The sequence below is a fragment of the Falco rusticolus genome, chromosome 7 (genome assembly GCF_015220075.1).
Source record: "Falco rusticolus isolate bFalRus1 chromosome 7, bFalRus1.pri, whole genome shotgun sequence".
NCBI lineage: Eukaryota > Metazoa > Chordata > Aves > Falconiformes > Falconidae > Falco > Falco rusticolus.
The window spans coordinates 1,882,980-1,943,280 of NC_051193.1; the positions used below are offsets into that span (position 1 = coordinate 1,882,980).

A 60,301-nucleotide genomic window follows, 5' to 3' on the forward strand; every position below is an offset into this window, starting at 1 on the left:
TTTTTTTTACAGAGGGGGAAACTGAGGCAAGCAGCCACCGTGCACCTTGCTGTGGAACAAGGAAGCATCGGACTTTGTCATCTCCCCAGAAAGATGAAAGCCCGAAGAAATGTAAATCTCCATGAGGGTTAAAGAAGAAGCAAGAGACTTCAGCTAGTGAGGAATTCATTCATCCTCAGCCAGGCTGGAGGGGTGAGGCAGAAAACCTGCCGATATACTCAAGGTCCTAATAAGTTTGGGAGTGTCCAGTGGTTGGTCATACGGAGCTGCCTGCCGCCGCTGAATGGCTTTTATCACTCCAGACACTTCTGCTGACACGGAGCTATTTGTTTTGCAGGGGATGCTCCCTGGGCAGGGATCAGGGGAAGGATGAGCTAATGCTGCCTGACATACTTCGTTTAGGAGATAAGGCGAGGTGGGGAGGAGGAGAAGAAAGCTGGGAAAGCCTCTGGGGAGGAAAGCCCTCCCACGCTGGGAAGGGTAGTACAAGGGCGTTGGGGTGCCAGTGATACCCAAAACCCAACATCCCAGTCCAGGGCTGAACGGAATGCTAAAAGCAGTGGTTCCCTGGCTCCAGCAAGTTGAGGGTGTTTCTTTATTATTTCATTGGCCTGGGACATCTTACAAGACAGCACATGATGATGAAGCACAGACGTCCCTCTCTGTCTTCATGAGACATCAAAGCACATTTATCCCTGTATATTTTAAGCCAAACATTGTTTTCCAGCTGAAACAGGAGAGATTTTTAATGCTTCTTATTTTAGATGGATGGGGCATTTATTAGGGCAAAACTTGTCTGACAGAGGGTATCCATTGCTTCTGCTGAGGGTGAGAGGAGGTGGGGAGGTCGAGCAGTGCAGTCGTGTCAGTGCTGGCTTAGTTTGTGATGGTGCCTCTGCAAAATGAGGGACAAAAGGCTATTCCTGCAGAAATCCAGAGCAAATCAACATGTATTTATTTACTCAATTCATTTCACTCTGCCGCTAAAATCTGGGAAGATCCTAGCCTTGTTTTCCTAAATGTAATTGCAGAGGAGAAGGACTGGCTGTGCCCGCTTGAGCATCCCCATCCCACTCCCCATTTCTGTTTGGGGGGATTTGGGTACCCGGGAGCCCGCAGGGTCCCTGTCCCTGTTGCCACCTGATAACCTGGCAAAAACCCTTCTGAGCAAGCAGCCACCTCTTCGGCAGTGAGAGCAGCCCCAGCAGCAGCAGAAAGGGAAGGATTCATCCTGCTTCACTTGCTGTAAAGTACCCAGAGGTACCTGCTACCTCCTCGTGATGACGCCATAGGAGCCAGCTCCCAATTTATGCCAAACTGACCGAGGGATCATTCTGCGATGAATTTGTTAGGATTAATTACACTGCATCCCTGCTGAGATTTTTAACAAGATTATGCTTCCCAAGACTCACTGCTTCACTTTCTCCTCCTCCTCTTTCCTTCCCTTTTCAAACCACATTGCATGCAGCAGGATTTGGTTTTGGGGTTGTTTTTCTTCCCCCCCCCCACCCCCCGCCAGGATGCTGGTGAGGAGGGAGGGAACAGCAGCAGCAGTTCCATCATGGGGGATGTCACCCCAGGCTGAGGCTTGGGCAAATGAGTCCCTGGGGAATTGCCCTTCCCTGGACCATGCTTCAGCTCCTGTACTGGGCTCAAGAGGTTGCTTTTCCCTGGGCAGTGCTGCCTCTGGTTTCACCACGAGGGTGGGAAGGTGGAACCCACTGGAGATGGTAGTGGGACCTGCTCTGTAGAGGTGGAGCTGGTGTTTGGTGGCTTTTTTTCTGCTGCGGAAGCAAATTCCCTCTGTGCTGGGCAGGAGGGATGGAGGCTGCTGGTCCTTTCTCATCTGATTCCCGAGAAGGATGCTGATCCATCTCAATGGCCCAAGCCCTGACCTGAGACTCTCCAGGGTGGCACTGAGTTGGTTTGGGTTCTCCCTGTGCCTGTGCTTGCTGTCCCACCCTGTGCAGCCTCCTGGCATGGGCAGATGCAAGGGGAGGCATCGTTGTGCTTGGAAAGGAGCAAAACCTCAGCTGGAGCTGGGAACTTGTTGGGGGAGATCAAAAACATCTTGGCAGCAGGTTTTTCTCCAGCGCTGAGAGGCATTTTAATGTTCATGTGCTGCAAGTGATTGACTGTGTTCGTGCAGCGATGGAGAAAACAGCTGCCTTGATTTCTCTGGGGTGGCAGCGGTGAGGAGCCCACATGCCGTGGCGGGGGAAGCACCCACAGCTGGGGTGGGATGGAGGGGAAGGAGCAGGGTGGGATGGATGGGGTTTGTAGGTGGAGAAGGTCATGATGGTGCTTTGCTCCAGCATGAGACGGGGCAGACAGGTTGCTCTGGGAAAGCCCCAAGAGATGGTGGGCTCTGCCACGTGGGTAATGAGGTGCTGGCCACGTTTTGGGGTGATTTGGCACCATTGTGGAACCTCAGCATCCAGACAAACACAGCACCGAAGGGGAAGCTCTCTGTTTGTAGAAGCATTATCCCAGGTGTGGGGTGCTCATGACCCATCTCCTTGCCAGAAGTTTGCTGCTGAAGCACTTGCTCCATACCTGAAACCTCACTTTCTTGCTCTGGATTATGTGTTTTCCCCTGTTGTATCCATTCTTCAGCTACCCCCACCCCTCTCTCTGCAAATCTTGCATTTCTTATCTTGAATGAAGTGATTTCTGCATCCATCTAGTCCATGATGGAGCTGCATCAACCTGGCTGTGCCCACAGCATCCCACCCAGCAAACCCCACCTCACCGTTCTGGCTGTTTCAAACCTCTTTCTGCCCACCTCATTGGATGCTTCTGGGTATTTAGCAGAGTATAAATTGCTTTTATCGAAATGAAGCTGGCTTTGGGCTTGCAGCAGGAATTCTCCAACCTACTAGGCTGGTTTGTGTTTTTTTTTCTCGGTAAGATTAACAAGGTTAGTCAATTAGTGTGAGCCGATTTGGGCTTGATGCTATTCTGGGCCAGGTTTAGATGCCGTGGCACGGGCGGACGTGTGGCTTCACGGCATGAGGCGGCTTTTGCAGGATAAATGAAAGTGTATTGATAATCAGCCTTGTACCAGCTGGGAGGTAACCCTGCTAAACGTTTAAAGGGGACAAGTGTTTTGCCTGCAAAAGGCCTTTTTGTGAGGTGCAGGGTTTTTTTGGAGAGGTGGGGGGTGATGGCTTTCTTTGAGCCACCCCACCTGCTCCCAGCGCAGGTAACAGGAGCCACAGCTTCATGTTTCTTTGCACCTGAGAGATATCCAACACCTCGCTCCAGCAACTAACTGCTCACACTTGAGCTCTGCATCTTCAGGGCTGTGTCAAATGCTGCTGGGGACCAGTTTGCACCAGTTCACTCCACACTGCCCTTAGCAGACCAATATATCTGCTTACAAGCGATCTCTCTCTTGCCGTAGGACCCGGGGACAAGCCACCCTTCCTGCAGATGGACATTGATGGGGTTAAACCAGCCTTCCCAGCTCCTCCTCATCCTCTGTTTTATTTCCCCCAGCTGGCTGCTGCCTCCTTGATGAGGGGCAAGGCTGGCTGGGGGGCACAGAGATTGTCTTGGTTCCTTCTCTCCAGGGGTGACACCAGGCATACAGCCAGGCTCAGCCCATCCCTGCGCAGGGAAGTGGGTCCCTGGGGTGGGGTGGGATGGGATGGGATGGGATGCTGAGGTGAAATGAGCAGAGATGATGGGATAAGATGAGATGAGAGTGGCTGAGGGTGCTCCACACCCAGAGGTGGTGTGTGGACAAAGGGACAGGATGGATGCTACATCCCTGTCCTTCTGGGTAAACTCAAGGTGTCTACATGTCCACTTTTCCTCCCTCTTTCTTTCCCACAGGGAGGGAAACTGAGGCGCAGCCAGAACAAGAGCCCTTCAGCTTTCCAGTTCCTTCTTCCAAGACCAGTGAAGCAACTGGAAAGACTGGGAGCTGCTGGGACTTTTTCAAAGGGGAACAGGGGCACCTGGAAGAATTGGGCTTTACTTCTGCTTCCCAGGGATGAACACCTCCTCCATGGGGCAGAGATGTGGCAGCTCCTGAGGGGTGTGGGGAGAAGCATTTGGGGTTGTTGGAGAATATACGGTGCTTGTTCTCACTCCAGCAAAATCCCAAAACTGTTCTGATTTGGGTTTTTTAGCTACCATGTCCCAGTTCCTTCTAGGCACACACCTGGATCCAGAGCTGCTGCTTCCATTTACTCATCAGCAACAAAGCAAATAAGCAGATTTATATGAAATTTCCACCTCTCCCCAACTCAAAAGCCAATTTCTCTTTTTTTCCCCAGACAGTTCTTGTCACTTTCTCAATTGCTCCTAATGGAGATGTCCATCATGGAGCATGTGGGCGAGGACATTAACCCAGATATGATTTCAAGCGAGAAGAGATGCATTAATGACCATTTAAACCTGTGTACATAGTTGGTCCAGCCCAGGATGATGGGCTGATTTCTCTTGCTTTTCTGACAGATATTTTTTTTTTCCTTCTCTTTTAAACCCAGCCACAAGCAGGGCTGAGGTTTTCAGGCTGCCCAGGCCAGCTTCAGTCATGTTTTGGTGGAGGGAGAGGATGAGCATCATGGTGAGATGCATCCAGACCCGTACCAAGATCTCTCATCCCTTCCTCCAGGAGAGATTTCATGCTGCAGACCTTCTGCAGCAGATAGCAAGGAAAGCAAGCAGTTCTTCCTAGCCAGAAATGGCAAAAAGGAGCTAGTTTGGGGGTGAAAACAGGGCTAACTCACACTGAGCATCTCTCCAGCCTTGACTGGAGCAGAAAACCTTCTTTTAAGTGTAAGTGCTAAGGTCCTAATGTTGCATTATATAGCATAAAGCAAGGTAATATTCAACCAATTACGCTAATGCTGCTTATTTGCTCTTGTTACAGAGAGTAATTGCTCACCCAGAAGCTATTAAATTAGATAAGAGCAGAACAAACAAAACTATTCATTTTATTCACTATATATTTATACACCTACCACTCCAGAACATAAGCAGCCACCGCTCTTTGGGTGTTAGCTATTCCACTTGTGAGCCAGACAAAGACATTTGTCACAGCTGTGGGTGGTGTTTCTCCTTTTAAAGCAGCTGTAGGAAAGACAAGGGACATGTTGGGGTTTATTTATCCTCCCTGCCATCAGCTCAAGCTTCCCACTGGTGGCTTGGAGCCTCTCCCAGGCAAGGGGGGAAACTGAGGCACAGGGGAGCATGGTCACAACCCCACTATTGACTGTGTCTGGTGAATTAAATGAGAGTTTTGGGGGACACCATTGCAAGCATGTGCCCTTCTGGCAAGGTTTAGGGACAATCATCTGCTGGTGGCAGCTGCCACCGCTGTCCCAGCCTGCCCAGGGGAGCCAGAGCAGATGCAGGCAGGAGGGCAGCGATGGGTTAAACCTGGGGGACATATTAAAACCTGAGGGCAGCCAGAAGGAATAAAGGGTGAGGAGAAGGAGGAAGGAGAAGAAGGAGGTGGCACCACCACCCCAGAGAGGGTTGTGGCAGGAGGTTCATTGCTCCTGGTGTGAGGATGTGGCTGTAGCATCCCTGCCAGATGATGTGAGGGTCCCTTGGGGTGAGCTGGGGCTGAGGTATCTGAGACTGCCCCGGTTCCCATCTGGGCTGTGGCTGGGACCACTGGGGCTGTGGGACAGCTTTGCCCTGTCTCTGCCCTGCTCAGGATATGGCTCTGGCTCCTGCTCCCTGTTTGCAGCAGCCCAGGGCTGGGATGAAGCCACAGTGAAGCAGCTGGTCCAGCCTGCAGTGAGCATTGCATCCTCCTCCTCAGGGTCCCAAGGGGGGGGGATGAGGCATAGGGGGCCACAGTACCCTAATGAGGGTCTGCTGGTTAAACCGGCTCATTTCACCAGTGTTACTGCTGAGAGGGAGATGCTCAGGGTCCTCAAGCTGGTGACTTGCTTTGAAACGTGCTACTGCACCCACGGAGGGGCTGGGGGTGCCTGGGGAGCATCAGTGGGAGGGTCTGCACCCCCTCGGGACCCAGCCAGCATCATCCCCCGGAGCAGCGTGGCAAAATGCAGCTGCTTTATTTAGGTTATAGACACATCCTATAAATAACCCACTCCAGAGAAGTCTGCTGCAAACAACATGCTTTAAAAAACATGTTATTATCCACTCTGCCTTCCTAATTAATTCCATCTCCTGCCATCCATGAGTGAAGCCTGCAGGGTACCCTGCATGTGTGCCAGGCTGGGACCGCGGCGGGGGGGGCGGTACTGGGACCCCTTGGAGGGGGTAAGACCCCCAGGGGGGATACTGAGACCCCCCAGCCGATGCTGCAGGGATGCGAGACAAGGGTGGGTGGTTTTTAGGCTGCCGAGGCTGCCATCTGCTGATGCTGGGACAGCTGAGCCACCTGGGGTCACCTCTTCTGGTCAGGGAAACCCTCGATGCTTGCATTAACATTTAACAATAATTTAAAAAATATAATTTACCCATGGGAATAGTGGGTTTGTGTTATTTTCAGGTGTTATTTGGCTGCTGGGGGTAACAGGGCCGGGGAGGGCTGGCTGGGGGTGTTCAGTCCCTGGGTGCTGCAATGCTGGTTGTGATTAATGATTCCGGTGCCTTGGTGGAGGGGAATGGGGGTGGGGGAAACGTTTGGTTTTACCTTGTGGAAATCAAAAGAGCAATGCTATGAAGGTACCAAGCCTCCTGCAGGACTTTGCTAGCTGGCTGTGACTGGGGTGCCTCCCCTGCGCGGCCGGGTGCAGGCAGCCCGGTCAGACCCAACCGTGCACCCATGGCTGCTTCCATGCCTCCCAGTGGGAATACACCAGAGAAAACCCCTCCCTACTTCCCAAAGAAAACTTTAACGCCTTTTTTTTTTTTTTTTCCCAGCAGCTAATGGATACTTCGGAGCCTCTGCCCACCCTGTGCAGAGCACATCTCTCCCTGGGCTCCTGGGTGAAGATCTCCACTGCCCACAAATCCAACCCGGCTGCAACTGTGGGAGCACGGGAAGGCTGGAAAAGGAGCCCCGAGCTGCTGAGGGTGATGCCCCTGGAGATGTCCACTCCATCCTCCCTGTCTGGGGGTAAGCGTTATCCCCCAGCAAGGGCTGGCTTGCACTTGGGGACTGTGGTGGTGGCCAGGCTCAGGAGATCGGAGGAGATGCCCTTTGGGAAGGTTTGTGATGGTGGAAAGCTTCATGGACTTTAGTTTCACCTCGAGGAATGTGACGGATTTCCCCAGCTTAGCTAAGAGCCAGGTTGTGTTGTAAAGCATTAAGGCAATCCAAATGGGCTGGAAACCCGAGGCAGGAGTTTGGGGGAGATAAGGGAGGGAAAGTTCCTCATGCAGAACTGCTGAGATTAGGGTGATGGCAACTTTATTCAATTTACAAGAGCTGAGAAAACCTCCAGCAAAACAGGCACTCCTGCAAGTGTGCTGGGAGCAGGCAGCCATGCGGATTAAAAGAATGCTTCTCTTGGTCACCTTTAATGTCCCTTGTGGCTGGTCCTACACTAAAGGCCAATCTGAGCTACCAAAACAAGTTGCAGAAGCTGTATTTCTCCTCCTCCACTAGCTGGCCAAAACCCTGCCACTCTGGATGCGATGCTCAGCGCGGGTAGGGCTGGGAGCCAGGAATCTGGGTGAAGCCACAGATCCTGCCAGCTCCTTCTGCCTGTAGATGCCCCTGCAGGCTGGATGCTGAGGGACAGCATCTCCTGGGGACAGGGGGTTTCTCATCCTTTTGGAAAAGAAACCCCCCTGGATTCACATCCCAAGCTGTGCTTGGCTATAAAAGCCCAGGGGTGACGTTATTGAAGAACTTTGCTGGCATCTCTGATGAGGCCAGCACACAAACAGGGATGCAATCAGAAGCAAGCTAATTAAGAACACGGGGCAGGGGTGTGGGTGTGTGTGTGGGGGTGTGTGTGTGTGTAGAAAATAGCCTTTAATTGCTAAACATGACAAAGGAATGTCAGCTTGGAAAGTGAGGAGCACTGCAAGGGTTCAAAAGTACTGGGAAGCCATAAAGCAAGTTAGGGGAGCACATGTTTGGGGAAGGACCACCACCCCTTGCAGACCCTCCCCAGCCATCCCTGGGTCAGCCGTGGGGTGGGGAAGGAGCTGGCCGAGCCCAGGGAAGGTGGTGGCAGGGCTGGGACCTCCCTGCTCCATTCCATAGGTTTGTCCATGGAATTGTTCTCGAATTTTGTGTTATTTGTGGTGGTGTCCAGGTTGGGGAGAAAAAAGGAGAGAAGCCACCTCACTCCAGGCTTGATTTTTAATTTTATTGCCCCAAATCAGATTTTTTCCTCCCCTCTTTTAATGCCTTCTTGCCTCAAGACCAGCTCTAGGAATGAAAGAGCTTGCACAACCCTCGTTCAGCTTTGGAGCTCCTTCCCACGGAATATCATCGCCAGACAAATTCACAGAGGAAAAAGGCTTTTAAGGACAAGACGATCCAAAAAATCCCTCTGCCACTAACTGCTGGAAGATATACAGCATCGCTTCATGCTCTCCACACCCTGGGAAACCAGGAACAAAGGCTTGGGGGGATTTTTGTGGGGCAGCAGGGTTTGGCAGTTTCAATGGCTGTGGCTAAGATGACAAATCCACCTTTCCCTGGCTTGGAAATTACTCCATGCTTAAAATTAAGAAGCGGATGGTTGAACAGGGGATTTTGAAGGCATTGGTTGTGGCAGCTGACCGCCATGGCTGTCGGCAGCTGGCAGAGGAGACGTTAAGGGCTTGTTTACACCCAGCTGGTGAGTGTTTCAACAGAGATGCAGAAATAAAAGTAATAAAGTGTCTTCCATTTAGGTCAGTGGATAAATGAAGTTTCAAACACGTTCCCCTGCTGAAAGCTCTGGCTCTGGCTGGAGAGTTTGGGTGACTTACGTGGAGGAGGATGCACACCAGGTTTCCTTGACTGCCAGCTCCTTTGTCTGCCGATGGATGCCAAAATGCCAGGTGGGATTTGCTCAGGTCCCAGTGTGAGTGTACCCTGTGCTGGCCAGGGGGAAGTCCCTTGTGCCTCAGTTTACCTTCCCAACAACCCAGGGCAGGAAGGAGGTAACAGCAGGGCCACCACCACAGGCACAGGGATGAAGGAATGGAGCAGGAGACATCCCAGCTCCCCTGCGGTCCATCCTGAAGGATGGCTGAGACCTGGCACACTCATAGCATGCAAGGTCTCACGGCTGCCTCCCCTCCCGGCTTTCTCAGTGACCAAAGGGGCACAGAGAACAAACATTTTGACTATTTCCTTTTAATTTTGATTATTTTTTAATTCCCTCCCCCCCTTTTTTTTTTGCCTGGGGAGAGCAAAGCCATAAGGTCACAGGGAAAAGAGGTGATTCCTCTGCAGCAGCAGCACAAGCAGGTTTCCTTGTCCAGTGAGGGTGTAGCACCTCTCAGTTTGGCTGATTTTGAGGAAATATTAACAGCAAGAGACCAGCTCTAGCAGGGAGACGTGGCTGTCCTTGTCCTGTCACCAGCTTAGCTGGGAGGCCTTGGTCCCATCCACTCAGCCATGTAGCACAGGGGTTGAAGAGATGGGGGATGCTGACCTTGCTCCTGGGGCTTGGTGGTCCTTGGTATGGTGAGAACTGGGGAAAAGAGGGATTTTTGCTATAAGTTGTTAGAAATTGATTGTGGGAGAAGTCTGCTGTTCCTCGAAACAACCTGGTTTGGCACAAGAAAGTGGAGATTCAAGTTCAGGTAAATCCCCCTTCTTCTCCCCCGTGCTTTCCCTCACCTGGCTGTCTTGAAAAATCAAGTCAGTCCTAGAAAATGCGTATTAAAAAGGAGGCAGGAAAATTCTGGGAGTGAGCTTTTGGGTGAGTTTGACATGGATAGAGCCATCTAGGAGCCTCTGTGCCACCATGCCCCATGGTGACCATTTGTCCCTGTTAATACATTGTGACACCCAATTACTCACGTGACTGGTTATCCCAAATGGCCTAAAAATAATAGTAAGACAAAACTAGTCTTCAAGTAATTAAGTTGCTAAATGACTTTTTAGTCACTTGGGAATTAAACGAATTCACCTTATTGGTAATTATTTCTGCAAAGGGAAAGCAGAATGAACAGGTTGAAGGATTAACTTGAAATTGGGGGTTTGAGCCCGGTGGGGAGGGATGCAGGCACTGAAGCTGTGCTGGGGGCTTGCCCCAGGCCAGCGCTGCCTCAGTTTCCCCAGCACCGTGGCTTTGCCTCGTTCTCTTTTTGGGAGCCACCCCACGATGCTGCCAGCTCTGGTGCTGGATGCCGGCACCCACATACACTCCTGCGGGATCCTTATAAAAAGAAAGGGGGAGAAAATGGTTCCGGGAGTCCAGCACCTTTGCCCCCTTCTCCCACCCCACCTCGGGAAGGGGTTTCTGTGGGACTAGGGTGGGAGCAGCCACTGCAGGGCTGGCTGTTCCTCGCTGCTGTCACCCCAGGTGCGGTGGCACCGCAAGCGTGGGCTGCTGGCACCATCTAGTGGGGGTGGGACCCCCGGTACAGCAGGACATAGCCCCTCCTGTCACACCTTGGTGGCTCAGGGTCCTGCTTTGAGGCAGATGCCCTCTGGCCACCCCCTTCTTGCATCCTCTCTGGGGATGCTGAACCTGCGTGGGGCTGCAGGGTGGGACCCTGCATGTCCCCAACCCTCCCCGTTAAGGGTTATGGGGCTGGTAGCCTGTCCCCTCGGACACCACATCCAGGTGGCATCTCATGGCCTGGCGAGTGGGATGGGGTGCGGAGCCATGCAGGACCCCCACTCATGAACCAAACCTATAGGGACCCCCCCATCATCCCTCCAGTCCCCTCCTGCCTCACACCGGTGTGGGGGTAACCCTGTGCCTGCTGCGTGTGTGTCCCTATGTCCCACGAAGTCCTATCACTCCCCCAGATCCCGGCTGCCTGGTGGGCTGGAGTGATGCAGAGGGGAGTGACAGGCGGCCAGCCCCCTCATGTCCCTGTCCCCACTCAGGCCAGGCAGCCGTGGGGCTGTGGAGGAGGAGGTTAGGCCAGGCTTTCCTTCCTGGCCAGCCGCACTGCCTATTACATCAACTCTGGTATTTCCAGTCCCTGCGGGGAGAAGGGAGGAGCGCGGGCGGGAGCAGGGGGAGCAAGGAAAAGCAAAGAAATATTGGGGGATGCAGGGAACTGGGGGGTCCCACGCAGGGGATTCAGGCCCTCTGGAAAAGCCTGGTGCAAGGATCCCCTGTGGTCAGGCTGGCCTTGGCCCCTGGCCTCATCCTGGCTTCATCCCCAGCTTTGGGGCTGGGAACAAACGCAGCAGGAGGGGGGGGAAAGGAGAAAAGGAAAAATCTACACGTGGAAAACACACGGCCCTACAGCCAGGACTTAAAGCAACAGGAAAGTGCCAGGCAGCACAAGGGCAGCTCTGGGGACAGGGGGGTGGCAGGGACTGGGCTGCCCACTCCAGCTTTCGGGGTGCTGCCTCAGTTTCCCCAGGGTGGCAGATGGAGGGAAGGATGCTGGGATGCTTTTTCCCAGCTTCATCTCTGCCTTGAAATATCCCCCTGTGGATGCCAGGCTGGGGTCGCAGGGCTGTAAAAAGGCTGGGGCGGGGGGTGTTGGGCGTCCCTGTGGAGGACGAGGCCCTGGGGCTCAGTTTGCTCAGGCTCTTCATGCGGTGATGTGGAGGAGCGAGCCAGGGCGATGGCCCCAGCATGGTGATGGGTTCGGGGTTCACATGGGCTGGCTCCAGCCAGCAGCAGGGTTGGGGCCCCCCAGATGTGTTCCTCGCCCCCACCCAGCCTTTCTGTTTAATATTTCCAGCCCTGAGTTACCAATCAGTCTTTGGTTTTAATTCCTCCCTGGGGCTTAAAACCTTTTGTGCAGGATTCGTCTTCGTTTGGGATACAAAAGCAAGGGAAAAACCCCCAAATTGTCATCAACAGACAAATTCTGGGGGGAAGCTCCATTTTTTTGGCACAGTTTCCCCTTTGAAACCTGCCGAAAGCTTTCATGAGGGACTGAAGGTGCTTGTCCAGGCCCTCACCCTGGTATCAGGCCTCCGGTGGGACAGTCACTGGTGTGAATTTGGGTCCCTTTGGGGAAGAACAGGGTCCTTCTGAGCAGGGAAGCGGGGCAGGGTCACATGGCATTGCCCCCCCCCCCCCCCCCCCCGATGCTTTCCACGAGCCCAAACACTGTTCTGAGGCCATTGTACAACACCAAAACCTGCAGAATTCAACCCAAACGTCGAAGGTGTGCAGAGTGCCAGGGTGAAAAAAAGTGTAACCCCCAACATTTCGGGTTTTTACGCCAGCGGCTGCACTGGGCGGGCAGCCAGCGCCCCGCAGCCCGTCCTCCCGGCGCCCGGCGGGCAGGATGCGTGCGGCAGGCGGTACTGGGGCCAAACCCCGCAGCGTTCGCCCCAAAGCTGAAGGCGTGAATCACTCCAGGGTTAAAAAAAAGGCGTAAAGCCCCCGAAAGCGCAGCGTTTGACGCCGAGTGGCAGCATCTCGCGCGCAGGAGCCCCCCGCAGCCCCCCCGCCCCGCTCCAGGAGGGCAGCTCCGTGCCGGAGGCGGTGCCTAGGACCCGGGCCGCCGCTGACCCCCGCGCTCCGCTCCCCTCCCGCCGCCGCCGCCGGGGAGCGCGGCCGCTCCGCCCGGCCCGGCAGCCGCTCCGCCCGGCCCGGGAACCGCTCCGCCCGGCCCGGCAGCCGCTCCGCCCGGCCCGGGAGCCGCTCCGCCCGGCCCGGCAGCCGCTCCGCCCGGCCCGGGAGCCCCTCCGCCCGCCCGGGAACCGCTCCGCCCGCCCCGGCAGCCGCTCCGCCGGGGCTGGGCGGCGGGCGCTGGGGGAGCCGCGGCGGGGCCGGGGCCGGCGCTGACGGCATGGCGCGGCGGGCAGCGTGGGGGCTGTGGGCAGCGCTGGGCTGCGGGCTGTGCCTGCTGGCGGGCGGGCAGCAGCAGGCGGGCGGGCAGCCCTGGCGGCAGCTGATCCAGTGGGAGAACAACGGCCGGGTGTACAGCCTGCTCAACACCGGCGCCGAGTACGTGCCGCCGGGGCAGGAGAGACCCGGAGGGAACCGGCTGCTGCTGGCGGGAGCGGTGACCGGCGGCACGGGCAGCGTGCGGCGGCAGGCACCGGCCGTCCCGCCGCGGCCGGGCTCCGAGACGGTGCGGGGGCAGACGCGGCACCCCTTCGGCTTCGGGCAGGTGCCCGAAAACTGGCGGGAGGGGCCGGTGGGCGACAGCACCCCCTCGCAACGGGCCCGGCCTGCCGGCCGCCTGCGGCAGCCTTCCTCCGCCTCCTCCGCCTCCTCCTTCGCCTACGCCTCCGCCGGGCAGCCCGCGTACCCCCAGCTCCCCTTCGCCCCCCAGTACGAGCCCTACGAGGCGCCCCGGGCGTACGACGAGGCGTACACCTACTACCGCAGCACCGGCACCGGCGGGGCGGCCGTGGCGGCGGCGGCAGCGGGTGCCAGCGTGGTGTACCCCTTCCAGCCCCGGGCACGCTACGAGGACTACGGGGAGGAGCAGAGCCCCTACAGAGCCCAGGGCTACTACCCGGCGGCCGAGCGCCCCTACGTGCCCGCCGCCCCGCAGCCGGCCGATGGGCTGGACCGCCGGTACTCCCACAGCTTGTACCACGACGCGGGGGGCCCGCCGGAGCAGGGCGGCTCGGACTCGTATGCCAGCCAGCATCCCACCGGGCAGGGCATCGTGCCCGCCGACAACCTGCAGGCACCCGGGACTGGGTACGGGGGCCAGTATCCCCCCTATGAGCCGCAGCCACAGCCGCCTTTTCGGGCGCTGGAGCCTTACGGGGTTCCGCACCCCGAGTCCTACCTGCCTGCCAGGAGCCCCGAAATACCGCAGGCCGTCCCAGATAGCCAAGCCCGGGTCAGCGTGGGCAGCGTCTACAGGCCCAGCCACGGCGGACGGGGTGAGTCTGGGGGGGACCCCGGGGTGGGTGGCAGCTCCCCGGGGTGGGATGGTGCCCTGGGTGCTCCATCACCTGGGGGAGACGGCGTCCCCAAGGGCACAGCCCTCTGCACGTGTCTGGGGCCAGTTGCACTCCAAGGATGCTGCCTGCCGCAGTGCTATGGGGACAAATGTGGCAGAGGGGCCACCAAGGGGCTGTTAGAGATGCTACATATTTTGGGAATGATGTTTGAGGAGGTGAAAAACAGGGAGGAAAGGGAAGGTGTGTGAAGGAGCAAGTCCCAGTGGGGTCTGGGCTGGGGCTGTGCCATGTCCCAGGTCACCCTGAATTTTTGTGGAGTGGGTCTGTGCTGTGTCCCCAGCCAGCCCGCCTGCGTGGGGTGGCTGTGTGCCGTGGGTTGGGGTCATGCCAGCTCCTGGGGTGGACGTATGCCATGTCCCTGGTCATCCTGCATCCATGGGGTGGCTGTGTGCCGTGGACTGGGGACACACCGTGCTCCTGGGGTGGGACAGTGCCATGTCCTGGGCCATCCTGGCCACATGCCCTGTGCCAGGGCACGCTCAGTTCATAGCTGGATCTGTGCTGCCTCACTGGGGGCCAGTCACCCCATCACCTCCCTGTGCTGGCCACAGCAGGGGACCAAGGTTGCTGCAGGGACGCTGTCATTTCACGTCCTACTGACCCCGATCCTGATGAAATCCTGTGGCTTTTCTCTGAGGCTTGCCAAGAGTGTTTTTGCTCCGTGGTGAAATTGGAAGCAAGGCTGGAGGGCGTGAGGAGCAGCAGCCTGGGGGATCTGTTCCCTGCCTGTCCCTTGGGAAACCCATGTCAGCTGGAGCCTCTGACCTGTCTGACCCCATAACCCATCCAGCCCCATCCCTAGTTTCTGAGAAAAACCCATCCCAGAGGGTTTGTACTGGGGGAAGTGTTTATCCCAGCCCTGCCCCATTGCGTGCAAGTGAGTAAACACAGCGAGAGCAGCCGGGCTAGGTCAGCCTGAGGTCCGGCCAGCCCTGCCGAAAATGTGTGGGAAAGAGCTTGGGAACAGAATTTGTGCAGAGAAGGTCTTCCTCCAGATCTCTGCCTACCTTGCCAGGAGCAGCCGCTTCTGCCGGGTGAGGGATGCAGGGGTGAGGGATGCTGGCAGTCCTGTGTCTCTGGGGAGGGATGTCTGGGGACAGCTGCCCTGCAGATGACACGAGGCGACAGAGGGAAATGGGAAGATGCCTGCCAAGCTTATCTTATTCCTGTTGGCAAAGGCTGTGTCCTTCAAGGATACCTGGAAGCTGGGCCAGGAGGTGATGGGGCTGTGGCTCTGCCAGGGGGATCGGGCTGCCCACAGGTGGGTGGACAACCCTTGTTAGCCAATGAGCCCACCACTGGGACACCTACCTCCCGGTGAAGGAGCCCCCAGCCTCCTCCTTTACATTTTTCCTTAATGAATCTAAATAAGGGAATAAAGATCATCCCACCAGCCCAGGGAGGTGGCTCTCTGCAGCCACCCTGCTGCCTGGCCTCTCCTCCGGGTCACCTGCTGCTCTCTCCAACCAAAGTTTGTTTGGGGAAAGCTGTCACCTCCCTGGGGGTCACCAAAAATACCTCCAAGCCTGTCACCTGCAGGGCCACCCTTTGGGCAGGTTTCTTAATTAGTCAAAACACTTTATAAAGCTGAATCAGATGTTAATTATGCACCTAAGCTCTTTAAGAGCCTCCTAATCCCACCGGGCTCTGCCAGGAATGTGCGGCATTCCTGGCCCCTCGCTGGGGCACCTGGAGGGTTAATTAAGCGATTAGATCCCACTGGTTTTTATGAGGGGGTTTATTGGGGCTTGTGTGGGGGTTTACTGGGGCTTGTGTGAGCATCGTGGGTCATCTGCCTCCCTCCACCCAAACCAGCCAATGAAGACATCTTGAGATATGAGAGCTTCCAGCCCTAAATCTTTAAGTGGCCAGGCCATGGGGGAGGTGCGGGAGGAGCATCTCATGTGGCTTGGTCAAGGGAAGGGGAAGACCAAGCTTTGGCAAGGAGATGGGGAGGACACACCAAAAGTCTTCGTGTCTCCTGCTCACAGCCTCTGCAGAGGACTCAAGTGCCACCCAAGGCTTGCTCAGGGGCTGAATCATCTCATGCAAAGGAGGTCTTGGCTGGTGAAAGCCAAGCCCACGTGTCCTTTTAAGCCATGGGGGCAGATACCTCGCCCCTCCTTGTGGGGTTTGACCAAGGTGCCAGTTCTCACTGGGGGTCCCCACTCTCAGCTGACCCCCAGGAGGCATCCCCAGGGCCTTCCTCACCCTGACCCCTCCTCCGACCCCTCCCCTCTGCTTTTCTCCATCTCCAGCAGACTTTTTTTGCTTTGCCCTCATGGAAACAGATTGTCTGGGGTTTGTTGTTGAATGGGAGCAGGTTTTGGAAATCCCATGGGGGATTTTGGTACCCACTAAGGCTGAGTTGTGGTGGCTGTGGTGACATCTGAGAATGGGGCACCTGGGCCAGGAGATGACAATCTTGTTGGGAAAGTCTTCCTTTTGTGGGATTGGGAATGGGTTTAGGTTGATTTTGTTGCCATCTTCAGGCATTTAACAACCAACAGGGGATCTTGAGAAGATTCAGTGGGGGTGGGATGGGGGGATGAAGAGGAGTGCCAAGAGGTGCTGGAAAAGGGATGCTGCAGGGCTGGAGTGTGATGTGGGGGTGAAGGACTGAATCTGGAGGTGCTGGAGGAGGGATGCTGTGGGGATGGGATGGGGACACAAAGGGTTGCATCTTGGTCGCTCGGGGGTGTCCCCATGTCCCCGTCCCCACTGCTCACAGCCACCCCCTTCAGTGGTCCCTGCATCTCCAGGGCTGGGACCCAGCACGACTGTGCACAGGGAGGCAAAGCAGCTGCCCTCTTTGAAAACTGCTGGGGCTGGGATTTTTCGGCTAAGCCCAGCACACCTGCACAAACAGCTCGGTGGGGAGCAGGCCTGCTTTTTTTTATTATTCTAATTTTCATGGTGAATAAGAAGGAAATCTTCTCTGGCAGCTCCCCGGGGCAGGCCAAGGGGTGGGGGAGGAAAAACAAACATTTTCTTGCTGTGGTTGTCCCTTTTCAGAGGCGATAGGGGGGGGCTGCCAGGCCCCCTGACTTGCTGGAGGTGGAGAAGTGCTGGCTCAGCAAAAACGGATCAGGACTTGGCCAGCCCCAGATGGGGACAGTTTGGTGCCCTGCTGAGATAAGGGGACATTTGCAGGATGGTGGGGCCGATCCTGCCATCTCATTAACCCCAGCGATGCCGGCGCTTGCGGTTTGACCCTTTGCTGCCATGTCTGAGCTGAAAATCAGGCGTGAGACCCTACAATAACAACGGGGCCATCCAGGGCAAGCTCCGTCGTGGGGGGAAAATAAAACTCCCTGTTGGTAAAGGAGTCGGGTTTCTCTCTGGAGCGTACAAGAATTTATTATAAACAACAGCAGGGAGGAAAAGCTGTTTTATAAATGATGACAAATGTTCCTCTCGCAAGCGGGACAGGGCCCAGGGGTCTTTCTGCACTGCTTTTTTCATTATTAATTTTTTTTAAGTGGGGGGAAAAAGTCTTTCCAAGCTCTCCCAATTTCCCCCCTGGCGTGCATGGCCCCCCCTGGGTATTACATCAGCAGCGATGACCAAGCAAGCGGGGCAGGAAATGAGCTCCAAAGGAGTGACGTGATCCCTCGAGGGAAGGCAGGCCAAGGAACAAGAAGGCATTGTTCTTTTTGCCTGTGGAAAAAAAAAAGGGGGGAAAAAAGGGAAAAAGGGGGGAAAAAAAGGAAATGTGCTGGAAACTGGGTGCAAAGGGTGGAACTGGTGTGGCTGGAGACCCCTGGTCCCTTGAAAGGGGATAGAGGTGAGGATGAGGGATGGGGAGGGGTGTGGGGATGGGAAGGGGGATGAAGGGTGAGGATGGGGATGATGATGGTGACAGGGATGGAGATGGGGGTGAAGATGGCAGTGAGAGTGGGGATGGGGGTGAGGATGGAGACTGGAATGGGAATGAAGATGGGGATGAGGATGAGGATGGGGTTGAGAATGAGGATGGGGTTGAGAATGAGGACGGGGATGGATATGAAGACAAGGACGAGGATGGGGACGAGGATGAGGATGGGGATGAAGATGAGGACAGGAAGGGGTTTGGTGTTGAGGATGAGGATGAGGATGGGGCTGGGGACAGACCGGGAGGGAGATGGGGCTGAGCATAGGGATGTGGACAGGCAGGTGAGCTCACAGGAAGGAGAGGTGCTAAGCAGAGGTTGTGGAGCAGGGCTTGACTTTGCAGAGGGCTAGGAGAAGGGAAACTGAGGCACAGAGTGCCTGGGGAGCATTCCCCCCCACCCCAGTCCTTCTTGAGGTGCAGATGTAAGGATGCTTTCTCAGCTGGTGGTCCCAGAGGAGCCTTTGGGAGGGGGAGGAGTGAAAGGGTGTTGCTGGGGGGGAGTGCCAGCTCCAGCTGGGCTCCGTAATTCTTTTGGAAAGTGAGGCAGCCCCCGCCCATCCCTGCCGCTGTCTGTCCACAGCCCGCTTCGGCTTGGCCCCAAGCGCAGGGCAACATCGGGAATTCGAGGAGGGGAGGGATAATGGCATAGAGGCCCCGGGGTTAGCAGAGCCCCCACTTTCACCCCTGTTTTGTGGTGGAAAACAGGGAACAGGGCAGGAAATAGGGACACACACCCCTGCTTTTTTGGGGGTTATGTCACCCCCTGTCTCTGGCTGCTGCAGTGGTGGGAGCTGGGGGACTCCAAGGGACCCCAATAACCCCTCACAGGGCAGCCGAGCACGACGAGCAGCTGGGGCTGGGTATAGTTGCTTGCAGGAGGACGGGTTGAGCAATCCCGGTGTAGGAAAATGGAGGATTGGGATTTGCCAGCAGGAACTGGAGGGGAAGGGGAGGGGAAGGGAGGATTTTCCGTCTGCAGCTTAAAATTAAAAAAACGTGGTGGTGACCGAAGTAAAATTTCCCCACTAGGTCGGGGCTTGCTGCTTCGAAGCAGGGACTGCTGTGTCCCCAAGCCTTGTCCTTGTCTTCAGGGCTGTCCCCATCCTCCTGGCAGGTCTCCCCGACTTGGTGCCGGACCCCAACTATGTGCAAGCATCCACCTATGTGCAGCGAGCTCACCTGTACTCGCTGCGCTGCGCAGCTGAGGAGAAGTGCCTGGCCAGGTAGGAGCAGCCACGGGGTGTGGGCTGCGTCCTGGGGCGAGGGGGACATGAGGACACAGGGCAGTGAGGGGGGTCCTGGGGCGAGGGGTACATGGGGACACAGGGGAGAGAGGGAGGTCCTGGGGCGAGGGGATATGTGGGGAGAGAGAGGGGTCCTGGGCCAAGGGGGTACATGGGGGCACAGGGGAGAGAGGGGGGTCCTGGGGCAAGAGTGTACATGGGGACACGGGAGAGAGAGCGAGGTCCTGGGGCAAGGGGGAGATGGGGAGTGGGCAGGTGGGGGGACCAGCGGGCAATAAGGGATGTGCTGGTGGGAGAGAAGGATGGAGGAGGATGAAGAAGGATGGAGGAGAGGGGAAGGAAGGGGGAAAGGGAGGAGGGAAGGGTAAGGAGGAAAAGGATGAAGGAGAAGGATGAGGACAGAATGAAAGGGAAGGGAAGGATAGGGAGGGGAAGGGGAAAGGGGAGGAGAAGGATGAAAAGGGTAGAGGAGAAGGGAAGGATAGGGAAGAGGGAAGGGAAAGGGAAGAGGTATGGAGAAGAAGGAGGACAAAGGAAAAGAATGGAGGAGACAAGGAAAGGAGAAAGGGAAGGATAGGGAACAGGAAAGAGGAAAGGGAAGGGGAGGGAGGAGAAAAGGAAAGGGAAGCAGGAAGGGAAAGGAGAAGGATGAAGGAGAGAAACAAAGGCGAAAGAAGAGGAAAGGAGAAAGGGAAGCAGAAAGGGAAAGGAGAAGGATGAAGGAGAGGAGAAGGAAAGAGGGAAGGGCAAAGGAAAGGGCAAAGCCAAGCCTGAAGCAAAGCACAGAGCAAAGCAAAGCCCAGAGGAAGGTGCCTGGCAGGTGCTGCAGGCAGGGGACCTTCTCTTCTCTCGTTCTTTTTTCGTAATTTCCTTTTCCGTGGAGGAAACCCTCCCTACAGAGGCACTTGCTGGGGATTCTCCTCCTCAGGGTGCCAGCACTGAGGCTATGCCCTGCGCCTGGGGGGGCTCCTGTCCCCGGGGCTGGGACCAAGGGCAGGGGGGCCATGGGCATTGACCTTTCCTGACGTCCCCAGCACTGCCTACACCGCTGAAGCCACCGACTACGATGTGCGGGTGCTCCTGCGGTTTCCCCAGCGGGTGAAGAACCAGGGCACAGCCGACTTTCTGCCCAGCCGGCCCCGGCACAGCTGGGAGTGGCACAGCTGCCACCAGTGAGTGTCCCCACCTCCCCTCCGCCAGCCCTCCTTTGCACTGCAGTTTTAAGGCTTTTTAAATGGCATTTAAAAAACTGTTTTAAATGGCATTTCCCCATTTTTGTGGCTTTGCTTGGAGATCTTGGGGTGGGGGGTGGGGGGTGACCTTGCTTTGCCTCTTTGTTGCTAAAGCCACCAAGCTCCTGCCATTAATGTCCCCAAGGAGGGAGCTGGCAAGCTGGTGTGGATCTGGAGTTGATGGGGAGCCACCAGAATCACATCTGGGGAGGGACCGGCACCATGAGGGGGGCCACCCTGACTGTGTGTCACCCCCTCACCATCCCCATCCCCAGGCACTACCACAGCATGGATGAGTTCAGCCACTATGACCTGCTGGATGCCACCACAGGGAGGAAGGTGGCCGAGGGCCACAAAGCCAGCTTCTGCCTGGAGGACACCACCTGCGATTTTGGCAACCTGAAGCGTTACGCCTGCACAGCCCACACCCAGGTGTGTTTGGGGGGGGGACGTTCCAAGGGCTTCTCAGGGTTCACCCCTCCCAGAACCCCCTCAACCCCCTTTTTCTACCTGCAGGGCTTGAGCCCAGGCTGCTACGACACCTACAACGCCGACATCGATTGCCAGTGGATCGATATTACGGATGTGCAGCCAGGGAATTACGTCTTAAAGGTGGCCGGGATTGTTGGGGGAGATTTTTTAGGGGAGAACATTACTGGTTTGGGGTTGGCTTGGGATCTTCTCAACCATGAAGTTCGGGACCATGCACCTTCTTTGGTGCCATCCCTTTAGCATGGGTTTAGGGGCTGCTCGTCTCCCCTGTTACTCATTTTTGGGGGTGTTTTTCCTCCCCTTTCCCCCATTTTTAGGTTCAAGTGAACCCCAAATACATTGTCCTGGAGTCGGACTTCACCAACAACGTGGTGAGGTGCAACATCCATTACACCGGACGCTATGTCGCCACGACAAACTGCAAGATTTCACAGTAAGGAGATGTCGGTCTGTCCTCTGTCCATCTCTCCTCTGTTCTTCCCTCAGCTTCAAAAAAACCCAGAGATGGGGGTTGGACCCAAGTGGTTTAATTCTGTTTTTCCTCCCTTGCATCTGGGTTTTCTCTGTGAGTATTAGAAAAAAAAGCTGGATTTGGCAGCGGTGGAGGTGGGGGTCGTGTCTTGCTCCCTTTTGGGGTGTTTATATTGAATTTCCTTGTTATTCTGGGGAAGAACAAAGCTGAGTTTCAAAAGAACCTCCCCTCTGCTTTTGAAACGTTTTTAAATGTCTTCCTAAGCGCATTCCCCAACTCCTGGGATATTTTTTTTTTGTCTTCTTTCAGATCTTGATGGGAGCAGGGCCGGAGGGACGTCACCTGCTCCAGCCTCTGACCCCCTCTTGAAAGTGCCTGAGCTGGCTCCTCTTTCCCACTGGATACCCCAGAGCCCATCAGCAGCTCCTCGAGACCCCCCTGCCCCCAAATCAAAAAACATTTCTTCACATTAAAAGGAGGGGAAGCGAGAATGACTCTGCAAAATATAATTTTATACTTAACTTTTCTTTAACCTTTGGGGTTTTTTCCATTTCCTAAGGGAAACTGATGCTGAGGTTTAGCTGGAATAAAGGCAGGGGCGGGCCCATAAACGGCAGTATAAATGATGTAAATCGCATATTAGCAATAGAGAGCTCTGTAGTCTTTAACCCCTTTGGCATTTTTGGGGGGGTGTCTCTGGCAATGCCGCCTCCCCAGGAGTGGAAGACGACAGCCTGGAGTTGGAGGTGCTGCCCTGGCAGGGATGCTCAACCCCTCTTCTCGAGGCGGCTGCCATGCCGGGATGCTCTGATTACTTTGGGACCAAAGGTGCTGGAAATCCCGTCACTGTAACAGGGGCTCGCTCCGTCTGTTTGGCTTTTAAGAATAGGGAGGGAGTCCTTGAGATGACTGGAAGTCTTGGTTTATTATTATTGTTATTAATATTATTATTATTATTTTCACAAGCTTTAAAACCAGAAATCATTAAAACACATTGCTTTTGAGGGTTCGGTGTTTAACTGAGGCCGTGGTGCCACACGACGGCCCACAAAGGAGGGATGTCCCAGGATGGCCCCAGTCCAGGAATGGGATATGGGTCCCTCCCGAGGGGTGACCTAAGGGAAAGCCATTGACTTTTCCACGTTGTCCTTTAACGCTGGAGAGCAAAGGGCACAACACGTGGGGAGGGCAGGGAAGGCTGCGCTCCCCAAAACACCCCAAGGGCTCCTCCGCCTGCCCTGCCTGGGAAGGAGCATGGGACACGGCCACCCCCTTGGTGACATCCCCTGTGCTTCGGGAGCCACAGACCTGTATCAGCCCCTGCGCCCCAACCCCTGCTCCCCCTTTCTCCTCGACACCACCCCCACCCCGACCCCGGCCACCTCCTGTCCCCAGCGGGTCCCGCCCGGCGCCAGGCTCCGCCCGGGGGCCCGGGGGGGCTGCGGGGGGTCTCGGGGCGGCTGTGGGCTCCGCGGGTGCTCCTCGGGAAGAGCCCCCCGGCCCGGGGGCAGCTGCCAGGCGCGCAGCCCCGGGACGCAGCGGGGCAGCCCCGGCCCCCGCCCCGCCGAGGGACGCCCCGGCCCGGCAGCAGCTCGGCGCCGGGGGCCGCACGCCCGAGGTAAGGGACGCTCCGGCTGAGGGGCACCCGGGCGCCCCCCCCGACGCCCTAACGGACCCTCCGGCTCATTCAGCCCCGACCGACGGCCGCCCCGTCTCCCCCCGCGGCTGCCCCAGCTCGGGTTCAGCCCCGGCTGCCTCCCCCCAGCCCCGGCTGCGCCATGGACGCTTCGGCCCCGCGGCCGTCTGGGGACAGAGGCGGCACCGGGGCTGCCGGAGGGTCCCATGGCCCTGCTCGACACCCGCTGCCCCCCGGCTCTCGCCCCCCCAGCCGGCATCTGGGGGCTGGGAACGGCCAACCGTCTCCAGCTCCCCTGCCCCGCAGGCGGCACCGGGCGGGCTCGGATCCCCACAGGCAGCCCCGACCCCCCCAGCTTGTGCAGGGGCCCGGCAGGTGGCCCCTCACCGGAGCGGAGTGCCCCTACCTCATGCCCCTACCTCGGGTGTGTGGCCCCCAAGGGGGGGGTGCCAGTGCCGGGGCTGTCACTTGTCCCCTTCCAGGAGGGCCCTCCCGAGGGAGCTGGGGTCCTTCCCTGGCCGAGCCCGAGCCCCCCACCCCAGGCTCAGCCTCCCCCCCCAGGAGCAGTGGCCAGAGGTCAGAGGACCCAGCTGGGATTCCTCTAGGGCAAGGGGACTGTTCCCGGTGTCACCCATGAGTGGGGCAGCTCCCAAAGCTGAGCCCCAAAGAGGTCCGAAACCCAGGTGAGGATGTGAGGGACCTCCCCGGGAGCTGGGGGGCTCTGGCACCCCCACAGCCACGTGCCAGGGATGGATGCTCCCTCTCCAGCAGGGCACCCAGCCCCATCCCGCCCCCAGGGTACCATTGCAGAGGAGCAGCACCGACACGCTTTGTCCTTCCCAGGCTTTATTCCGCTCTCGCCCTGCGCTCAGGCCAAGGCGCGGGCGCACCTCCTGCGCCCCATGCCCACGGCCAGCACCACGCCGGCCAGCCCCACACCGGCCACCATGCAGATCAGCCCTGTCCCCACACTGGGCACCGCTTTCACCCCACCTGCAAAACCAAGGAGGCTGTTAGCGCTTGTCACCAGGGCTGTGACATGGGGCCACAGCCCGCCGGGACTCACCCTGACCTTCCTTCTGCCACTCTCCCACGGCGCCTGCATCCCTCGAGAGGAGCACAGGGCCGATGACCACGTCTGCTTCAGCCTTTTTCCCTAGGGAGGAAGGAGTGATGAGGTGGGCATGTCCCACAACCCCAGGGTGTCCCCTCCATCCCCATGGGGACCTTACCGTTGGCATCATGGCGGCGGAAGCGGCGGCTGGGCCATTGGTCCAGGGGGTTGAGCCTCCGGGAGAGCACAGGGGACTCGCAGTTGCCCATCTCACAGCAGCTGCAGATGTCCCGAGTGCCTTCCACGGGTGCCCAGCTGTAGCAGAGTGGGAGCATCATCACCAGAGCTCTGATGGCACCCATGGAGCATTCATGCCCCCCCTAAATCTGGGTCCATGACCCCCATCATGGGGGTGACCATGACACCCGTGCTGTGCTGGGTTGCAGGGTGCTGGTGGGGACCTACCCAGGTGTGCCACATCCCGGTGCAGGGTGCAGCAGCTACTCACGTGTTTCTGGCTTTGTTGAAGGAACAAGCCTTGTTCAGGGGGTCTGGGGTTTGGTCCACTGGGGTCACCTTCAGGTGGCAGGTGATGTAGATCTGTGGGGAGGGCAACGGAAAGAGGTGGGGACCCACTGGTGGGGAACACCAGCTTGGTTTGGGGCTGGCAGGGGGACAGACACGCAGCCTTACCAGGTTCCTGGTGTCTCCTGCAAACCTAAACATGTCGATCCTGAAGCGCAGCATGTCCTCCCGAGGCCGCGGGGTGATGAAGGTAGAGCTGGTGTCATCTGACCTCCCATCAACCAGGCACCTGAGGTGGGAAGGGAGGGTCAGCATCCCAGTGAGCCCCCCACCAGCACTGCTGCAGGCGGGTCCCCGGGGCTCACCCGTTGAAGTCGATGATGGTGTAGTGGGGTGAGGAATCTGTGCCGGGGCTCAGGGCGGCCACGCAGCTGTCCACAAACAGCCGCAGCGGCACGTGGCTCTCGGTGCCCACCTCTGCTTGGATGTTGAGGACATCACCCAGCTGGAAACCGGTGAAGGGTCTCTCAGCGCTCCAGTCCTCTGCAAGGCAGTGCCGCGGTGACAAGGTGGGGGTGGCTCTGACTGTCCCCAAGTGTCCATGGGACCAGAGCTTAGCCCAAAAGCAGGAGTGCTGGTGTTTGGCATGGGGTAGGTTGGTGTACCCAGTGGGGTGCTGGGTCCCTGAGTTCCCCACACTGGGAAAAGGGTGGAAAATCTCTGTCTGCAGGTCGGTATGGCTTCCCACCTACCGTTCATGAGGCGCAGGGAGAACACCAGCCTCTCCTCTGCTGACAGCGTGGAGCTGAAGGGAGCCCAGGTGGGCCGGATGGCATTGCTGCTGACGTTCTCCCTCCTGGGCAAGGACCTTGTGCATCAGGATACAGCCCTGTGCTGGTCCCCAGGGACTGGGGGGGTACTGAGGATGGGGAGGCCTCACCTGGGGTAGTGGCACTCGATGGGGATGACAGCGGGATTGCTGCGGATGATGACAGGGTTGCTGGCAGGGCTGGGGTCATAGTTGAGGAGTGTGCGGTAGATGAGGGAATCTGGCGTGATCTGGGCAGGGAAGCAGTGAGAAGCTGTCAGAGAGGCCACCCCACCTCCCACCACAACCAAGCCACATAGCCACCCTTTCCTAAGTGGGAAATGCCGGGGAAATCCAAAGAAAGGGGGGAAAAGCCGGTGGAAAAGGGATGAAGGAGGCCGGCCTCATTCTCAGCAAGTTAAACTTCCTAATGGGCCAAAATGTGAGTGAAATGGGCCTGACGTGGGGGCTTTGCACCGTCAGCATGTCTCCAGCTGAAAGGGCAAAGCAGCCGTGGGGCAAAAATACTCCAGTATGGGGAAAATAGCCACTTGTCCTTCCCCCAGGCTGGTCCCTGATGGGGCTCTGTGCCTGGCACACAGGGCTCCCCCCAGCATCACACTGGATGGCCGGTGCACCGTCCCCCTGGAGATGCTCCCAGGGGGAATACCGGCGGGAAGCACCGCAGGGAGAAGGACTTACCTGCACGATGCTGCCACACTCGTGGAGGCCGGCGGTGAAGATGACAGTGTTGTGGACCGGGTTCAGTGAGGAATGCTTGCACGCTGCTGGCCCCAGCGTCAGGTCAGCTGCATTGACCAGGCGGCCGGTGCCAAAGAGGTCCCTGTGCACCATCACCACCAGCTGAGCCTCCTGGCACTGCACCATCACCGGCTGCTGGCTGGAGATGGCTCGAGATTGGGGGTCCTCCATCCAGGACCAGGTGTGGGGGCCTGCCCGCACCCCCCGGCTCGCTGGGTCACCCCAGGAGAAATCCCAGGGTGGGTAGGCAGCCACCTCACCCACCACCCAGCAGAGAAGAGCGAGGATCAAGCCGCTTTCGGGTCCCATCCTGCCTTCTTCCAGCAAATCCCAGCACAGAGAGCTGCAGCTGCTCCTCCAGCCTTTATATCCACTTTGGAGCAGGAGCCGTCCGCCCCTGGTCTCCCATTTGGGGACCAATGGCACCCAAAGGCCAGCCCTCATAGGTGCAGGGAGAGGGGAGGCACAACCCCGTCATTCCCGGGGTGTGGGGACCCCCTGTTCCTGGGCTGCCCAAGGCAAAAGAAAACATCCTTGTCAGCCTCTTCGGGGAAGGTTGTTTATAAAACTCAGCAGAAGCCGGAGACGGGGAGACTGGTGCAAAGAGACTTGTTTAGGTTATAAGGTGATAAGGGGCTTTTCAAGGCTGCTGGGGAGGTGACAGCAGCAGGGAGCACAGGATCCATGATCCCAATCCGGGTGCTTCCCATCCCCTCCATGGGGACCATCCCTGCCCGGCGCCATTGTTTCCCCTGGGACTTTGGTTTTCCGCTCAGATGCTGATGTGCTGGGGCAGCTGGGGAGCCCACGCACTCACAGCTCCAGCCTGAATGGGGACTTTACACATCCCCCTGCTCCTCAGCAGGGCCGGGATGGGGACTTTCAGGCAGCAGCAGCTGATGGAGAACCCTCACCCCTGACACGAGTGTGGGTGTTCTCAGCCTGGGCCAAACCAGCCCTGCTTCAGCCTCGGCAGCGAGGGCATTAGCTGCAGCACTACAACCTCTCTTTTTTGTCTCTCCTGCCCTTCTCCAGCTCTTTCCGTTGTGTTTGTTTTGTTGCATTCAAGGAAACAGGCTCAGGGTATAAGAAGCTGAAGGCAAAGCACTCGCTCCACCCGTGCCGCAGCACCCCGGTTTGTATCCCACCCCCCACAAGCAGGGCTGGGCATTGCCTGGCTTGTCACAGCTGGAGAACAGGGAAAGCTGCTTAAAAATAAACCAGACATGTTTTCAAGCCTCGGTATTGGAGTTTCTGTCCCTTCTTTTGAACACTTTTCCCCTACCAGGGCTCTGCAAGCATCCCATAGACTCCATACATGGGGCGCTCCATTTTATACCCCAAATCCCTCTCTATTTTTTGAGATACCCCTGGCAAGCTCTAGGGACAGTAGAAAGCCTCTGGTTTGGATGTTCAAGCTGGAGAAGCTGTGCCATTTCTGGGAAAATGAAAAGAAACAGAAAGTTTTGGGGCAGGTGTTGGCCAGCCTGCTCCTAGCAGAAATCACACCAGGTTTGGAGCTGGGACTAGCTTGTGCCTGACAACAACCCCAAAAACCACCCATGTAAAGCTTTATGGGCCAGCAAAAAACCTTCTGCCTTTTCCCCCAGGAGCCAATTCCCCATCCCTGCTGCTGTCAGCAAGTCCAGGACTTCTCCTCCATGTTTAAAATACCTTGAGGCTGGCACTTGTGTGGAAATGCCAGTGATTCCAGCATACCGAGCCCAGTGCATGCGTCAGGGAAGATAACACCAGCCCACGATGCTGAATCAGTAAATAAGCAGCTGACCCCCTCCTGGGGGAAAGAACATCACTGCTTGGCTGGGTCCTTGGCTGCAAGGACCACAGGCGATGCCTGGTCTCACCCCATAGCGCCGGAGCTCAGGAGCCAGCTCTGGGGTTAGGTTGTGGGTCTCTGGGTACCAGGGCTTGATCCCAGCAGGAGAGTAAATCCCTCTCACGGGTCACACACCGACTCAGGGCAGAGGTGTTTCTCTATGAAAAAGGGGATTTCTGCTCCCAGCTTAGCCCTTGCCAGGACCAGCTGTCCATCTTTATTCTAAGCACAGCACATTGGCTATGGACCAGCACAGTTGGGAAAAAGCGTGAGTTTTTTTTTTGGAGGAGGCAGAGATTAGAAAGTCCCAGGGCACCGGACAAGCACAAACCCCTTGTGTCTCTTTCTCTTTCGTACAATGGGGGGGACTTATAACAAGAAGTTTTAAGGAAAAATGAGATGTGCTTTCAAGTAAAAAACCTCTCATCAGATGGCGCAGTCAGTGCTGCTGTTAAGCCTCATTGGAGCCAGGGATGCTGCCCAGGAAAGGGCAGGAGCTGCCAGAGCAGGATGGCTGCTTGGGAAATCCAGTGTTTCCCCATCCCCCAGCTCCCTTACAGACCAGATTTGGCCGATGTCTCCCTTCCTGGAGGCAGCAGAAGTATTTTGGCTGAATAGCTGCAGGCCAGCTGTGCTGAGTGGCATGGAGAAGGGTTTTCATCGGAGAGACAGTGCCAGCTCAGAACACATGTGCCAAGGGATGGTCAGGGTACTGGGCATCTAGAAAAGATGCTGATCAAGAAGAAATCAGTTATGCAAAGATTTAACACATCAACACAACTCCCAGTCTGGGAGGTTCAGGCTGAGCGAGGAAATACTTCTTCTCCGAAGGGTTGTGCAGCCCTAGGATTGGGGGAATCTTCCCCCACAGCCATTGCCATCCTCAGCCAGGCCAGCACCAGGCTGACACATCTAGTGTTGCACTGGAGACCTTCTGAGACCCCTTCCATGCACATTTCCATGGCCCTTCCTCTCCCTTCTGCCCCAAAACCATGTAGCTCACAGCTCCCAGGGGATAGTGAAGACTTCTCCCAGCTATTCCCCTTAGAAGCTCCTACATCCCACCTTGCTGCAAAACATTCCCAGCAACAAACAGGTTATATGGATGAGAAAAGCTGCACTGACCACTGCAGCCTAAACTCAGTGTGCAGCTCCCTGACCCAAGCCAAAACTAATTTTTAGTTATGAGGGAGGGCCTCAAAATTTGCATTTAGAGCTGTGAGCAGCCAAACTGACAGCAAAGGAAGGGCTGAGACAGTAGTTTAGGTGACCTGAACTCCCAAGTCCAGCTTGGCACCTTGTACCAAAGGAACCTCTGTGCAAGGCAACATCTATCAAAGGACACCTGGCTGAGGGTCTTCAGGGTGCTGGATGACACCCAAAGATGAGACACCACTTTCCTGCCCCCCACAGCCAAGAGCACTGCCCCAGCTCCCCTGGAGCAGGCAAAGAGGTTGCTAAAGTCCTCCTGCTCCCTGCAAAACCAGCTCAAGAGACAGCCACGCGGCAAGCAAGCCCCAGCGCCTCACATGTCTGTTTTCCATGAACCCAGCCACCTGAATTAGCTCTGAAAACAAACACTGCATCCCAAGATGTTCAGTTCACCCAGTTCCCACCACTGCCTAAAGCGGGAACCTCTCCCAGCTACTGTGAGCAGCAGGACTCTGCTTTGGCAAGATGTTTGTGCCCCATTACAGCTACACTGCTAAGCAGAAGAGCCCAAATTTTCACAGCACTGGGAGGGGGGGGAAAAAGTGCAAGTGTGACTCCGACATATCAGAAAGTCCCTGTCTGAAGAGGGGGCAGCAAGAGTAGAAATTCCAGCGCCTGCCCCAAGGACTGTTTATACATTTCAGCCAAGGCCTGTTACACATAACTATGTGTAAACAGTCCTTGGGGCAGGCGCTGGAATTCCTGCCTGTCCCAGAAAGAGTCCAACCCACCAGCCCTCAAGTCATGCTCCCTTCCTCACCCAGCAAAGCCTGATTTCTCTCCCAGAAACAGCTTTAGGCAGGAGGAGAATGATCAAAGTTTTATTAAACTCTTAGCTTATTGAGTAAGGAGTTACCAGCATGGAGCAGACCCGAGTAGCTCCACAGAAAGGTAAAAGGTTTTGGGGCTAAACACAACTCCAAGCTTCTACAGACAAGAAAACAGAGCATCTGGGTGGCTATTTTTCCCCCATCACTTCCCAGCTGGGTGCTCAGGGAGGAGTTCATGGGGGTGCAAGACTGTACAAAGCTCTGCTGAGGACAGGGCTTCAGCATAATGAGGTATCTAAACTGGGTTTAGGGAGGCAAAGAGGCACAGGTACAAGTTAGCATGAAGATTAGTATTTGTCTACCTCTAGGAAGACTTGTCTCCCCACCAAGCCTCACAGTCCTCCCATTTATTCTCTTCTTGGACAGACTAGAAAAGTTGAAGCCAGTGACTTAGACAGGGTTGCTGGCTTTCCAGCAGACAGCCAGAGCTCCCAGGACACCGATGATCAGGATGGCCAACCCAGCAACCGCAGCCAGCCCCAACACCATCCACAAGTGACCTGCATGTAGGAAGGAGAAGTAAAGGGGTGGTTATGGGCCAGAGCCAGGACCTGCCACACAAGCCATCCACCTTCCCTGGGTTCACCCTACCTGGGGAAGGCTTCCTCCTAACTGGGTGGTCCTGCCAGCTGTGGATGAAGAGAGGTCCAACCACAACATCTGCTTCTTTCATCACAGAATCTGAAAGGGAGGACCTTTGAACACTCAAGCTTATTTGAACACCTAGCTCTCCCAAGTCCTGGACTAGCACTGAGGAGCCAACAGGTAGTAAGGCAGCTCCAGGCACCCAGCTCTGAGCAAGTGACCATGATCACAGAATGGTTTGGGTTGGCAGAGACCTTTAAAGATCATCTAGTTCCAACCTCCCTGCCATGGGCCAGGACACCTTCTGCTAGACCAGGTTGCACAAAGCTCCATCCGTGATGGTGACAGAGCCCAAAGGGCACAGACATACCGAGCTGGGAGGGCAGCTCTCTCCGGACGCGTCCTCCTTGCCATTGTGAGGGAGCATAGAGCCTCCTGGAGTGCCTGGCTGAGCCACAGCTCCTCAGCTCACAGCAGGAGCAGACATCCCTGGTGCCTTCCACAGGAGTCCAGCTAGAAGACAGCCTGGTGAGCAGCCCACCCTATGGCAGGAACCCCTCACGTGCTTTGAGATGTCCTAGAAGAGGCCAAAAGCCGCCCACCCAGATGGCCAGCCCCACCTTCCTAGAAGGTGACACACCAAATGCAAAGCCCAAGCCCCTCACCCCCAGGCAAGCTGCTGTTCAAACACTCACAGGCTGCTGGCTTTGTTGAAGGAGCAAGCCTTGTTCAGAGGGTCTGGAGCTTGGTCAGCCAGGGAGACCTTCATGTGGCAGGTGATGTAGATCTGGGGAGGCCCGGCAGAACAGAGGGTTAGGCTGTCCTTCACCTTCATGGCTTTCCTGTGCACCGTGAAGGTGGTCTCCAATGGGACTACCAGCTCCCCAGGGCAACTCAAGCCCCTCCATTTCCTTCAAACCCCTTAACATTCAGCTATTGAAGGTGATCAGGAGGGCTTGTCCTGGCCAGTGTCAGTACTGGTCTCCAAGGAAGATCCTTGGCTCAGAGGGCCATGACACAGAACCAGTAATACAGCGTGACCTCATTCCTACGTTGCTAGGAGGCAGTTGCCTTGGGAATGTAACTCTAGACAAAAAAACCACATGAACTTTCTTAACCTTAACAGAGCGAGGCTATAACTCCATTTAAGACAAGAGAATCCACTTGCTTTAGAAAGGATTTACCAGATTGCGGGAGTCTCCTGCAAACTTGAATGCATCTACTGCAAACTGAAGCACATCTTGCCTGGGTCTTGGGGATATAAAAGTTGAGGTCACATCATCCAGTTGCCCATCCACCAGGCACCTAGACGAAAGCGAAGGCCAGCAGGATCTCACTGTCAGATATCAATAACATGCAGAAAGGCACCCCTAAGCAAGGGCACAGCCAGCTCTTACCCACTGAAGTCAATGAAAGCATACTGGGGAGAGGAGCTCCTGTCCGGGGTCAGGGTAGCCACACAATTGTCCACAAAGAGCCTCAGAGGTGCATGGTTCTCAGTGTTGACACCAGCTTGGAAGTGGAGGACCTCTCCCAACCGAAATATGGTGGAGACTCTCTCAGCACTCCAGTCATCTGGAAGGAGAGAGGTCAGCAGGTACTCATGAATGGGAAGCCAGCTTGTCCTTCACTGCTTCCACCCAGGGAAGCCCAACAGGTCCAAGGGCACTCCCCAGAACTGTACCAAATCCCAGCTGCTCCAGAAGCCCTGGGGCAACACCAGCACCACCTGTGCATCTAGTGGAAGCACAGCCAGCCCAGGGTGCCCTGCACCAGGGACAACCCTGACCCACAACCTACCATTCATGAGGTGCAGGGAGAAGGACAGCTTCTCCTCAGAAGAGAGGGTGGAGTGGAAGGGTGCCCAGGTGGGCTTCACACCATAGCTGCTCACATTGTCCCTCCTGGGGAGAGATGCCCATAGTTAAATTCTGGGGCAGGAGGGGGGTTTGCTCCGTATCCCTGCACATCAGCTCACCTTGGGTAATGGCACTCAATTGGAACCATGGCAGGGCTGGTGCGGATGATGACAGGGTTGCCAGCAGAAACTGGATTGTAATTTAAGCTCGTGCTGTACACTAGAGCATCAGGGGTCACCTGGGGAAAGACAAGACACATTACCCGGTCATTAAGAGCCCTGTTCTTTCAGCCACACACAGAGCAGCACATTTAAGCCTGGACACAGAGTGCTGAGATATTTCTTCTGGCCATCAGCATCTGTAGTGGAGACAGGGGAGCGGTGCTCAGCCTGCTGCAGGGATGCTCAGGACTAGGAAGCTGCTCCAGCCTTTCCCAGGACTGCCTCTGCTCAGCCGAGCTGCGCACAGAGGTGTTCAAGCTAATTTTTTTTTTTTTCTTCTAGTTCCTGTACCCCAGAACAACAGACAAGAAGGTCTGCCCTCCAGGACAGAGGATGACTTCTGCTCAGGGGGATTTAATGAAGATATCTGCTGGCTGGAGTATGGCGGTGGGGGGGTCACTTGCTCACCCTCCTGAGCCCAAGCCTGTCCTAGGGGAGAGATCACTTCAAATTTCAGTTCTCTGTGACAGGCAGCTTCACACTACACCCCAGCAGCAGTAGGAGCACTCGGGTGCCTCCCGAGGTGAGCATCCACTGCTGGCTTGGTGCAGCGGCTCCCAGCATCAGCTCCTCTGGGCTCCACCCTGGAGGTGGCAGCACCAGCTTAAGTAGTCCTGGAAGATTTAGATACTTTTGTATTCATCAGGAAAAAATTTCTCTGCCTCTTGCCTACCCTTCCCGCCTCACACAACCCCCAGCAAAGCTCCTGCTGCCCCTGAAAAGCAGACTGAGATGTTCAGCCTCCAGGGAAGGCTTAGGAGCCTTTCCCTGAGCCCAACTACACCGCGACACCCTGCCAGTCAGCACCCCAAGGCACCAAGGTGCAAGCCAAGAGGCAGCCCCCCCCCCAGGAATGCTGCCCCCCCCCCCCCCCCAGGCCTTACCTTAAGGGTGCTGCCACACTCGTGCAGTCCAGCCACGAAGGTCACGGTGCCCTCAGCAGCACTCGGGGCCACAGGCAGGCAGCCAGCCGAGCCCAGGGTCAGCTCCACAGCCCTGACCAGCCGCCCCGTACCAAAGAGGTCCCTGTGCACCGTGACCACCACCTGCGCCTCCTGGCACTGCACAGCCACGGGGTGCAGCGGGGCCACAGCCTGGAGCTGGGACACATCCACCCATGCCCAGGGCTGGGAGAAAGCACGGGGCTGTCCCAAGGAAAGATCCCCTCCATACCGCCATAGCTCTGCCTCCCCTCTAAAGAAGCCCCAGGGGTTGTAAGAAACCACCTCCCCAAAAACCCAGCAGAAAAGAGCAAACCCCAGGCTGCTTCCAGACTTCATCCTGCCTACCAGGGTCCAGCACAAGGAGCAACTGCTGCCCAGGGACCTTTTATAGCCCACATCTCCCACAGCTGCTCCTAACCCAGGTGAGCGGCACACTTCCCATAAAGGCAGTTGGCAACAGCTGAGAGCACTCAGTTCCCTGGGGAACCCATCCTGGTGGGCTCTAATGAGCTAACGAGGTGCTGGACTGGGTCCCTTGGGAGGTCTCCCTCTGGGAGAGGTGATGAGTTTGATGTGCAGCCAACTGCTTTTTTTCCTCCTGTTTAAGGTACCAGCCAGCTCTGTAAGATCCAGAGATGTGTCCCACCTCCAGACCATATGTCCCACCTCTAGATCATGGGGCCCTTCTGCAGCTGGGGGATGGTGTGGAGGTGACACTTTCCCAAGGAACCTACTCTTCATGTGCTCAAACTTGTCCTTGTCCCCAGCTCCTCAAAGGTGCTGATGGTTCTCATGGAGCTGCTCACATCAAGGGCAACGGGGCATTTCCAGGGTGCAGGGGACTCTTCACTACCAAGCAAAAGCTGATTTTTTTTTGAGGAAGAAGCGGAAACTTAAATTCGAATCAGGATAAAAGGAAAAGGGAGGTTCGTGGAGGAGATCCCCATGGGTTGGCCTGAACCACATCCCTGGTCCTGCAGGACCAGACTCTGCATGGTGGCATCCACACTGACATGGTCACCCCTGTTTCCTTGTGTTTCCTTGTGCTTCCTGGGATTTCAGCAAAAGGGTGGAAAACGCTTGTGCACACGTGGCTGTTTAACCGTTTCCTGAACAGGAACCAGTTTCCTGAACAGCCACCAGCTTCCTGGGCAGGAGTGGTGCTGAAATGACTGGCAGTAAAATAATTAATAGAATAATCATTATCAGTGATAATATTAAAGCTATTAGGTATTATACATAATCATTATTCTTACAAATTATTAGAATTATTAGACCTGGGGCAAAATGGTCCTCATGGTGGGTAGTCCATCCCTTCCTGGGATGATGCAGCAGCAGGTTGTCTCCTCCATGGTCCCCAGAAGGAGTGGACTGGGGCAGGCTGACCCAGCTGAATCACCCTGCAAGTCCTCCACTGGGACCTTTAAAGGGGTTTCCAAGTGGCTGCAGTCCAGGCAAATGTTCTGGTTTGCAGACCCTCACTTCTTCCTCTGCTTCTGAAGTCTGGTGCTGGGCTTCCCACCACGCTTGCCCCTGGTGGGGTGCCTTGATTTGGGGCATTCTCCCTTGGAGGCTGGGCTGGGGGTCTTTGAGTGTGTTGGGCTGGCAGGGGGGGAAGCAGAAGGGGGTCTGCTGGGGGAAGGGGCCGTGGCAGCTGCTGGGACCAGCAGTTCATGCTTCTGCAGAGTGCTGGGAGGGAATAACTCCATCATGTTGGAGGGCAGCGATGGCCAGTCATCTGTGGTAGGGGGGTCCCATGTGCTGGCCGTGGGCTGCAGCAAGGGTCCCACAGCAGAGGCAATGGTGGCCAGGGAGTGGGACATGGCTTGGACCTCCTGGGTCATGGACACCAGGTGCTTGTTTGCCTTGTGCTGAGATTGCAGGAGGCGATCGCTGATCTTCAGGAACTTGTCCACCTGCTGCATGTTGGACCTGGCCCAGCCACCAAAACCTTCCTGCAGGGAGGCCAGAGAGTCCTGAATGCTCCTGAGAAGAGACACAGTGCTGCCGTGGGCTGATCCCGAGTCTTCCTCTGCTTCTTCATCCCTCTGCATCAGAAGGGCTGGAGGAGTGGGTTGGGTGAGGGGCATATCCCCTTCCTGGCCTGGACACATGTCTCCTCTGCCACCAGATGGGTCTGACGCAGGGACACAGGGCTGGCGGTGGGCAGGCAGCCCCATAGGGAGACCTCCATGTGGTTGGCACTGCTCCCTGGGAGGCTCAAGGTCATGGATCAGGGTGATCTCATCCTCAGATGGGGAGTCATGCTGGGGAGCAGAGGTACCTGTTGTGGGGAGGGGGGCTGAAGGAAACAGAAGGGAAGAATCAGGGCTCAGAGGGTCCTCCCAGCCTTGGTGCGGTGGAGAGGGGAGATGGAGGGACAATACTTACCATGTGATGGAGATGGAAGGTGTGGGGTGGGAGGCAGCTCCTCTCCAGGAAACCCCAAGCTCCATCCAGGGCATCACCCCTACCCCTTGGGCTCTTCTATGGATCATCCATAGCCCATGAGCTTGCCCTGGGGAGCTCAGTGGTGGATGGCCACATAGGGCCAAGGAGAACACTGGTCATAGCCCAGATCTGAACAGAGCAGCAGGGGGACGGAGCAGAAGACCCCATAAAGCCTCTTCCTCCCATTTCTTCCCCCCCTCCCCTATTTTCTGGAAGGACACTACCACCTTCTGACCAAACCTGTCCCTGCACGCAGCACAGATGCCAAGGCCTTCACCATTGCCAAACCACCACCATCTCCACCACAGTGCTTCTGCTGAAGAGCTGGGAGAAGACCTGGGCAAACCTAGCAGTGGTCATGGACCTCTTGCCATCGCTGTCGGGGAGTGCTCTGGGGGAAGTGCTCTGGGGGAACGTCTCACCTTCCTGGTTGGGTAGCCGTCCCAAGTCCCAAGGCGGTAATCAACAACCAGAAAGGGGAATTGCCCCAGGCGGTTGTGGACAAAGGCGCTGAGCAAAGACAAACTGGCTAGAGATGTGAGGAGCAGAAGTGGTCAGTGAGTGGCAGGACACTAAGGCCTGGAGGATGGTTATGACCCCTGAGGGACCGGCACATGTCACCCACACAAACATTTCTCAGAGAGGATGTGTGGTTGATCCAACCCTTCCACCTGCTTCCTCCTTGTGAACACCAGCCTCAGCAAGCCCCTGATCCACGCACCCCATCTCCAGGTGCCACTCACCTCCTTTGTCTTTCAACCCATGGCATGGCTCCATCCCAAGTGATTCACCATGTTCCCTCCCAGCACCACTGCGTTTGGGGGACCGCTGTACCCCACAAGGGCATGAGACAAGCATTGCTTTGGGAATGATGGACACAGCAACACCCAGCCATCCTTGGGGGAGGTTGGAGTGTGCTCACCACATGAGCAAATGCTGGAGGCACAGGTCCATCAAGTCACCATGTGGAAGGAGACCTCAACCTCGTGGAGAACATGGTCTAACCAGGGATATAACCTTCAACTCTCTTTTCAGTCCCCCCTTCCCCAGCCCACCTGGCAAAGTGCCTCCTCACCTGGGTGCCCCGTGACACGCTCCACCAGCGCCTGCAGCCTGGCTCTGCACTCAGCGAGGTTCCTGGGCTGTGCTCGGTCCCCAGCCGCTGGCAGCTGCAGTCGCTGCAGCTCCTCCAGCGAGCCCTTGATGAAGGGCTGCATGTCCATCACCTCCTGCTCCGTGGCATAGAGCCTCATCTTCTCCACCAGCTGCTCGCCTGCCTCCATCCGCTGCAGCACCCCCTCCACGCGCTGCAGCTCCCTCATCAGCTCCCGCCGGCCCTGCTCCTGCCGCGCCTCCACCAGCCCCAGCAGCTCCTCTTCCTCCCGTCGGATCAGCCGCACCAGCTGCTCCACGCGCTGCTGGATCAGCTCCCGCATCTCCCGCTCTGCCTCCTCCAGCCGGGCGGCCTCATCCTGCAGCGCCACGTAGGTGGCCTCAAAGCCACTTCTCTTCTGCCTCAGCTCCTGGCTGATGGTGCCCAGCTCCTCCTGCCTGCGCTGGGTCTCACTGCGGATGTCGCAGAAGGAGGCATGCTGGCTGTCCAGCAGCGCGCAGATGCAGCACATAGGCTTGCAGCACTTCTTGCAGTAGATGCTGTAAGGCCAAGCACAAGTAAAGCGGTAATTTAGACCATGCACTTTGCAATTCATTCATTTATCAAATTGCAAATTAGTTCATTCATTGAATTTAAGTCACCACCAAGTTTGGGACGGGCATTTGGTTTTATACTCTCCCAACTGCAAAAAAACACATTGGTTCACTGTCTCCATGGGGTTTCTGCTCATCTGCTGGGCTGGTGAAAGTCACTGTCGTGACTGTGCAAATGTTATGGTAGACACTTCTCCATGTACCACACGGGCAGTGAAGAAATGAGCTCTCTGCCCTTCTATGAGCGCCTCTTGGGGTTATGTATAAAAACATAAGACCAAAGAGTACCTTATCTCCATAAGATGCCTAAGGCAAGAATATAACAAGTGGGGAGTGGAGAACATCATCTCTCATGTAAGTCTTGGTAGCCCTGGCAAGTGGTGGGCCAGGAACATCAGGGACAACCAGGGAGGGGTTGCATCTGGGCCATCGTGGCTAGCAGCAGTGCTGGCCTCCATGGATGATGTTGCCTCTTCCCCTCTTTCTTGGACTTACCCAGTTAAATCTTGTCCTGCATTGCACCCATGTTATTCCCCAAATCCTCTCCAAGATGGTCTAGTACCATCAGCAAAACACTCTGCTGCCTATCACAGCAAGGTCTTCTTCTTGCTAAGCTCCATCAACCTCACCCTCCTTACCCCAGCAAGGAGAACTCCATGCACTCCTCTCCCTCGTTCTACCCTCTCCTGTCATCACCTCAAACCTGGCTTCATCCAAACCCTCCCTCCATGCCCTAGAGCCCACCAGTCACTACTTCCCACCCATCTTCTGCATGACATGGTGCCAATCAGGGCAGTGGAGAACATGCTGTTCAGTACCATCATGAACGAGGACAAAGATATTTGTGACAAGAAACCACACGCATTGGAGACAGACCTCCTTAGACCTACCTTACAGTCTGGTTCTTGTGGGTCGGGTTGGAGCAGGACAAGTTACCAGTCTTCCTGGCAGCCTTGAGGAAGTCCTTAGCAGACCCTGCCCTGATGTCAATCACCCTCTTGGCTTCATGGCTTTCCCTCTTCAGGTAGTGCTGGTGGGCCTCAAAGCACTGGGTGCAGAGAAACTCCTGGCACTCGGAGCACCAGAACTCACCGGCTCTCTTGCAGTTGTTGCAGAAGAAGTCAGCTCCATCCATGATCTTCTTGTAGACCTTGAGCCTGGCCTGCAGGTTGGTGAAGAGCAGGTTGTCCATGACGCTGGCCTGCGGGATGGCCATGCAGCACTTGGGGCACTGCCTGACAGGCTTGTTTTTGCTCAGGCAACTGAGGCAAAAGGTGTGGAGGCAGGTGAGGAGCTTGAGGCTGGGCGATTCCTGCTGGCAGCCCTCGCAGAAGATGAACTGGAAGTCATCCTCTAGGAGCTTGTGGAGGGAGGAACAGAGGAAGAGGAATGAGTGCTGGGGTGTGTTTTTAAGAGCTTCTGAAATGACATCTTGGAGGGGGAGGTGACCTGCAAACCCTACTTGGAGCAACCAGTTCCCACCAGTGATACTCAGGCCCCGTAAGCAGGGCAGCTATGGCCCGTGCAGCGTGGTCAGGTGGGACGGTGGTCAGGTAGGACAGATGGGGCCCTGCTGAGCGTATCCCTTTCTAGCAAAGAGGGAACAGACGGTCCCCTGGCTATGGGGCTAGGGAGGGCTGCAGGGGGCAGCGCAGAGGATGGGGCACGGAGGAAGCTTCTAAAGACCCCAGGATGACAGCCTGGCAGGGTGGGGGCCATGACCCAGCCATGCGCCGCCCCCCCCCTCGCTCAGCCCATCCCTCTGGCCTCCAGCCTTCCTCCCTCCTGTATCTGTGCTTTTGCAGGGCTTGGGGTGGGGTGGCTGCATTGGGGACCATCTCTCCTCTCCCTGCCACCCACCAACCCGAGGAGGTGGGGAACACCCCAAAACTCTTAATCCCATCGCGCCCCCCCCCCCCCAAAAAAAAAAGGGCCACGCCTTGGGACCGGGGACTTCCTGGTGGCCCGGACCCCCCCTCCCAGGGCCGGAGCCCACCGCCCGCACCCCCCAGCGCTCACCCGGGAGCCGCTGCCGGCCATGGCGGGGCGGGCAGGGCAGGGCCCCACGGACCCCCCTCGAGCCCCCCTGCCCGCGCTGCCGCCGGCACTTTCGGTTTCTTCGGTGCTGCCGTTGACTCCTCCTTCGGGGGGGGGGGGGGGGGGCGCGCTGCGCAGAGCCCGCTCCCAGCCCCGGTTACACCCCCAGCTCCTCCCGGCCATCCAGCAGCGAGGAAACTGGGAGGAGACCCCAAGAACAGCCCCCTCCCCCCCCAAAAAAAACACCAAAGGCATTTCCCCAAGGAAGAGCATCTCCCAGGACATGTATTGCAGGGCGCAGTGCCCTGCCCGGCTCCGGGGGGGCTGTGCAAGGGGTCTCTGCTGCTGCGACCACCCTATCCGTCTGCACCCTTCTGGGAGGGGGGGCTTCAGGGACCATCCCCCGCCTTGGAGACGCTCTCCACATCCCTCTTTGTCCTGGGGGGGCTGTATCTGGCCCTCCTTCCCTCCTTCCTGCAGGGCATCGGTACCCCCTGCACCATGGGGACCACCATGAACGGGAACCACCAGGAGCACTTGGGGTTCCCCTAGCCCGGCATCCCCAAAGGGAGAGGGCACGGTGGGGCACTACTGCCACCTCTCCTCGGGGCTTTTCATCCCTGTAGGATCTCTAAAGCTTAGCCTAGGCTGGTGGCACCCAGCCCCAGGCTTGGCCTGATTTCACCCGTGAAATATTTCAATTCCAAACACTTCAATTCTGGAGACATTTCAGTTCTCCTTGCCCCTGCCTCCCCCTTGCCCCTTGCTAGGCCAGCAAGACCAGTGGGCTTGTCCCAGCAAAACATCCTGGGGGCTGGTAAAGCTGCTTGGAGCTCCAAGACCTTTTAACCCTTGGGGTGCTGGGTGCTGTTGGGGAGCTGAGCATCCCTGGAGAAGCCATGCCGCATCCTGGCAACGCTTCCTCGCCACCGCAGGACTTCATGTGTTCGTCACGACCGTATGGTGAGATGGAGTCCCACCACACAGCCTCCTTGACTGGCAGCAGCTCCCATGCCCTGACCAGCACATGGCCTCTTTACACAGCACCCTAGGGTCCCTTGGAGAAACTGAGGCACCGAGGGGTGCAGCCCCGGCTGCCTGCATAAGTCATCAGCTCATCTTGCCCAAGGCTGCAGACCAGGTTTATTGTCCATCAAAAGTTGATAGAAAGGAAGCTTACAAAATAAATAAATATCTATATATGGCTATATACAGTCCACACACCCCCGTGGACAGACCTCACAGCACGCATGCAAAAGCACTTTGAAGCACAAATAAGCGCAATCACTTATTACAAACCAATGTGTCGGGAAGGCTCAGGTACCTCCAGACAGGTCGTTCCCCAAAATGCCATCTCTGCTCCTTCCCTATAAGTGCCAGTATCCCATTATCAGTGCCATGCTGGACCCCAACTCCAGCCCGCTGGTGGCATCCCAGCCTGGTCCAGCCAGCCCTCGTGCCCCGCTTTGGCTGCCCACCCCAGCCCATGACTACCGTCCTTGGACACAGTGTCCCCATGCTCTTCTCTATCCATTCTGCTCAGCTCATGTCCCTTCCAGTCTGAGATGCCTGGCCATGCAGCCTGTTGTCAGGGCATCAGGACATCGCCCCGTGCCCTGGTGGCACACTGGCCATGGGGCCTGAGAGCAAACTGGCACATGCTGGGGTACCAACTGGTTCCCATCCCGTAACATCATAAGAGAAGGATGGGCAGGGGAGGTAAAGCCAAGGACAAGGACAGGCAACGGAGCTCAGCCTCAGTTTCCCTGCTCAGGTCTTCACCCAGTTCCTGCAGCCTCCACAGGGAGGGCAGCAGGAGGTCCAGCAGGGCAAGGCCCCCACTGCACAACACCTCTATGTGTACCCCCGCCTTCGCACACCTACAAAGACACATGCACACAGACACACAACCACACGCATGCTCTATCTACGCTGCTTCATCGCCTTGACGAGCTCCTCCAGCTTCAGGGCCAGATGCAGGTCACCTTTCACCTGCAGCCTCCCGCTCATGTAGGCACTCAAGGGGCGCAGGTCACCTAAGAAGAGGTCCTGCAGGTCTTTCTCTGCCACCTCCAGAATGACGTCGGGGCTGCCCTCAGGCATGCTGCGGCCAGCCCACCCGCTGCCTATAGGACACAATGGGTGGGAGAGGGAGAAACAGGGTGCTTCACGACCCAGCCTTGCCTGTCAGCACTTCCCCCCACCATTTCATAAGGATTGAGTTGGGCCAGATGACAGTAAGGGCCTGGCAGGGGGATTGTGGGGACAGGGGTCCTTACTCCTTAAGGAGATAAATTTCCTTTGTATTGCTCTGCCAATGCCCTGTTACAGTGGTCCACCTCCAAGCCCTGTACTTTTGCCATGGCCACCAAGAAAACCATCAGCAACCATGAGGGGGATGGGGGAACATCTTCCAGCATAGCAGTGGCCCAAGGCACTGCCCATGCATGTCCCTCCATCACTACCCCCTTGGGCTGGTGGCATGTGAGAGCCAACAAACCCTAAGGTCGCTGAGCCATCCCACTTGGCCAGCCATGAGCAGACCTGGCTGCCAATTTTCTATCAACACTCTCTGAAGGAAAATTCATGGGTTTAACCCAAACCAAGTTATACTTCGGACTTCCAGGGAGCACAGACTCAAGGCCATGGACACCAAAGTTCAGTGCTCAGCTGATGGACTCTGGGGGGTGCCTTTCATGGAGCTGCCAGATGGGCTTGGATTGGGACCAGCTACCACCAAGCCCGGTGGGGTTCACAGCATGCAAAGGGGACACATGCACAAAACACCCTCCCACCTCCAACACAACAACCCCAAAGAGTGGTGACCTGAGGAGAGGTCTATGAAGTAGGTGCTCTGGGCGCCGCTGGGCAGGATGATGTTGACCTGGTAGGATGCTCCCACCTGGTTGACCAGGGCCTCAGAGAGGACAGGCTCCACTGCTGAGAACAGCTCATCTGCACTGGGCTTCCTCCAGGCACTGCTCGGGGTCGTGAGGAGGGGAGCGGTGGGAGGCTCCACCTCATTCACTGTCTCCACACTATCTGCAGGGCACAACGGGACAGAAGTGGGTTGAGGAGACACCTTCGGGTGGTGAGCTTTGCTGGTCTGCATGGACCCACCAGAAAAGGTCTCCAGAGCAAAAAAACCCACTCATCCAGCAAGTTTCCAGCTAAGCCAGAAGAGGACAACTGATTTTGCCAGTTCCTACACCTGCTCCTCTGCCTGCCATGGGTTACTCTCCCCCTGCTACTGGGGGTTGGAAGATTAACCCTGAAAGAAATAGCGGAGCACAAACTGTTCAGGGTTTCTGGGAAAAGATCCGTGTTCTCCTCAGGTGTGACTCTCTCAGCAAGCTCAGGCTTGGGTTTGACTGATGGAAATGCTGAGATCTGAGCTGGTCTTGAGCCCAGGCTCCTGCAGATCGGGTCCCACCCTCCCCCATCCCACCACTGGTGTCTTGTTAGAAAGGTTGTGTTGTGCCATGTGCTGTATGGATCTGTGCCCAAAGCGGTCCTCTCTCCTCCCCCCTGCCAGACTATTTGTGCTGTGCTCATAGGACTGTGATATCTCCCAGACTTTGACTCCTCTGTCAAACAGCCAGTGCACAAAAAGGTCATCAGGCGTGATGGACATCGCCCAGCAGTGGCCCTGGATTTGTTACCTGCCTCTGGAGCATTGGTCCCACTGCCTGCCAGAGCCAGGGTGCTGCTGAAGAGATGGGCAGCCAGCTGCTGAATGGTGCCATCCAGCCCCTCCAGCCCAGGCACGGGTGGCATGGTGGCCAGAGGGCCCACCAGGTTCTCCCGGGGTGGCTGCAGCACAGCCTCCATGCTCAGCTCCACCCGGTCCACCTCTAGGCCCCAGGACTTGGTCATGTTGTTAATCTCCAGCTGCAGAGCCGAGAAGAAAGGGAGAGGCGTTAGCAGCCCAGGCAGAGTTGGGTATGGCTATGGTGACCACCCACCATAGCACCCCCAACCGTGGGCATCCCAGAGCTTACACTTCTGCTACCCACCAGCTTTAGATGTGGAGTGTTGGACCAGGCTCAGCAGTCCACCTCCTCCACGCTCACATTCAACCCTGCTCCTCTACTTGCTCTCCCAGCCTGGAGGAGGTCGGGACAGGGAGGACAGGTCTGTCTTGTTCCCCTTTCCATGGCTCTCTCCCAGGCTGGCCTCCTTCCTTTCTCCCCCCTGAGCAACATGGCCTGGTGTGGTGCTCCACCGGGCAGCATGGCTGGCCTCCAAACCATGCTGGACATACCAGTATATCCCTCCAGCCTCTTTTTACATCATCTTTTGTAGGCATTCAACCCACAAGATCTTGGCCTGGCCCGCATCGACCGTGGGTATTACTTATCCCCTCTCTGCCACTGACCTGTCCTGCTTTTCTCCCCAAAAGCCTTTTCCAGTTTGCAGCCCCCCCCCAGTCATTTTCCTGGTGGAGATATGGAGGTCAAATGTGCTAACAACACATGGGCTTTTCTGTGTGGCCAAAGTCCTTAGAGATAAGCTCCAGAGATCCACAGGCTGAAGGTATCTGCTCCTCGCTAACCACCACATTTTCCCAGCTCCCTTCCCTAGCCAGGTCCATGGTCAGATGGACTTTCAGCAGCTCCATCTTTCCCTTACTGTTACTTCCACACCAAGACCCCAAGGGTTCGAGGGACCTAAGGGGGTTCTGCACAGGGCTGGGGCAGTCCTCACCAGCAACTGCTCCCCGATCCTCAGCTTCTCCACCTGGATCTCACGGAGGCTCTTCTTTACCAAGGTCTTGGTCATGGCGTTCTGTGCCATCATCCGGGTGGCTGCGATGAGGTCCTTCACCATCATGACAGACAACACGGGGTCCCACACCCGGAATTGGACGTCGGCACCCATGGAGATGACTGCCCCATCCTTGGAGGTCAGCTGAGGCAGAGGGGAGTCACGATCTCTTCCTCTCTCTACCCCATGGCCCAACCCTTCTGCTTAGAGCCTGGGAGCAAAAGCATTCACTTCTTTCCCAGCTGGCAACCAGCCCTAGATCTCTTTATTAAGAGGGTTATTAGGAACAAAACCAACCCAAATAATTAGATTAAACTAGACTGAATGGTGAGGACAGTTTCTAGCACAGGGCTGTTATTGAATGACATCTGGGAAGGATAGGGATTGATGTTTTTGAGAGGTCTCCAGCCAGGAACACCCATTGAGCAAGGTGTGCAAAGTCCAGAGGAGCTTTTCAGCTCAGGCAGGTGAGGACTCTGGCTTCCCAGCACCAGTTACAACTCCCCTCACCTCGCCGTGATGACGGAGGAACTGAAAGTTGGGTCCCTGCACAGCACCAAGGGTCAAACCATCCCAAAATCCACCTGCTCTGGGTATTTCAGGGATGCCTCTCCATCCTGCCCTGAGGCCCAAGCCAGCTCACCTTGCAGGGGGGCACATTGAAGGCCCTCGTCCTCAGATCCACTCGCTGCCAGTGATCGATGAAGGGCAGCAGCAGGACCACGCCGGGTCCCTGTGGCGCCCGGATGCGGCCCAGGCGGAAGATGATCATTCGCTCGTAGGTGGGCACGATCTGGAACGGGAAGTTCAGACCAGGGCAGAAGCAAAACCCTGGATCCTGTAGTGCCAGGAGCTATGCCAGCAAGGGGAGCTGGGAACAGTCCCTGCCATGGAGGATGGGCTGTCATCCCCCTTCTCACCTGCTTTCTTCCCTTACCTTCAAGGCAAACCATCCTGAGATGGGGAAGGTGACAACCATCAGCAAGAAGACCAAGGATGTGATAATCCCATGGCAGATCCAGGACAGCCAGCCCTGGGAGGTGTCTGCAAGGGGATGAAAGAGGGATGTACCTGCTCCAAAACCCCCTGCCCTGCCCGTGAACCCCCATCCAAGCCTCTCCCCCCATGTACCCTGTATCCCAGGGAAGACAACAGCATGGGGGGCACCCAGCCAGCACGGCACCTACAGCAACAGTGGCAAAAGGGAGGAAGGCAGCAACTCCCCTCTAAGGCTGGGACTCACCTGTGGTATTCCTGGCCGGTCCCAGAGAGTCTTCCTTGGATCCGAAGGAGAAGAAGCCCTTTTGGGCACCATAGAGCCCGATGCTGGACTGCTGGAAGCGGTCAAAGTCTCCCAAGGGAAGGGCCTGGTATCCTGACCGACTGAACATGGTGCTGGTGCCTTGCATGGGGTCCTGCTCCCGGTGTTCAGAGCCCTCTAAGGCCACCTTCCCGCTGCCATTTCAGCCACCTCTGTGCCCAGCACGGCTTCTGCCTGTCCCTGCCCTGATCCAACGTCCCTGCCCAGCTGCCCACAAACCTCCCTGTCCTGATGTGCCACTGGATCACAAAGGATGCTTGCTAGAAGAAATCCAATCCTTCGGGGGGGTTCCTTGCGGGGGTCTCACCCAGGCTGGGGGGCTGGGGTCTTCATATCCTCCCAGCAACCCTCTGAGCTGGGAGACAAAAGCTGCAGCCCCGTAGCTGCCCTCTGCTTCGCAGCCCCCTGGAGCTGGGAGATACCCCTGGGGTGTCCCCACCACCAGCCCTGTGGCCGTGGGGACCGGAGACGCAGCGAGGATGCTGGCGGGGAAGGATGCAGCCACTTGTGCTTCCTGGTCCGCTTGTCATGTGGCTGCTGACGGCACAGGGACGAAACAAAACGGCTCATGGTTCACGGCCCACGGCTGGGTGAGTTTTCCTAGAGAGGCCTTGCCCAGGAACTGCTCTGCCAGGCATGGCATCCTCCATTGCACATTCACCTTGGGGGGCTCCAGAGGGTACCCAGCCCCACAGGGCAGCAGGAGAGGTATTTTTCCCAGCAATTCCTGCTCCAGCATGGCCTTCTTACCGTGCCAAAACCCTCCCACTCCCTCTCACTGGCATGCAAAGGGTAGTGGAGCGCAAAGAGCAGCCCAGAGCAGCACTGTAGGGGATGGGGGTTGGCAAGAGGGCAGTTTTAAAGCCCCCTTGGCTGAAGCGAGGGCCTGAGACCCTGCCCCAGACACAGCAGCTGCCCTTGCAGCCGAGCCAGCACCCAGACATGCACCCTAGCACAGCTCGGGGGTCCTATCTAGCAGCTGAAGCAGAGCTTTGCCACCTTTCCCCCCCTACCCTGGCACCAGCATCCCCCCTGTACCAGCATCCCCCTGGTACCTGCATCTCCCCGGTACCTGCATCCCCCTGGTACCTGTATCCCCCCTGTACCAGCATCCCCCCAGTACCAGCATCCCCGCCGCCGGTGCCTGCATCCCCGGTGCCAAGCCAAGCGCCCCCCGGTGCCTGCGTGCCCCCTCCCGGCGAAGTTTCCTCCCCTGCCCCAGGGCAGAGGGAAGGCAGGGAAGGGAGTGGGAACCCCCCTGCCTTCCCCACCTCTTCCCGCCAGCTCCTCCTCTTCCTCCCTTTGTCAGGCTGGAGAAACGAAAGCTGCGTGGAGTGCCGCGCGGCCACGCCGCTCGCATGCCCGACAGCCCCGCCGCCCCCCGGCCGCCCAGCCCCGGACCTCCGGCAGGTAACGGGGGTCGCCGCCTTTCGGGAGGGAGAGGCGGGACGGGGAGGGGGGCAAAGTCTGGCCCTGCCTCCCCCGAAAGGGAGCCGCGGGGATTGCCTGTTTGGGTGGGGGGTGTTACTTTTTAGGGTGCAAACCCATCGCATGGGTGTGGGGAGGAGTAAGGCGGAGGGTCCCCTGCTTTATTCGGGGACCTCCTGCCCGTGCTGCTGGGCTGGGGGAGGTCTGAGGGGGCGAGGGATGGGGAGGGGGCACCTCTGGGGACTGGTGGCTGGTGCCAGCATCCTGGTGCTGCCCGGGAGGTTTTGCAGGAGCCCGGGGGGACCGTCGCCAGGCCCCCCCCTTTGCCCTCCCCTGCTCTCGGGGCAGGGGAGGGAACTGACAGCAAAGTGAAGGAAACGTCGCTTTGCAGCTTTGTGTCATCGCCCTCTCATCCTCCAGCTCTGAAATCCAAAATCCCCCAAAGGGAAAGAGTTTTGGGAGGGGGGACGTGAGCCTCCAAGGGTCCCACACTGAGGGCAGGAGGGAGCACAACCCTTTGCAGCCAGCAGAGAATCCCCGGAAGAGAATGCTTTTCCTTGCCGGGGTGCTGCCACCCATCTGCCCTCAGCAGGAGGGAGGGTGAGGAGCCAGTCACCCACCCTGTGGCTCACTTATCGCTTCCCTTTGGACTCGTGGGTGAAGCGGACTGCCCAGGGGTGGCCTACATGGCCCCCACGGAGGAAACTGAGCTTGCCATCCTCCTCTTTTTCATGTGCTCCAATGGGGTCTTTCTCCCACATCCCACCTAGATGGAGACGGTGCCACTGCCCCCACGGAGATTGAACCGCAGCCGGGTACACCCCCGTGCTCCCCTCCAGCCCACCCTTCCAAGGTGGAGGACGACTTCCAGTTCATCCTCTGCGAGGGCTGCCAGCAGGAATCGCCCAACCTCAAGCTCCTCACCTGCCTCCACACCTTTTGCCTCGGTTGCCTGAGTGAGAACAAGCCCATCGGGCAGTGCCCCAAGTGCTGCACGGCCATCCCGCAGGCCAGCGGCATCCCCGACATGGACAACCTGCTCTTCACCAACCTGCAGGCCAGGCTCAGCATCTACAAGAAGATGAGTAACAGCAGTGGCCCGAGTTGCAGCCGGTGCCGGGGGGAAGCAGCGGTGGTGTGGTGCTGTGAGTGTGAGGAGTTCCTCTGCACCAAGTGCTTTGATGACCACCAGTGGTTCTTCAAGAAGAGGAGCCACAAGGCCAGGAGGGTGGAGGAGCTTTGTGCTGAGTCAGCCCATCAGTTCCTGGAAGACACCAGAAAGTCCTGCAACCTCTTGTGCTCCAATCCCAGTCACGCTGACCAGGGCTACATCTCCAGGTGAGAGTGGTGCCTTGTCCCTGGATCCCATCCTGCACCAAGGGCTCTGGGGCTGCTGCTCCAGGACCAACTCTGCCAGGAAGGCAGAGACAAGGGGGTTTTATCACCTGCCTTTGGAGAGCGACCATTGCAATCCCAGTGAGATCCTGGCCAGGAGCAGAGTATGATAGGGGCTGGCAGGTCCCCAGGAGGAGGGAAGGGAGCAAAGGTAGGTTGAACACCCAGCTTCATACCCACACCCGCAGCTGGTGACATGAGGCAAAGCCCTTTCCTGTCCCATGCCTCAGTTTCCTCTCATGTTAAACTCCTCTGCTGTCACCTGGGGAGGGAGAATCATGCCCAGCACAGTGGAAATGCTTTTCTCCCTCTGCTCATGTACCAGCTTTGAAGGATGCTCCCATTTCCTTCCAGCATCTACTGCAAGACGTGTGAGAAGGCGCTGTGCTGCATCTGCGCGCTGCTGGACAGCCAGCATGCCTCCTTCTGCGACATCCGCAGTGAGACCCAGCGCAGGCAGGAGGAGCTGGGCACCATCAGCCAGGAGCTGAGGCAGAAGAGAAGTGGCTTTGAGGCCACCTACGTGGCGCTGCAGGATGAGGCCGCCCGGCTGGAGGAGGCAGAGCGGGAGATGCGGGAGCTGATCCAGCAGCGCGTGGAGCAGCTGGTGCGGCTGATCCGACGGGAGGAAGAGGAGCTGCTGGGGCTGGTGGAGGCGCGGCAGGAGCAGGGCCGGCGGGAGCTGATGAGGGAGCTGCAGCGCGTGGAGGGGGTGCTGCAGCGGATGGAGGCAGGCGAGCAGCTGGTGGAGAAGATGAGGCTCTATGCCACGGAGCAGGAGGTGATGGACATGCAGCCCTTCATCAAGGGCTCGCTGGAGGAGCTGCAGCGACTGCAGCTGCCAGCGGCTGGGGACCGAGCACAGCCCAGGGACTTGAGCGAGTGCAAAGCCAGGCTGCAGGCGCTGGTGGAGCGTGTCACAGGGCACCCAGGTGAGGACTTGCCAGGGGGATGGATCCACCCATCCCACAGGCAGTCAGGAGTTGGACCAGCTCAGAAAGCCATCGCCCAGCTCTGGGTCGTGCAGGGTTTAGAGCCATCTCCCTCCAGCAAGGTGAGCCAAGACTCACTCTTGTAAAGTGCTTATTTCCACTGGGGCGAGCATTTGCTCCTTTGCTTATATGGCCAGAGTTCCTTTTTGGTCTCCCACAATTCTGACAGGCTCTGGTGATGCTGACTTCTGGGTCCCAGAGATCTTAAACTCCTTGGGTCATCCCACCCCAAAGGACTGGGAAAGGGAAAGGAGACCAGAGCTGCCCCTTCCTTGATGCACCTGCTGAGCAGGTTTTTCCCAGCTCAGCGTCTGCTGGGACTGGGTGGGAGCTCTGGAGCCTCTGATTCAGAATTGCAACCCTGTTCTCTCCATTGCAGGCACTATCTCTCCATCTGTCCCTGTGGTTGAGGTGGCCCAGGAGAACAACCTGGTGAGATATCCATCTTTTGTCCTGGTGCACTGCCATGCAGGGAGGGCTCCTGCATCAGCTGAAATGTGGATCCCCCCCTCCTCTGACCTTTGCAAACCTTTCTCAAGGGTCTGCCTTCCCCTCCCCAACCCATCACTCCCATTTCTTCATCAACAACATGCCTGCAGGGATGTTTCTGCCTGGGCAGAGAACATGCTTTGTAGACATCATTTTCCACCACGCAAGTGTGCTTCTACCCCATCCCGCTTCTCTGAGCCTGCTGCTCCATCCCTCAATTTCAGCAGGGAAAATTGTAGCCTCCCCTGGCTGTAGCACTGCCAAACACCCTCAGCTTAAGCACAAACACTGAGCCAAGCCACAGGGCTAGGATGTATCTCAGTTTCCCCCCTGCTGAGCATGTTTCTGCCCCCCTCCACTGGCTCTGCCTGCTGCTGGGGGACACCCCAGCCCTGCAGAGAGGTCGGTGGTCTCAACATTCACCCTAACGCTGGTCCGCACTCTGTCTGCAGGAAGAGGAGCTGGTGCAGCCTCAGAACCAGACTGTCTTACCCACCTTCACCATCAACCTTGAGGAGACACTTACAAACCCGGTAAGAACTGCCCCAGCCAGGCAGGAGCCATTGGGGACTAGGAGTTGCCACCCCAGCACCTTACATCCCCTGCACTCTCTTCTCTCCAGGCTCCCCCTGTCACCACATGGCCCAAGCGGAGGTCACATTGTGTGGGAACGGGCAGCCCAATCTCACCCAAGCTATTGAAGCTGGAGTGCAACAACATGCCAGACCCCAGTGATCCCAGTTCACACCAGTGGGATGACAGAAGTGGGCCCAGCACCTCTACATCGAGCCAAAACCGTGGCAGCATCCCTGCCACCAGCAGGCATGCTGATGATGCAGGTGAGGACCAGGGACGTGGCCCTCCTCATTACCCCATTTCCCCCCACACTTATGGGATGCCCTATCTCTCCCAACCTCTGGGCACCCCCATGCACTCAGAGCCTTGGCCAACTTCCCCTGGGTCGAAGAAGCAGAGGGTGGGAGCTGGGTGCCAGGGGGTAAAAATGAGAGCAATGCTCAGGCGTGGGTGTGGATGCTCCATCTAGCTCCATGCCCTTCCTCCAAGGTAGCCAAAAAACAAGCCAAAAAACTGCAGCAGGGTAAGTGTGCAGAGAGACTCCCCTGCCACCTGCTCCAGGAGCTCTGGATTCTGGAGCAGAAAACACTACCATTTTTCACAAAACACATTTTCTTCCCTGAGTTCACCCAGCCCCACTCCAGCCTGCTGCAGCATCCCTCAATGAGATGTCCTGAGCTCAGCTCTGCAAACAGGAGGGAGGATGAAATGCATCTTCTGGAAGGGCTAGTACAGGGCCCATGGGGTGAAACAGCAGTTGAGAGGTTGCGCCCACCTTGGGATGTAACCAAGGGCTGCGTAGTTCATGGTCCTGGTAGAAGCATTTGTCCTCTGCTGCAAAAATCAGGAGATGAGATCAGTCTTCCCATGGGAAGACCGGCATGATCCAAAATCACGGTCTTGAAGCTTCAACACCCTCCTGTTCCTTCCACAGAAGACACCAGCATTATCATCTGCAGCTCAGAGGACAGCGAGGAAGATACGGTGGTGAGTGTAATGCCAGACCTTCCTCCTTGCTGAGCCACACTGCAGGCAGAAGAGGCAGCTGCACCCCATCGTCTCTGGGATGCCTTCCCTTTTCTCCAGCTGTGCTCAGACCTGAGCCTTCTGCCTTCCCAGCATCAGCCAGAGACTTGCTTATGGCTTTCTCTTCCCCTTCAGTTGCTACCAGGTGGGTGGGCATCTGGGCCATCCCAAATCTAGTTCTCCTGGACTAAGACTTTTGCTGGTATCACCTGGTGTTCTGGAGCAGCCAGGGTCCCCTCTCACAGGCAGCAAACCCAAATCTGATTTGCTCTGAGGTGGGATTCCACACCAGTTGATCACCCAAGACAACCCTTTTGAGTAGGTCCTTATGGCCTCTTCCTTTCCATCTCACTGGGAAGGCTGTTCTCAGCTTAAAAAAAATATCAATTTTCATATAAAAATCAAGTTTGCAAGTTGAATGAGCATCTGTGCTCGCGGAGCTCATCAATCCTGTGCCTACACAGGTTGAGAAGCTCCCGGGAGGCACCAGGGCAGGTAGGGACCATCTGAGCACCCCCCAAGTGACATTTCCAAGCTCCCTACGATGACATTTCACGGCACTGATGCTGCAAACTGGTGTGTTGCAACCAAATGGCCCTGGCCGAGGTGGTTAGATGAACCAAGGGCATGGAACCCCTGCTGAGATCCTCCATCACCAGCAAGGGCAGGGGATCTCTTTGGAAAGGGAGGCAAGCACATCTGATTTGGGAGCTGGGTGGAGTTGGTTTTCCAGCACTGGCTTAATGAGGGGTTAGCAGCCCCCTTTTTTTGTATGAACTAGTGCAGAAGCTCTTCTTACTCTTCAATAAAGCTGTTCCCAGATTAAATCCCAACCTGCTGCTGACTTATTCAGTTTTTCCTTTTCTGTTTTTCTTTGCTTTTCTGATTAATCTGTAACAGAGGGGGGGTGGAAAAAAAGAGTTGTGGGGCTGAAACCCTGTTCCCACTCCCTCTTACTGCCAAAAAATCCCAGGGCTGGAGCTTTTGGGGATGTTAGCGGCTTGCTGTGAGAAATCCCTGTGTGGATCGGGTGTCCCCTGGTATGATGTGGATTTAAGGGTGTAGCAAAGGTGTAGGCTGGAAAATTAGATGTCCCAGGGGTATAAACATCTCATCGATAGTCTGGTGCTGGGCACTAGGAAAGCGCAACCTTGAGAACTGGGAAAAAATGGCTTAAAGCCTGGAAAAGGGGCAGTGGGCAGTGAAGGAATATCAGCAGAGTGAGAAAAAAGTGGGATGAGGCGGCAGGATGCAGCCCAGGGAAGCTGCAGCCTTCAGGGTGTGGAGGGCAAGGGCTGAGCACCTGTCTAGAGGCTCAGACATTTAAAAGGAGATTTTGGTGCTGGGGAGGAACCTTTGTGGGGTCACCTGGGGACTGTCACACTCTGCACACTGAGCTGAAGCCACAAGAGCATCGCCAGCATCTGGCTCTGCCCGGTTCCATTGCCCACGGCCACCACGGTGCTACAAGCGTGTGTCTCTGCACGGATTAATTTCTTCCCCTCAAATCCCACACCTTTTCCCTCTGCTTAACCCTTCAATAAAACCTTTTTGCATAGAAATTCAATTTGCTTGTTGCTGGTTTGGGTAACAAGAGCATCTGTGATCACATTTTGTTGCTGAGTTTGGTTCATCTAACTCCCTTCGGGCCAGATGGGTCATTCTGGGCACAACCAGGAGAGGGGGACACAGGGCGCTGCCACCACTCCGCCACTGGTACCATCCTTCTCCTGTCCCTTCCCAGACAGAGGAAGCCCATAGGCATTTAAGCAACCCCATGTCCCGTGAGCTGAGGAGCGCTTAGTGCCTGCAGACATCGGTCCAGCCATGTTTCCGCCACTTCTGGACTGCAGGGGAAGATGCAAAGTGCTGGTGCAGAGGGAGGTGGACACCCCATCACTGCAGGGTGTCCCTGGGTGAAGGAGGGAGGAAACCCAGCTTGGGAGCCTCTTGAATACTTTGCTGTCCTGCTCTTCCCGTAGGGAGTTATTTGCTGTGGATGCCCACCCCTGCTGAGGCTAGGCAGGGGATGGTTGGTGTGGCTGCTTTTACTCACCCTTGGGAAGCACCACTGTAGGCACTGGATCTGCTGAGCCTGGAGAGGCACCGAACCTCCTCCTGGCCTGATTTAGTCCTCTTTTCCTCTAGACACCAACCAGATCTTCAGATCTAGCAGTATCTCACATGGTGAGGTTGCTCAGCCACGTTTATGTCCCTGCATGAGCTGCATCCACATGAGATGTGCAGAAAGGGACAAGTCCCAGGACCTGCGTGTTGTGTCCCTCTGGCCCCCGCCTGCTTAGGATGAGCTTCATTCAGGGCTCTGCTCTTGCCCACTTAGTCCAGACCCTGGTTTTGGGCTCTCAACAGGGCTCCCCTTGGCTAGCACAGTCCTGAGGTACAGCACACACCCAACCCATCCTGGCAGTGCCAGGACATCAGACACTGAGTTTCATGACATTGTGCATAACCAGGACCTTACCCATTGCCAATGGTGCACCCAAGGGTGCTCCACATGCCTTCCCAGCCAAGTCCAAGCAAGCAGAGGGGACTTGGCCCCCTTGTCCAATCTCTTGCAGGCTTCCAGAAAGCTCAAGGACATCAAGAAGTCCTCCAGTCCCACATGGTCTGGGAGCAGCACCTCACCCCAACACAACACTGGCCCCACCAGCCCCTGGGACGACAGGTCGGAGCTGAACACCTTAGTGTTCTTCAGCTTGAAGCTTGACCAGAAAAGTGAGCATTGCCTTTCCTGGGGCTGGGGGCAGGGCAGAGCGGGGCACCCCCAGATACTTACTCCAGCTTGATCCTTTCCCCTCTGCAGCCCACCACATCACGGAGGTGGCAGCAGCAAATGGAGAGCACACCTTCAAGGCACTGATTCAGACGCCAGAGTCGGTGCTGACGCTGCTTTCCCAGGGCGTCACCATGGAGGAGGGGATTCAACACCTCCTCTGGTACCTCTCCCCACTCCCCAGGCCCATCCTCGTCATCTATAACTTCTGGGCACTGGAGATGCCCGCTCTCTTTAAAGCCCTGGATGCCACGGGCATGAAAGTGGAATTCTGCCACATAGTGGGTGGTTACGTGGATATGTTGTCCTTGATCAAAGAAAAGCTGCCCAAGGCATCTTCCTATGACCTGAAAAACCTGATGAGAAGGCACCTGCAGCAGCATCTCAACAAGGACAGCACGCTGGCCACAGCCAAGGCCTTGCAGGAGCTTTGGGGAGCCCTGGAGCTCCCTGCCTGCGCTGATGTGGGGATGATGTTCACCCACTGCAACCTGCAGAGCTACACCACCCTGCAGCCCCTGGTGCGGGAGAAGCTGCTCACCAGGAGGGCGGCCAAGATCCTGGCCCAGCGCAACCTCATCCTCTGGGAGCTGGAAGAGGCGTGAGCGCAACTGTGGGGTGAGCTGAGCTGGCCAGGTCTCAGGCCAAACGCACCAGGGATGCAGGGATGCTCGTGGTGGTGCCAAACAGGACTCGCAGACCCTCTCTGCTGCCAGCACAGGGCTTAAAAGGTTCAGGACCCTGGGTCAGTTCTAGGGGGAAGAAATCACCCAAATTAATATCTTTATAAAATAAATTACACAGCGCAGGCCAACATAATTCATCGGGGCATCCCTACCCCTCCTTTTTTTCCCCGGTCAGGTGGGAGGAGAGATGCTCGGAGCGCTGTTCGCCCTGCCCGGGCAGCAGCAGGTACCTTGCCCCCCCTCCCCAAACCCCCGCAGCCTGGATTTGGCCCCCGGTGAGAGGCAGAGGTGGCCCCCGGTGGCCCCAGCCGGGGCTGTGTGACACGGCAGTGAGGGACACACACCGCCAGGTGTCCTCTTTGCACAGCCGCGCTCGCCGGGCGTGCAAGGGCTGGTCCCCGCTGCTTGTGCCCGCACACGCACCCCTGCAGCCACCGGCGGTCCCTCGGGTACCTGGGAGGCACTGCGACCATCACCGGGGCGCCTGGGGTGCTGTATTGGACACGGGGCGGGGATGGACAGGTCCTCTGGGTGGCTCGACGTGGGTGAAGCCGGGCAGGAAAGGGACGCGGTGAGGGTCTCCCAGACTGGGCGGTGGGAGCTGCCAGGCTTGGAAACTGCGGGGAGACAGGGAGGAAGCGTGACCCCCCCCTTCTGGGAGCCCCCGCCACCTGCCCCCGGATCAAGCAGTGCCTGGACACAGCTGTGAGCTGTTGGAGCTGGAGCTTGGCCAGTGAGGCAGGGGTGGGCGAGAGGCTGCCCTCCCCCTGCCTGCTGCCCTCCCCTTGCCTGCCCTGCCTGTTGCCCTCCCCGGGCCAGGGGAGAATCAGGCCAGACCCAGCAGTTTAGAGGGAGCAACCCCAAAGGAGCCCTTACGACTGCATGGTGGCACGCAGGGCTTGTCACCAGATCCAGACAATGCCACTTCACCCTAGGGATTCTCTGGTGTCTGATCAAGGGTTGTGTTCAGGGAGCAGCCTCTACAAGGGGCACAGCCGGAGGAGAGCAGACCCCATCTGTCTGCTGTCACCCGCCTCATCAAAGTCTTGTAAAACAATAGCGAAGTCAATGGGCTGCAGGAGCCAGATTAGCTGCTGCTGTGCCCTGAGCTGCCGTAAAGCTCATCCATCCAGCAAGAGCAGGGCTGTCACTGCAGGGTGAGCAGAGCAGCACCCAGCAAGCCCCAGCCCCACAGGAAAGGGCTGCAGTGGGGGTTTCCCTGTGGAGTGAGGGCTTCCTAAAGGTCCCACCACCTTCCACCTCCAACAGGTAGCTTCTACACACTCACAGGCTGCTACAGCCCTGCTTGGGCCTCCCTTCCACCCAGAGACACCCATGAAAATCCCCCTCCAAGCCAGAGGTACAAGGAAGAATCAGTCTCTCTGGTTTTTTATGGGCAATAAATAACTTCACTGAATTAAGCGAATCTCCTGAAATGATATATAATACGCTGCTTGCTTGATTGGCTGTTATTAATAATGCATTGCTCAATCTAAACCATTCATAAAATGACTCCCTTCTAGCCCTGAGCAAAGTGCTTTGGGACTCAGCAGGGGAGGGAAAAAAAGGCAAGAAGGAGCAGCATAAATCCTTTCTGTTTATGAAAATGGATTTCTTCCCTCAACAATCATGCAAAACTAATTAGAGCCAAAGGGCTGGTTCCTCTGCATTTGATTATCCCCTGCGAGATCACTCAGGTTGGCTGGCCAGGGTGGGTAGAAGTCCAAGACAGAGAAGGATTCACCCCAATGAGCCTGACAAAGGTTACCTGGATTACATTTCTAATAAAAACATCAGACTGCTAGCATCCAGACAGGTTTGCATCCTGTGGACCATCAAAAGCAAGGATGGGGTGGTCAGGACTCGTATATTTTGAGAAGTGGCGAGGCAAAGGTGAGGGAAGACTTGTCTGGATGGAAGGAGAAGCCACATCATCTCTGGCCAGTCAGGTCCTGCAGCCAGGATGCTCTGAGGGTGGTGGCTCATGCTGGAACCTGATCTTAGTAGAGGTGGCTTGGGGCTAGAAGATAAAGATACCACCAAAACCCAAACCAGGAGATCAGCCTTCTCCTTAAATAGGCGATGCCCCTAACCAGCATGGTGAGGAGGGCTCCTCCCTCAGACACCAACTGGAGATTAATGGTGTCAATCAGCAAGTCCTCATTGACCACAGTGGTGTTCCAGTGATTCCTCCAGCTGGAAGCCTTCCCTCATTTACACCAGCGGGAGACATGTCCCCAGAGCTGCAGCGGTCAATGCCAGCTACAGACCTGGCCCCCAGCCCAGCTTCTGCTTGTCTTATGTTTAGGAGCACGCTGAAACTTAGGATGCCTGGGGCTGAGGCAGGTGTGGTGTGAGAAGGAGAGGCTGACAGCTCCAGACCCTGCTCTTCCACCCATCCACCCACCCACCAACTTATACATCCATCCACTCACCTGCCCACCCATCTATCTACCCACCTATCCATCCATCCATCCATCCATCCATCCAACTGTCCACCAATCCATGCATCTATCCACGCATTTTTCCATCCATCCATCCACCCACCCATCTATCCATCCATCTCTCCTTCCATCCATGCCTCCATCCTTCACCATACTGTCCTGGAGCTCTCATCTGAGGGATTGAAGGGTCACCACAGAGAACTGTTATTACTCCCTGTGCTCATCCTGTGGGAAACTGAGGCACAAATGGTGGCATGATCCCCATATGTCATGTCCACTGGGGAGGCATGAATGGGGAGGTGGATGGATGCTGTAACCCATGCCATGCCGCTCCGTGCTACAATGCCCTCCCAAGTGTCTAGGTTAGGGACTGGCCCTCAGGAGCACGAGAAGGGATGTGTCATCCATCCTGTTACACGTGCCTCAGCCCCTGACCCATTTCTAGCACAACATGCTGCCTCCAATGCTCCTGAAATGCCACCACCATATCTAGGACACTTGAGTTTCTTCCTTTTTGCATGATAAATGAAGGCATCTTGGGAAGAGCTCAGAGTAGCGCAGTGGAGAGCAGCCAAGCCAGAAAACAAGCGTCCTATCCATGTTGGCCACATCCTTGTGGCATTTTAACCTACTTCTATGCTCCTCAAAGCAAGTTTGCACTCCCTGTGCCTCCCACCTGAGCTCTGCACCCCACGTCCCAGCCATGAGTCAACACCAGCAAGGGCTGACCCATGGTCCTGTGGCCCCACGGCAGCACGGAGAGCCTGGGACATGCAAGAACCTGACACACAGCAGAGAGGGGTGAGCAGCGTGGGTACATATCTGGCCTGCTTGGAGATGCTGAGGCCCAGTGTGCTGCCCCATCAACCACAGGATTCCCTGCTGTGGGGCTCGCGAGAGGCTGACATCCTCTGAGTGTTCAGAGAACAAGCAAAACAGGGGGAAAAAAATGCCTATAAACACAGCTCCCGAAGTCTGGTGCTGTAATTCCCCAAGCTACAAACTGCTAGCGCTTGGAAGAGCATCAGAGTAAGGGTGAGGGCATACTTGGGTGACCAGCCAGCCGCAGGGATGGGAAGGGAGTGAGTCATGGCTCAGCCCCGAAGATGCTGGGAGCATGATGGTGGTTCAAACTCCACTGCAGCAGGAAGGGAGATGTGGAAGCACCGCCCTGTGGAGGTCTACGCTGGGTTTGAAGTGATGCCTCCCTCTTGCTTGACCCCTCTGCAGACCCCTGTAGCTCCCCAAAGTGAGGTGCCCTTGTCCATCTGCTTGGGACAGTTCCCTGAACCATGCCCAGGGGGTTTCGGGGGATGTCAATTGGGCTGGGCCAAATCCGTGCCAGGAAGCATGGGGAGAGCCGCAAAGTAGGTGGTCACAGTGCAAGACTCTTGACAGTGTTGGTTCGCTTGCATAGAAACAAGGCATTTTTGGTGGCCACACATCACCCAAACACCTCGCCCAACCCGGGGGTGTCAGCCACCCACCAACCAGATTGCAGGGTTGAAGGGAAACTGAGGCACGTCTGATGCCAACCACTTTGGCTGAGGTGGTCTCCGGGCACCAGGTGTCAGGCTGCGGGGCTTTGGACGTGGTCCTGGGAGGGCGGAGGCGCCTGGAGCCGGCATCAAGGATCAAACCTGTCATTTTGCTGTCAAGCAGCTTCCTCTCTCTGCCCCTCCAGCCATCACCCGCCCCCGTCCGCTCCACCCCTCCCGCTCCTCGTCCTTGGGAAGAGCACGCCCATCCCCGTGGCCTCGGGGCGGGGATGCGGAGCCGAGCTCCCCCGCCCCGAAGGAGAAGTGACCGGGCTTTTACTCTGCCTGCTAGCAAGCAGGGAGGCGGCGAGACCCCCCAGAGACCCCCGGGGCTCCACACCCCCGGAACCCCCCGGGACGTGCCCTGGCCCCACGGAGGGAAAATAGCCGCAGGGCCGGGCCGCAGCTCTAGGCGGGGCCGCCGGCTGTCGCGACAGAGCCGGGTCGGGGACACCGGGAGGAGCGGGCTGACCCACCCGAGTCCGTGCGGAGCCCGCCCCGGGCCCCCTCGGCAGCGCTCCCGGGCGCAGCCGCCAGTGGGGCGGAGATGGAGGGATGCGGGGGGCGGTGAGGGGGGCGGGCGGCAGGAATCGATCCTCACAAAATCAATGATTTCTTGGGTTTTTCGGGGGGGGGGGGGGGGCGAGGGGCAGGGCCGGGGGTGTGGCGGGAGAATAGACACCCACGTCGAGGAAAAACTGCGGAGAGGAGTTACCGCGCCTTTCCAAGCGGCTGAAATCTTCAGGAGGAAGATGAGGGAGAATGGTCCTGTCTCGGGGACCCCCACGAGACCCCGTGCTCCCTCCGAGCCCCTCCCCCCCCGTCCCCACCTCCCCCCCACCGCCCCGCATCTCCTTCACCCTCCACTCGAATGCTTAAAAGCCTTTTGCATTCAGTCAGCGCCCTGCAGGAGGGACCCACCCGCGACGGGACGGGCTGGGGGGCGGCACACGCCGCGCATCGCCCGCAGAAATACCGCATCTCCCGGGCAGGGGGGGCGGCAGCACCGGGGAGGGGCTATCGGGAGGGCTGGGCTGGGTCCCGAGCCCCGTTTCCCCGTCCACAAGCGCTTCCCAAAGGGCTGCGGCCCCGCCGTGTCCCGG

At 57.1% G+C, this 60,301-nt stretch overlaps 6 protein-coding genes across 8 annotated transcripts; 2 read left to right on the forward strand and 4 right to left on the reverse strand.

Annotated features, from left to right (window-relative positions):
- Positions 1–12,781: 12,781 nt before the first annotated feature.
- On the forward strand, positions 12,782–22,280 carry LOXL1 (lysyl oxidase like 1). Of its 2 annotated transcripts, none has more exons than XM_037396006.1 (7): positions 12,782–13,879; positions 18,949–19,057; positions 20,113–20,250; positions 20,586–20,742; positions 20,827–20,922; positions 21,120–21,235; positions 21,584–22,280. In XM_037396006.1, the coding sequence occupies exons 1-7, from the start codon at positions 12,826–12,828 to the stop codon at positions 21,588–21,590; spliced, it is 1,677 nt and encodes a 558-aa protein (XP_037251903.1). In that variant the 5' UTR covers positions 12,782–12,825; the 3' UTR covers positions 21,591–22,280. The 2 variants fall into 2 exon arrangements, with proteins under 2 accessions (XP_037251903.1, XP_037251905.1); XM_037396008.1 differs by lacking the exon at positions 12,782–13,879 and adding an exon at positions 13,889–17,747.
- A 1,427-nt stretch (positions 22,281–23,707) lies between these two features.
- Positions 23,708–26,368, reverse strand: LOC119151342 (zona pellucida sperm-binding protein 3-like). The gene is made up of 9 exons (XM_037395162.1): positions 26,000–26,368; positions 25,430–25,548; positions 25,242–25,345; positions 24,855–25,032; positions 24,658–24,778; positions 24,473–24,564; positions 24,143–24,279; positions 23,977–24,066; positions 23,708–23,903 (listed from the first exon to the last, which is right to left on the reverse strand). The coding sequence occupies exons 1-9, from the start codon at positions 26,366–26,368 to the stop codon at positions 23,779–23,781; spliced, it is 1,335 nt and encodes a 444-aa protein (XP_037251059.1). The 3' UTR covers positions 23,708–23,778.
- A 3,548-nt stretch (positions 26,369–29,916) lies between these two features.
- LOC119151032 (zona pellucida sperm-binding protein 3-like) lies at positions 29,917–34,676 on the reverse strand. The gene is made up of 9 exons (XM_037394350.1): positions 33,488–34,676; positions 32,502–32,620; positions 32,324–32,427; positions 31,921–32,098; positions 31,708–31,828; positions 31,219–31,310; positions 30,894–31,036; positions 30,530–30,619; positions 29,917–30,438 (listed from the first exon to the last, which is right to left on the reverse strand). Exons 1-9 carry the CDS (start codon positions 33,881–33,883, stop codon positions 30,329–30,331), a joined length of 1,353 nt encoding a protein of 450 aa, XP_037250247.1. The 5' UTR covers positions 33,884–34,676; the 3' UTR covers positions 29,917–30,328.
- An 83-nt stretch (positions 34,677–34,759) lies between these two features.
- LOC119151030 (protein PML-like) lies at positions 34,760–40,765 on the reverse strand. Its single transcript, XM_037394347.1, has 4 exons — positions 39,725–40,765; positions 38,596–39,065; positions 37,074–37,651; positions 34,760–35,849 (listed from the first exon to the last, which is right to left on the reverse strand). The coding sequence occupies exons 1-4, from the start codon at positions 40,025–40,027 to the stop codon at positions 35,026–35,028; spliced, it is 2,175 nt and encodes a 724-aa protein (XP_037250244.1). The 5' UTR covers positions 40,028–40,765; the 3' UTR covers positions 34,760–35,025.
- Positions 40,766–40,862: 97 nt separating this feature from the next.
- STOML1 (stomatin like 1) lies at positions 40,863–45,940 on the reverse strand. 2 transcript variants are annotated; one of them, XM_037394348.1, is made up of 7 exons: positions 45,753–45,940; positions 45,447–45,553; positions 45,153–45,302; positions 44,450–44,653; positions 43,405–43,633; positions 42,569–42,784; positions 40,863–41,868 (listed from the first exon to the last, which is right to left on the reverse strand). In XM_037394348.1, exons 1-7 carry the CDS (start codon positions 45,916–45,918, stop codon positions 41,666–41,668), a joined length of 1,275 nt encoding a protein of 424 aa, XP_037250245.1. In that variant the 5' UTR covers positions 45,919–45,940; the 3' UTR covers positions 40,863–41,665. The 2 variants fall into 2 exon arrangements, with proteins under 2 accessions (XP_037250245.1, XP_037250246.1); XM_037394349.1 differs by having other exon boundaries at positions 40,867–41,868; positions 42,645–42,784.
- Positions 45,941–46,320: 380 nt separating this feature from the next.
- Positions 46,321–55,353, forward strand: PML (PML nuclear body scaffold). Its single transcript, XM_037394346.1, has 10 exons — positions 46,321–46,420; positions 47,140–47,240; positions 48,029–48,596; positions 49,008–49,585; positions 50,025–50,077; positions 50,587–50,667; positions 50,757–50,973; positions 51,645–51,697; positions 54,316–54,472; positions 54,561–55,353. Exons 1-10 carry the CDS (start codon positions 46,326–46,328, stop codon positions 55,133–55,135), a joined length of 2,478 nt encoding a protein of 825 aa, XP_037250243.1. The 5' UTR covers positions 46,321–46,325; the 3' UTR covers positions 55,136–55,353.
- The last annotated feature ends 4,948 nt before the right edge of the window (positions 55,354–60,301 follow it).

Excerpts from the sequence above, each read along its gene's own strand:
- LOXL1 (XM_037396006.1), top strand. The coding sequence starts at position 12,826 with ATGGCGCGGCGGGCAGCGTGGGGGCTGTGGGCAGCGCTGGGCTGCGGG. Across the intron at positions 19,058-20,112 it reads GAGGAGAAGTGCCTGGCCAG|CACTGCCTACACCGCTGAAG; the intron begins GTAGGAGCAGCC and ends TGACGTCCCCAG. Across the intron at positions 20,251-20,585 it reads GAGTGGCACAGCTGCCACCA|GCACTACCACAGCATGGATG; the intron begins GTGAGTGTCCCC and ends CCCCATCCCCAG.
- LOC119151342 (XM_037395162.1), bottom strand. The coding sequence starts at position 26,368 with ATGGGACCCGAAAGCGGCTTGATCCTCGCTCTTCTCTGCTGGGTGGTG. Across the intron at positions 24,565-24,657 it reads CAGGAGACACCAGGAACCTG|ATCTACATCACCTGCCACCT; the intron begins GTAAGGCTGCGT and ends CCCTCCCCACAG. Across the intron at positions 24,067-24,142 it reads CCGCCGCCATGATGCCAACG|GGAAAAAGGCTGAAGCAGAC; the intron begins GTAAGGTCCCCA and ends CTTCCTCCCTAG.
- LOC119151032 (XM_037394350.1), bottom strand. The coding sequence starts at position 33,883 with ATGAAGTCTGGAAGCAGCCTGGGGTTTGCTCTTTTCTGCTGGGTTTTT. Across the intron at positions 31,311-31,707 it reads CAGGAGACTCCCGCAATCTG|ATCTACATCACCTGCCACAT; the intron begins GTAAATCCTTTC and ends GGGCCTCCCCAG. Across the intron at positions 31,037-31,218 it reads TTCAACAAAGCCAGCAGCCT|CTGGACTCCTGTGGAAGGCA; the intron begins GTGAGTGTTTGA and ends GCTGTCTTCTAG.
- LOC119151030 (XM_037394347.1), bottom strand. The coding sequence starts at position 40,027 with ATGTCCTGGGAGATGCTCTTCCTTGGGGAAATGCCTTTGGTGTTTTTT. Across the intron at positions 39,066-39,724 it reads TGGCCGGCAGCGGCTCCCGG|CTCCTAGAGGATGACTTCCA; the intron begins GTGAGCGCTGGG and ends TCCCTCCACAAG. Across the intron at positions 35,850-37,073 it reads GCGTGTCACGGGGCACCCAG|CCCCCCTCCCCACAACAGGT; the intron begins GTGAGGAGGCAC and ends TGTTTCCTTCAG.
- STOML1 (XM_037394348.1), bottom strand. The coding sequence starts at position 45,918 with ATGCAAGGCACCAGCACCATGTTCAGTCGGTCAGGATACCAGGCCCTT. Across the intron at positions 45,554-45,752 it reads ACCGGCCAGGAATACCACAG|ACACCTCCCAGGGCTGGCTG; the intron begins GTGAGTCCCAGC and ends ATCCCCTTGCAG. Across the intron at positions 45,303-45,446 it reads CAGGATGGTTTGCCTTGAAG|ATCGTGCCCACCTACGAGCG; the intron begins GTAAGGGAAGAA and ends TTCCCGTTCCAG.
- PML (XM_037394346.1), top strand. The coding sequence starts at position 46,326 with ATGCAGCCACTTGTGCTTCCTGGTCCGCTTGTCATGTGGCTGCTGACG. Across the intron at positions 50,668-50,756 it reads AGGAGACACTTACAAACCCG|GCTCCCCCTGTCACCACATG; the intron begins GTAAGAACTGCC and ends TCTTCTCTCCAG. Across the intron at positions 51,698-54,315 it reads ACAGCGAGGAAGATACGGTG|GCTTCCAGAAAGCTCAAGGA; the intron begins GTGAGTGTAATG and ends AATCTCTTGCAG.